Source organism: Merops nubicus, unplaced genomic scaffold, assembly GCF_000691845.1.
Source record: "Merops nubicus isolate BGI_N331 unplaced genomic scaffold, ASM69184v1 scaffold22317, whole genome shotgun sequence".
Taxonomy (NCBI): Eukaryota; Metazoa; Chordata; class Aves; order Coraciiformes; family Meropidae; genus Merops; species Merops nubicus.
In genome coordinates, this window is record NW_008618607.1 from 1 (window position 1) to 72,089 (window position 72,089).

General features: G+C 37.6%; 1 protein-coding gene across 1 annotated transcript; it reads right to left on the reverse strand.

The window, feature by feature from the left end:
- Positions 1-3: 3 nt before the first annotated feature.
- Positions 4-32,590, reverse strand: ENAH (enabled homolog (Drosophila); the record flags this gene model as incomplete). Its single annotated transcript, XM_008943511.1, has 7 exons — positions 32,429-32,590; positions 30,797-30,974; positions 20,028-20,039; positions 19,580-19,664; positions 3,843-4,162; positions 1,898-2,698; positions 4-98 (listed from the first exon to the last, which is right to left on the reverse strand). Coding segments are annotated over exons 1-7 (1,623 nt in total), but the record flags the coding sequence as incomplete, so codon positions are not given.
- Positions 32,591-72,089: the final 39,499 nt, after the last annotated feature.

Consider the following 72,089-nt stretch of genomic DNA (forward strand, 5'->3'; position numbering starts at 1 on the left):
TGGTGGGCCAGGAGGAGGTGGGGCTGCTACTGAAGACTGAGCTGGGCCAGGGGGCAGGGGGGGCGGGGGAGGAGGCGCAGGTGGTCCTGGGACAACACCTAGTATCGAAGACAAAACAAATACACTATATTAAGGATTTAGAAAAGAAAAATCTTATTTCCATTGAAATTATGGTTGTTTTGTTCAGCATATGAGACATTACTACTGGTAAGGGTCCTCTTTATAGGCAAGAAAAAACTCCAAGTTCCAGCAGGAGAGAAGCATTCCTATTAAATGCTCTAAGAGTATTACATAGCATGCTATGAGAGATCAGACAGTTTCAGAGACATTTGCGTACAAAACACCTCCAGTCAGGCTCTGTGCTGCAACCAAAAACCTTGCACTGAGAAAGGCAGGAGCATCATAGCATGTAAGAACAATACTGTGTGTTCAAATGGTGCTGAACAGTGACTTTCCATTGTACTAACAACCATTTAACTAACACACCACCCAAACATCTGAACCCTTGAACTGTTTTGAGTTCCAACGCTAAGTTCCAACCTGTATAAAAAAACCTTCCCTCTAAGAAACGTTCCAAGAATCAACTTTAATAATTTAATACAAACACTAATTAGTGAGTTAAAAGACTGACATATTTAAGCTGATGGGATCAAGCTCTTCTATTTTTTATCTATGATTCCTTCAAATTCACATTGATATGTAATACAAAATGTGTTTTGAGGAGAGAATATTCTGATGATTGCTGTTATTATTATAGGAACAGTTTAAGAAATTGTGACTAAAAAAAACCAGCTCTACACATCCTCGACCTGACCTTGCCCAAAATGCCCTAAGTTACCAAAAATGCTGCACAACTACCTTAGGCAACCTTTACAGGCAAAGATGTCACACACAAGTCTTCCTGGTTTCCTACACTGATAGCCACTGTGTAAATTTAAAAGCCTTTTAAACTCTCTTAGCATCACCCACCATCCAAGTGCACACTTTTATTCCAGACAAGTGAGGTCATTTACCTTATTTCTACTCCATCCCAGAGTAGCTCACACCTTCATTTAAGACAAGATGGTATAAACAGGGTCTGCTCTGCATGGCTTGTGGGTGATGAAGCCACAGTCTGTTCATCCCCCAGGAGCCCCTCTGCACATACCTTTAGCTGAGGTACTGCAGACTTACATACAAAGATCATAATCTACTAAGTCAACGTAAAAGCAGGATTCAGGTTAGCAAAGACGTTTATATCCACATAAAACACATCTCTGTCATAATGGTAGAGTGACCATTAAGACTGTCACCTGCTTAACCAAACTGTTTTTCTTAGGTCTTTATAAGCTACGCTAGTAGAATACCACAAGAAAACATGTCTTTATAAATATACATATGCATGTATACAGCCATATACCAAAATACAACCAGAAATTCTGTACAGAAAGAAATCCTGTAGGCGTTACATAAGACTTTCTAAATTTGAAACTACATAGAGCATCCAAGTGGTTCAGATTATTCCTCGCTTAAGGTCATTCACATGTCCAAAGCCACATGTATGTTCTTCCATGTTGGCTGCCATTAGGAAATTAACGATGCTGCCTATTAACACCATATTCCAAATAAACTAACAGTGCAAGATTTACCAAGCAAGTATTCAAAAAGCTCCTAACAGCTGAGAGCTTATGAAATAAGAATTTTACTTAAGAGAGGCCATGGCACACCAGCTCTTATCCACAAAGCTTTGACGTTTCCCTTACCCCAGTTTTCCCAAGGGTATTTCGTTGTGGTATTAAGATCACTGCATCTTTGGAAGCATTGTACGAATTCTCTGGGACAGTTACGGGCTTCGGTACCAATCGGTTTCAAGTGCATTCCTGATTAGTGCATTAGTAGCAATAACAGAAAGCCTTACCCTGCTGGGTCGTAGGTTCAACCGGCTGAGAGGCTGCCTGCAAGACTGGCTCAGAAGCAGAGGAGTCTCCCAGCACAGAGTTTAGAGAGTTCTCAACAGAGGCAGGGGTAGCTGCAGAGGGAGAAGGGAGAACACTAGGCTTGGATGAGGGAGTCGAGGCATTCGGGGAGTTGGGAGAAGGAGAAGCTTGAGGTCCAGAGAGTGACAGAGGCGGAAAGGAAGGCAGCGGGGGAGGAGGAGGTGGCGGAGGCGGAGTTGGACCTGAGGTAGAAGGTGAAGGAACTGGATAAGCCATGTTTTCAGGAAGCCCGTTAGGAGCCGTGGGAGACGTAGACATTTGGGTCACTGGATTAGAAGCCGACACTGGGAGGACAGGTCTCGGACCAGTAGCTTTGCCTGGCGGGCTGCTTATCATTACTGGAGGAGACGGGGGAAGGGGGGCAAAACTGGGCGCAGACCAGGCAACAGGCTTTGTATTTGGAGGCAGAGTCGCCGGGGCATTGACAGGAGAAGGGGGCCGAGAACTTTTGTTCAGTGGTCGAGGAACTGTAGCATAATGGGGGAGAACGGGGTGGAAAGCCGAGCCTAAAGAAGTAGCAAAACGTGATGCAGAGTGCCTTAGAGGCGGTGTAGGGGGAGTGGAAGTCGGTGGCGCAGAAGTCACTACAGCGTACTCCGGTGCGGCCTCTGACATTGGTGCTGAGACTGCTTTTGCATATGATGGAGGAGGTGCTGAAGGAGGCTGGCAACTGGAGTATTCAGGAAGTGGAGTGCTATACGGGGAGTTGTCGAAAGATGGAGCTGGACAGAAGATGGAAAGCAGCAGCAAAGGCAGGATAAAAAAAGGAGAAAGAGAAAAAGGGAGCTAATGAAGCAACAAAACCAGCATTCAAACAAAATGCATAAATGTAGACTACAGTTAGTACCAGAGGATTAGGCACAAGTGAAAACACTGTTAGGAAAGTTTTACATATTATCAACAGCTGCTTGTAATTTTTACCAACTATTTTTGTGCCAACATTTGAATTTACAAGTACGTTCTAGAGTACGTTTTCTCAACCCCCAGCTGTGAGACAGATTAGATATAGGGTTGATTAACCAGACTTTTATCAGCTTTTATCTTCTTGTTTGGTTGCAAACTGCAAGCAAGTGTAGTGATCTTAACATTTGTTACAACTCCACTAACAAACTCATGCTATAGGCAGCAAATATCAACTTTTTCTTCCCCAGAAAAAGCTCCATCATAAACTAGAAAGTACTGGGAATAAAACTACCAGTAATATCCTCCCCTCTAAAATTAATAGCTCTTGCGCAGTATTCATGGACTTTCACCATGAGCTAACTTCTTACGTAAATTGAGTTTGTTACTAAAGAACAATCAAGTGCTTGACTCATGTTCCGTTATATTACCAAAATAAGAAAGCTTTCAGTTATCACTGGATTCATTTCTGCAGGCAGTGCATTATCTTACCTATAAATACATACAACACATTTCACTGAAATGTTACTACAATGATAAATCAAGCAAGACTTCATACTGAAAGGCTTTTCTCTCACTAACACTTTGCCATATATAGGTACAGACCTTCTACATTAACGCACTCAACCTGATATGTTTAGTTTTTAGGACATCACACTTCAACCAATGTTGGAGATGCCCAATGTGATTCAAGTTCTTCAAGCAACCAGAGAGTATTGGCAATGGAGTGAGCAAATAGCGCAAAACAATTTATTTCAGAGTCAATGGAAGATGATACCAGAAAGGTCAAAGCTCTTGGACTTCTTTCCATTAAAAATGAAGCAACTCCAGCAAATAGAACCCTGAAATACCGACTGTTGTTACACAGCTGTACTCACTGCCCTCTGTTGGTTCTCTCCCCCTCCATCACCCAAACACATAAAAAGTGGTCCGGTACTTGAATACCTTTGGCTTTGAAATTCTTACCAGCATTTGAAATTCTTCTCTCTCTTTCCCATTCCAATTGTTCCCTTTCCAACTGCTCTTGCCGTTCTCTCTCTTGTCTTTCCCGTTCCAGTCGCTCGAGTCTTTCTCGATCCTGCCTCTCCTTCTCTTGTCTCTCCCTTTCTAGGCGCTCCTGCCGTTCCCTCTCTTGCCGTTCTCTCTCCAGCTGCTCCTGTTCCAGGCGCTCTCTTTCAAGTCTTTCTCTTTCTAGCCTCTCTCTTTCCAGCCTCTCCCGTTCCATTCGTTCACGATCCAGCCTCTCCCGTTCCAGCTCCTTCTGCCTCTGTTGCTCTTGCAACTGTCTACAATTGTGGAAAAACGGAAAAAGACTAAGCTGCAAAGTGAAAACCAAAAACATCAAGCAGCTGCTAGAATGCAAGAAGAGAAAAATAATTTTAAAAAAAATCTTTGCACCAGCAAGAACAAAAGCAAAAAGTATTTTTACCTACATAAAATTCTTAATGCTATATATCATTTTTTCCTGAGCTGGACAATAGTTTTATTACGCTCACAGTAGAAAGAATCATATATGGAATTTGCTCTTAACTAATTTAATATTCTGAGAGACAGCTTTCTAGAGGTAAGAACAGTAAATTATAAGCAGCAGCTTTCTGATACAATCTTCCCAGTTTGAGGTGTGGAGTTACATTTGTTCTTTGCATGGTATTTTATACTCAAACAGTGAATAAAGGTACAGTGAAACAGGAGTAACACAAATCCTCACCAAAAAAAACCACTCCCAAACATACTTTTTTTTTTTTAGATAGAGTAGCCAGCTAGTATTCATCCAGATTTTACAGAAGTATCAAAATGTACACATGTCCCCTTTCACTTGCATAACACTACATGCATATACAACTTTACCAGCATCAAGACAAGAATACCCTTAAGGTGGCAGAAAACTGAACATGGTCAGAAAAAAATCCAGGGTGCAGCAGCCAAGGAAACACTGCAGGGAGGTGGCAGGGGTTTTAGCTCATGGGAGTCCCTGCAAAGGAAACTAGAGAGGAGGAAGATATAGAGAAGAGAAAACAAGTAAAAGCCAAGAAGAGGAAACAGAAAGAACTTTCTAAGCATAAGAAGGAATCATGCAAGATTTGTTGCCAAAGCCACTAGGCTGGCTTAAAGGATGGACTTTCCTGCAAAAAAAATAGTGGGACAAGTGGTAAATGACACTAACTTTCTTTCCTCAACTTGTTTTATATTTTCTTTGTGTATGGGTTTTTTTTTGTTTGTTTGTTTTAATTATATTAAAAAGATACATGTTTCCAGTAGACTAAAATATAGCATTTTCATTTTCAAAGCTTTTTTGTCTCTTGGGGGAAAATGACAACTAAAACAAAAATCAGGCATATTCCTCAAAGTTGTAACCAGTATGTTGCTGTCAGTACATATCAGCAAAAATGCTGTTAGTTATCACACTCTAAATTCTTACTAAAAAAAAAAATCATTACATTTACAAAGAAAAAATTGTTTATAAAGCACTTGCATATTTTCCTGGCATGCTTCAGATACAAATGAAGACAGCTTCTCAATCAATACAAACCACAGCCAGCTTTTAATTGTAAACCAAAGTTTACAATTAAAGTTTGACGCCTCAAGCAACTCAATGTGTTTTTTTCTATAAAATGAAGGGAACTTCAGCTATTTCATTCCTATTCATGCCCAGAAAATAGTGGCATTACTGGAAACCCCAGCCCCTACACTGTCACTATTGAAGTCTGTCCTCTTTCTAACCAATGTTTTTTTCTTTATAAACAAAAAATTCTGATAAATATTGAAATTTTATAATTGCTATAAGCAATGAAGTTCCAGTTATGTACAACAAAACTTTTCCCTACTGAACTTGTTACTCAAGATCCTCAGAAGCAGCAAAACAGTTCTGCTCCTGTCAGTTCTTCCCTCAGCTCCTGCTCTCCCATATAACAAAGTTGGAACACCAGTAACTAATAAATTAGGGCTGCAGTTCAGCCTGTTAAATGCTTGATTTTTTAGCCTCCAAAGTCCATCAAAATATCTGGTAATTGACTGATACATATCTGGAACCATTAGAGGACTTCTACAAGAGAATCAAGAATACAATATCAAGAGAATACAACATAAACCACAAACTTAAGCTCAAAAAGAGGTATTAAAAATATTTATCATTACTTTTTTGCTTGCTCTTTATTGTACAAAACTAGTTCTACTATATGCTCTTTATCACTCACATAAAATCTCTTCTTAGAGGAAAGCAGCATTTTCATCATAGTTAACTTCAGCTTGGTCATCTCAGGCTCTATTTTATAAAGGAGGGTGGATGTATGTGTGTTTTTAGCTATAAAGCCTATTCAGAGCAGGAGTCAAGATTTAGATTCTAAAGTAGCTTTGTTAATTTTGTTCATTCTTTTTCATTTACTTGCCAGGAACTAGCATAATCTACCTGGAAAACTACACACCATTACTCCTACAACTAAAACGTAGATAAGGCAATTGAGGTTATAAACATTCCATGTAACATTTAGTTTATAGAACTAGAAGGTATCAATTAATTTGGTTTAATAATACATCAAGCAGCTGCTTGACTCAATTTTTTAAAAAAAATTGTTACTTAAATAATATTGAGTTTTTATGTATTTAAATTTTCTTTTTCTGAAGTTATTAATTTCTTTACAGAAACAGAACCTCAATATAGGTCACTTCTCACATCAGAGCAGCGTCACCAAGGCAGTTCCGCAGTAAGCCATACAATAAGTATCGTGTCATTCCATATTTTCCATATGCAATACGGAAAAGAAATAGTGAGGTGCTCTTGATTAAGATCCTTAATATTGTTATTTAAGACAGCAAGGATCATGGCCGGTTATGAAGAAGTACTGATGGATCTTCTAATTCCAAGTAACTGGGCAATTAAATTGGGAAAAAAAAAAACAAAAACAACGAAACAAACAAACAAAAACCAACAACAAAAAACATCAACTTAGATATAATTCAAATAGTGCAGGGAAGAGAGGGGAAATCTGCTAACTTAATATATAAAATGCTGGACTATGAGTTGATCACCGACTCAGAAGTGAGATATTAGCATTATAACAGACAGTTTTACAATAACATCCATTCATTGACATGTTCTGTCCAAAAACATAAATCAGATGCTATAGGTTAGGGAAAGGATTACAGAACAGTATAGAAAATACCATCATCTTGCTTCACAGGAGGGAAAACAGCAGAACTGAAAACATTCAAAGAGCACCAACACTACAATCAAATGTACCAGTTTCCACTCAAAAAAAAAATAGCTAAAGAAGCCAGAATTCTGCATTCAGGAAAAGACAACTGGAAGTCTACAGAATCCTAAGTTATGAGTACATCCTAACACAACAGTTGGGAGGAAAGACTCAATGCAACTAATAATGGCAAAGCTAAAAAAAAAAAAAAAAAAAAGAAGAAAAAAAAAAAAAAAAAAAAAAAAAAAAATTAAAAAGGAGTGAGCACCAATCAGGAAGACTGGCTGAGGAACTCCTTGCCAGAGTGATTCAAAGAAAGAGTAGGAAAAAGCCCACAGAAGAAAAAAAAAAAAAAAAAAAAAAAGGCCATTTAGAAAGCAAACTGCATCATGCACAAGAAGATACTGAACCAGAAATACCCAGAAAATTGTAGAGTAGCAGGGGGGAAGTATTCAAGGTGTTTACCCTGGCCCAGAAGGGTGGTTACTTAGGTAAGGTTTTACTTAAAGTTTTTCTAACTATTGAGAGGGTTATGTCCACATGCGTGTGTACACATGTACCATGTAAGGGGAGGAGCAAGACATGGCCAACAAGACTGTATATACATCTATACTGTATATAATGTCCATGTGTTATAAGAAAAATGTACCTAGGTGTTTATAGGCTTTAAACTTAATCTGGAGCAAAAAAATATTACAGTCAGCAATCAGCGCTCAAACTGTATTGGCTGTCTAAGATATAGATAAAAGGCAGTGAGTTAACCACTTTCATCTACACAGGGCCTGAATAAAACAGTTCTCATTATTAAGTAAATATTGAGTGGTCCTGGAATGAACATTTTATTTTTTGTAAAAGAATCCTCGTTTTCCATTTGTTCAGAAAATAAAGGAATTAAAGCAATTTATTTTTTTTTTAATGTACAAATAAAAACTATGAACACATTAAGCACTTCACTTACCATACATATGATCTACCCGCAGAGGGCAGCAAAATACCTTGCAAATATTTCTTATTTTGTATTAAAAAATAAGTGAGATGAAATACACCATCATTGAGAATAAAGTTTATTCTCATTAATATTGAAGCATCCCTCCATCAACAAGGAAAAAAAAATCCAAAAACTACACATAACCCATTACATTTTTTCAGTCATTTTAACAATTTTAATTAACATTTCAAATAGAAAGTCCAAAGTGGCACAGGTCAAAAGAGGAGTACGCCACTAATGCAATCAAGCTGCTTTAACACAACCTCACGAGCAAGGATGAATTTTGTAACTTAAGAAAGGACTACAGCTTAACAAGTGTTACAGCTGCAGTTTAAGAATTCATTTTGTGTATTAAAAAAAGGGTAAATTTGTTTGCATTGGTTTTGTTTAGTTTGCATTAGATAATGTTATTTTGTTTAAAAATTTTCTCAGAGATCAAAATTACATTATGCAAAAGCATTAGTAGATTAAGAATCATTAATACATCACTTAAAACATTTCTGGAGTGTCAAGAATTTGGTAGTTCTAAAGCACAAGAATGTTCAATAATGTTATGAAAATGTGAAAATCCTTCACCCTTAGAAAGCACACTATCTAGCTACCCAGGCAACTTTTTAAAAAGCTAAAGAGGTACTTAAAATGTCCCACGAAGCTAACTATAGAGTAAAGCTCACTATGCTAAAACAAAGTCATTCTAATTGTTTCAAGAGTGTGAATCACTATAGCCTAGGAGCTAATCTGCATTGAATAGCCGAGGCTGCTATAAAGTTGCACAGGACAGTCAGATGCAAGGTTCTGTTACACGTGAGGCTAGATTCAGAGTCAGCTTCAGAATTTCAGAACAGCTGCCAGCTTTTACCACATATCCTATTCATGAAACTTTCTTTTAGGATTTTAGTTAGTTTCATGCCAAAAGCATCTTAGGAAACCACTTTTGAGGGTTTGGGATAGTGCGGGGGATAATATCTTACTTTTTTTGTGATGTTGTTTTTAAATTAGCTTTTTTTAACTTTAAAAGCTGTTGCAATCTTATTTCCCATCTTGCCCTTATACTTTTGTCCATTAAGGAGGTATGAGGTGTTGTCAGAGGATGAAGAAAGAATCATATTTACAATGCTGACCTGCAATGTCTAACAATCAGCATTAATCCTGCAGTTCTTTGGGCAGGCAAGAATCAGGAACATGACTACATTCTTGAAATAACACAAGGAGAAGAATGCAATGAGCACGGGTTAAGTACACACTGCTGCATCCCTGCTGAAAAAAAAAAACCAAAACCAAAAAACCCACCACATTCCATGATGGTGAAAGTGCTTAGGTAATATCTTCCACATGACAACTGCAAAGCAGAATTGCAGTTAATTTACCCAGTTACACTCAAACCCTTCTTAGTTTGTTCTGAATCAGATCATAAAGGGAATAACTATCAAGAGGTGTTATTGTCTCGTCTCCTGATGTTATGTGAAATGAACCAGTACTACATGTGCACCAAGATGACTTTCTATTATGCCTTTAGCAAGTAACATCACTACATTCCACAATTAGTGTGTGTGATGATCAACTAGGAAGCTATCCCAAATTAATACTGTCCATTGCCTTGAGATCTGGTTGGTTTGTTGATTTGGGGTTTGGGTTGGGGGTAGGGGAGTGGGTGTGTGCCATGGAGAATAGGTGATTATTTTAGATCCTGCTCTTGGAGGTGAATGCCTGACAGATCCTCTGGTCCTTTTGCTAAAGCCTTCAGAATAGTCAATCAAAGAATTGAAGCCTCAATCAGTTCTCTTAAAATATGGTCATTACTATGGGTTGAAGGGAAGACAAAGTTCCCAAGTAGATTAAGAAACTTCAGTGTTTACTGGTGAAACAATATTCTGTGTCAGAGCAGACTTAGTAGCCAGAGAGAACGTGTTCTTTTCTAGAACACTTTTCACATTTAAACCTGTATTTTGGTTATCTGCAGAAGAGCTACTGCAAGTGTCTGTGGAAAGACTGATCTTCCACCAGAGAAAGTATGCCTCAACATTAAGCGACTCTCATTGTGTTCAAAAACAGAGCTGCTGTCCCAAGGGCACCAAGACATCAAGAGAAAAAAACCTGCAAGTAACAAATCCATTGCTAAAAGAGTTTGTGAAAACTCATAGCTGTCTGCTCTGGAAGGTCACCTTGTTTCCTCAAGGGGAAGTTTCTCTACATGCACATAAGTCTTCAGGACCCTAGCACCAGCTTGCTTTGCTTTTCAATGTGAGATCCAAGTCATTAAATTTTTTCCTAATAAGATGACAGGAAACTGCACCACAAAGACCACATATCAACCTGAATAACAGAAATTAGCCACGAACATGGAAGGCTTCTTGTCACAAAGCCAGATATATTAAAACGAGAGGTATTTCCATAAACGGTACAGACAAAAGCATCTTTGTATCATATCCAAATTCAGCAGGCACTGAGCTGATAGACATTCCCAAGATTAACAGAAACTGATTTGAAGGATTTAATTTTAAAACTCACTGTAGAAAAAGATCCAAGACAAAGCCTGCAGAAAATAAAATACCCTCAGGAGAAGATGTGACTGAACTAATTGCTGCACTGAGGGAAGAGGTCAGCTGCAGGCAGATAATACATAGTATCTGACAGCTGTTAGTCATCCTTTATGAACACACTAATTTTGTATTCCATTCTTTCTTGGCTCAAAAACTTGGTGTCAAAGCAGGGCATCAAATCACTCAGATCAATAATAATACTAGCCCTGTTTTGTCTGCTTAAAGATAAAACAACAAGGATGGGGGGAAAAAAATATCACTACTAAGATTCTTGAGTGTATTTAAAGAGGACAAAAAAGCCATCAATTGAGCCACTAAAATAATAATGTGGAATTAAAAAAAAAAAAAAAATCATAAACTGGATTCTCTTCAGAGGATATTTTCAGGTTTCAGGTCTGTGTCCCACACTTTTTTTTCCTTTGTTTTGAAAAATAGTTTTGCTTGTGCTGTGTTACCTATTCTAAAACTAACAAATGTTTCATGGTAAAAGATAGACACAGGGATGATACCCAAAGTCAACGTGAAGGTTGCTAGACTACTGCTAGCTTAAAACAGTGCAGAACATATTACTTCAATAACTATTATGAAAGTTCCTATTAAGACCTTCTATATAGGAAACCAAGTGTGATTACGCAAAAGTATTAAACAATGTATGCATCTTCCATTCTGTGCTTCACTAATTAAAAAAAAAAATTAAGTTTTATAACCTGACATAAACAATAAATCTAGGAATAATGCTACTATGTCAAAGTTCTAAAGGTAAATTCAACTATCAACTATAATTAAACCTGGACTCATCAATCCAAACCAACAAAGTTGTCCAAATTGTGCTGTTGATCTGGCCATTAAGCTAACATTTACTAATTAAATATTAAAATACATTTAACCATTAAAATACATTCACCTATATTAAAAGCAGTATTGCAATGACTAGCATTGTAAGGAAATGTCTGTAGTATTCCAGTCCTGGAGTCTCAGTGTGCCTAGTCTTTCAGGCCTGCTCTAAACTCTTGCTCTTCTAACTCTGCCTCAAACTATGGAGCAATAAACAAGACAGTAATGTTTGAAGTTTGATTCTAAAATGCTGAAAGCCCCAGCATGTGGGCATAGATAGCATTATCTAATCCAACAGTCACTACTTACTAGAATACATCTCACATGATGGCTCTCCTCCCACCACTGAGTCACGGCAACAAATAGAGCAGCTGGCTGCAAACAGGCTACACAATGAGTAGCTGAACTGGAGGTGCCAGCACAAGATGCAGGGTGACCTCAGCTCCATCTGAGGCGTGTTGTCTTCTACAGATGAGCAGCTACCTCGTGACTGCAAGGAACTGCATGCACTCTGGGGACATCAATTTAACTAGATACAGTCAACTTTATCATTGTCAAAACTGTTCATAGAAAAAAAATAGTGCTTTAACATATTGATTATTTTGACCTTAGAGGATTAAGCTATCAGAACTCAAACTATCAGCTATCGTCATCTGCACAAGTTCTGAAAGGTGTGTCTGCTATAGCCTTTCAAATTTGAAGAAACATATCTGAATAATAAAAAACAATACCAGTATTAAACTTGCTCTTCTGTGTTTAATATTAAATACTTAATCATCATTCCAAAACTCAGCATTTATTACAGAGCTCACTCTCCTGTATGGTCGCGTAAACCTACTCAATACACTTCTCAAGGCCTACAAACTAATGCTTATGTACCACGGAACGAATACACACCACCCCCCAAATTTCATGCTTCATTTACAAAGAGAAAAAGTAGTCTAAATCATGTCAATACAGATTGCAAGTTTTCATAAAACACAGGCAGCCTCCTCTGAGACAGTCTTAATGAATTGGAAGTACACCTGAAGCACTAATACATAACCTCAGCAGAAGCAACCTCTTGGCATCCGCCTAAGCTCGCTCAGTTGCATGAACTCATCTAAACTGAACTCTTGCTATGCGCTCACTAAAACTCTTACCAAGTTAGCTTTTTTGGTTTTCAAGTGCTAGACAGTCTGAACAGCTACCTGAGTGTACTGCACATTGTTTCAGAGAAACCCAGACAAGAGCCTGTGGAGCCCCCATTACAAGAGGGATGTGGACCTGCTGGAGCGCGTCCAGAGAAGGGCCACGAGAATGATCCGAGGGCTGGAGCAGCTCTCCTATGAGGACAGACTGAGAGAGTTGGGGCTGTTCAGTCTGGAGAAGAGAAGGCTCCCAGGTGACCTTATTGTGGCCTTCCAGTATCTTAGGGGGGCCTACAAGAAAGCTGGGGAGGGACTTTTTAGGATATCGAGTAACAACAGAACTAGAGGGTAATGGAGCAAAGCTGGAAGTGGGCAGATACAGGCTGGATGTGAGGAAGAAGTTCTTCACCATGAGAGTGGTGAGACCCTGGAATGGGTTGCCCCGGGGGGGGGTTGAGGGCCCCTCCCCGGGGGTCTTTAAGGCCAGGCTGGATGAGGCTCTGGGCAGCCTGATCTAGTGGGAGGTGTCTCTGCTCATGGCAGAGGGGTTGGAACTGGGGGATCCTTGTGGTCCCTTCCAACCCTGACAGATTCTGATCTGTTTTAGCAGAGGACTTTAGAGCCCTAACGGCTCAATGGTTGGACTTGATGATCTTGGAGGTCCCTTCCAACCTAAAGGATTCTATGATTCTATGAACTTGATAAAATGAACAGGAAACTTAGAAGACCTGCAAATTTTGATTGTTCAAAGGCAAGAGATTTTTGAAGTGACTTTATATATGCACTCTGGAACTGACAGCTACAGTTTTTGAAGTGGTGGACCTCTAGGTCTTTAAACAGTAGTGAAAGGTGAGACTGTTTCAAATTACGTAATTAAAAAAAAGAAAATTTTACACCTAATTTAAAGCAAAATTATATAAGTGTTAATTGGCTATGTGTCATGATTTTGAAAACCATACCTATAATGACTTTATGTATATCTATATTTCCAATGTTTGAGCAGCTTTCCTCTGATTAATCCCCACTGCATGTAACAGTTCCATTGTCACAGTGATTTTCCCCATACACTACTATTAAGATGTCCCCAACACTACTATTTGGTCTACACGTTGGCAGGTTTTTGGCTCTAAAAATGTCTAAAAGCAAGGCATCTGCTATGTATTATTTCTCATTCCATTTGGATCATCAAAATCTGCAACATCATTCAGCTCATCCTGTTCTTTGTATTTTGTGTCTCAGCTCACATCACTGGCAAGGAAACCTTGCTTTGTTCAACAAAACGCCAAACAAAATTTGACTGTTCCCAGTCCAATTGATACAGGAGGAACTGCCTGTTCTTATCCTCCTCACACCTCCATAGCATCTTCCTTTCTTCCACCTTAAGTAAAAAATTCCCTCCTGGTATCTGTCAAACGGTTTACTAAAAAAGCCCAGGAAAACCACATGAACAGCCTTGCTGCTTTTTCAAAAGAAAATGTTGTCTGGGTACAGTTTATTGTGCTATGTTTTATCTGGTTAATTATTCGTTTCTTCAGAAGTAGTTCTAAAGCTTTATACATTACCAAAGTCAAACTAACAGGCTTTCATTTCCTTGATCAAAAAGGATTTAGGGTCTAAGAACAAGCTTTTATTTTATAAGCTCAAACCATAGTAGTCAGAAATAAGGAAATAAGAGAAAGAACTAGGTTTTGTTAGTGAAGCAAAAATTAGTAACCAGCCACCACGATAAAGACAGGAAGAGGCAACTAAACCTAAAGGTTATTAGATACAGGAATTCTAATAGACAAAGGGATCTATTAATGCTCTTTGATCAAACCTCTTCAAGTTTAGTTTTCCTCACCTTGATCTTCTCAATATATTATGTAAACTAACAGAATGCTTAAACTTTTCTGGCAGAAGCCAGATCACAGCAAGTCATCTGTGCACATAAAATTTCAGAAAAAGACCAAGAATCTCAGTAGAAGGGGAAAAAAACCCTACTTTTATTGGCAACTCAGTGGTATGTTCTAGTGAGGACAGTCAGGACAGAACTAATTTCATAAAAGGGAACCACAGTAACCAAAAATTGGGAAAAATGTAGAACAGTTTCTATTCCAAATTTCATGTTTTGCATTAAGCAGAAAAAAACCCACAGAACTGAAAATTTGCAGGAAGGATAAGACTTTCAAAGAAACATTTTTAAAAGTGTTAACTCAGATACTTGGCAGAACCATCCTTCAAGTAACATCCATATTCAATTGCAGCAATTATGGCAGCAATTTTGCCAATGTAGTCAAAAGGCTGCTTAATGTAAGAGTGCTCTTCTCAGTCTGCTAAACATGTCAATGTTACCCAACATCTACAGCTATTCAGTAGTATAACCAGACAGCACCCACTACCTCTCCATAAAGCCAGTTATTAAGTCTCTGAAAGCTAGACTTGACAGAACTAAGGAAAACTTCACTGTGAATGGGAAGAATCTGTGAATGGCAAGAAAATGAGAGGCACTAAAACAAACAAAAAGGCACTATTATACCAGAACTTTGTTTTCCAGAAACTTTGAGTGCAAGATAAAAAAAAAAGTCTTTAGATAAACACCACCAACTGGTGGGTCTCTTTGCTTCTGTCTCCTTTTGTCCCATCTTACTATGCAAGGCAGAGGCTGGAAAGATCTGAAGAGCTGCAGGTTGTCTCATGAAACTGTCTCAGTAAGCTCAAGTTGAAAAGTTTACACTGTAACTTTGATCTGCTGGAGACTATTAGCTTAGACATTAAAAAAACCCTTTTGACTCAGTTTAAAGCATGTCTCTGGGATGTAAATTTCACACAGATTTTGTAACACACACAGCACAAGATATAATCATATGACAGTATTCTACTGACCACTTTTATACCCTGAACCAAGAAGTCAACTACCGTGTCACGCTCATATTGCTTTCTCAGATTAGAACTCTTTGCTTAGTTATAACCCAATCAATCCATATGCCTTTAAAGAAATCCAACTTCCTCAAAATAAGCTGTTAGATAAATGGCACAGTTTCAAAAGCAAAGGAAAAATGAAAACAGTCATCTGGCTAATAACCAGGGAATGGTCATGAGCTGAGAGAAATCAGTGGAAACCAGGCTACCAGGGACAGAAAGTGATGGGCAAATATTCCTGCCTTTAAATTATTATAGCTACATTGCTACTCAATTGTGGGATGCAGTTTATTTTTCTTTCAGTATTTCACAGGTTTTTCAAAACAGCTCACAAATTATTTGTGTAACAGCTACTATTTTACAGGGGGAAAAAAAAATAAATTCTTTTCCCATAGTTAAAAGTTAACATTAGCAAAATCTAAAAAAAAAACAAAAACAAAACCTTTTAATCTGTAAAATAAAACCCATTCCTTTAACTCTATCAGTAAATAATAAACTGCTACTCTTGTCAGCCTCTGAACTTGCTTTGCCTACAACTAAGAAGCCTTCCAAAAGAGATGAAACCCACACCATATCAATACTACTTTCTAGCACAGTTGCACACCAAGTTTCCTTCAACAGTATCATCTCAATCCATTAAATAAACTAAAAGTGTTAGCAAACAAAGTATTTAATTACAATCCCTTCCTAACATTCTGTTGTTGCATTTTGCAAACTTCTAACATTTTTGAGTACTTACGATAGAAGTCGGTCAAGTTTTGGTCCATTACGCCCCTGAGGGACAACAGGGGGCTTGTATACCTTCATTGTTCTTACAATCTATATGCTTTCTCTGTTTCTGGTGTTCCTGCTCTCTTTATTTATGAAGCTGTGATGATTTTGAAGTTATTTATAAACATTAACTCATTAAATTCCCAAGTGTCAAGTTAGATACCAACTCAGTGACTCATATTCATGACAATATTTTTATCATGGCTAGAAGAGAAGGTAAATTTACATGCACAAGTAGCACACAGAGGCATGCCATAAACTAATCTTATATTTTAAAATAGTGTTTGACATTAAGTAACTCTGAATTTATCAACAAATACGTATGCCGACTGAAGTTGGCTCATGATCAAACCATCCGTGAATTTATAAACATTGTCTGACTAGCACTCTGACAAAAGAACCCATATAACAAAATACCCCTTTGGTTTTGAAGGTCAGAAATGGAAGCTGAAATGTTTTAAAGCTTGTTATTGTTATTACTGTACTTAAATTAATACAAATACATGAAAATTACAGTAATCTTCAAGCACTCCCTGACAGGGAAAGCACATACCATGTGTTAACATTTCTTAAAAGATAGTTACAAAGTTATCAATTCACCAGACAAAATTATTCCACTGACCACCTAACATGCCATCTTGTCTTCATAAAAACCACAGTGGTTTGATTTCATGTCCTGTCCTGGCAGCTTTACAGATTGTGATCACTGCACAGTAAATAATGCAAATATTCAAGTAACAAGTTTTGCAGCAAAATTACTACTACTTTAGCACTTTCACTCAAAATGTAAGGCAGAAAAATCCTCTCTAAAATGGAGGGGGGGAAAAAAAAAATAAATCTTTGAACCAACTTTTCTTTGCAACTATCTAATTTTTTTCTTCAGTTCCCAATTTCCCAAAGATTCTTGAACACTGGTTACAAAAGTGAACTTAAAGACAACTGTTATCAAGCCACATTTTTAACAAAATCCCCACCCAACAAGACACACATTTCACAAGCAATAGGCTTAGTGAAGCTTGCCTTTCTACTGAGCCATCACAAACCCCATGTTCCCTCCTACACAGAAACATTTATTTCCTTCTCTTGCATTCCCTGTAGTCTTACTATCCCCACAGAATTTAATTCTGCCCACATTGCCTTTACCCTTTACTGCAACTGGAAATGTCACTTGCAGATATATTAAAAGTAATATATACCTAAACCTTTTCTTCCAAACTATTTATTGCTCTCTATATTACAGTAGTAAGACTATTGTTATTACAGTATGAAAGCTGAAAGATAGTTACTACAGAAGAAAAGTTCCATCCTAGAGTTAATTGAACTGTATAATAACCATGCAGTTACAGTACTAAAGAGACCAGAGAAGCATTTCTGAAATATTTAAACAAAATTACACATTCTCCTTAGGCTTAATGACACAATGGCAACAGTCTTTTCATAGACAATCTGGCTAGCAACATGAGTAAACACTCATTCCAGTTGTCTCGCCATTTTTAGGGGAAAACCAAATCAAAACCAGGACCACACTTCAAAGAGGATATTATATTATATGAAAACAAGTAAAGCACACTGATCCAATGAGAAAGTGAAGCTTTAAGAAAACCATCTGATAACATGTCCTTTACGCACAAAAAATGTTGAGACATGCAGAACTCTTCACATGGGGCAGAACTTTTTCATGAAGAGACTTCTACCTACAATGCTTCTCTGAAAAGTATTTCAGCGTCATAAATTTCAATTAATGCAGCCCTCTAAAGGAACAGATGGGCAGTAAAAATATTAAAAGCCACTACTGTAGAACAGAAAAAAAAATCAAAATAAAAAGCTTTTAAAAAGTCTGTCAAGAGAAGTGACATAAAAGACCTTTATCGTGACAGCAGACTTCCATGTAAATACATCAAACAGGCAGATTTGTAATGAACTTCTTGCTCTTTGTTTTTAAACAAGAGGACTTTCAGATAAAGCAACCCTTGCTCAGATTCAAGAACACACTGCAGAAGAGAGACAGAAAAGTATGACCAATTTTGATGCCAAAATTTTGTTCAACACATACAGCCAGTTTACCAAATCTAGAATACAAATTATTCACAAATTAGCAACCTGGTTCTGCTCACCTTTGCATAAACAAACTAAATGCAAAATACCAAAATAGAAAGAAACTTCAGTGCCAATTAGATCCAACATGTTAAAATATTTTTCCAGTTACCACTGAAAGCTATTAAATGCATTTAAACCATTAATCTGGACCACCTTCTATTTATTCAAGGATCCTGTTCCCTGCATCTGTACTGCATGTGACCTAAATTGCTCCCAACATCCCTTCTGGAAGGGAACAGCTAATCTCCTGGGAGTATTTTGATGGTAAAATAATCCAGGATTGCACCACAGGCAGTATGCTTGAGACAGCTCAAGGTCTTGCTGTTTTCACTTAACCCAGTCTGACATCACTACCCCAGAAGACTTAGCCATTTCATATACCCCTACCCCAAACACTCAGCCTACAGCACTAACCCATATTTGCACGCAACAAAAGCAGGATTGTGGCAGTTAGAAAGTTTATTCACAGAACATGGGCACATTATCGAAATGTAGCAATTGCTGAAAGGAACCAAAAAAACAGATGTTGAAAATGCTTCAAGTCTGGAAAATATCCCATATGGCGTGGGACAGGGTACAGTGGCTTCAGACTGAAGGGAACAGCTTACCTAGGAGGAGTGCCAACTGGTCAGAGGAACATGGACTACTTGAGGGCAGCTCAGAAAAAAACAGTATTGCTACAGCTGAAACAAACTACTTAAGGTTCCATACATTTATACAAGGAAAGTAGAAAATTATTAGTTCTCTCACAAAGAGACTTTCTAGTATAATGGCAAACAAGCTTTGCAATACAATGTTTTGATCTAGTGCATCCACGCTCAGAAAAAAAAAAAACTGTCATTCTTCATGATGATTTAATTCTCTATTTCTAAAGGTTAAAACTTCCTTCCTTGTTTGCTGCTTTCTTCTTTGTAAGTGTGTGTCAAAAACTGAAGACAAAACAGACACTGGAAAATTAATTAGTCTTGTTGAAATGACAGCAGTGAAATCTTCCAAGGCTTCCCATCTGATCTCCAACTCTTTTGTGACAGGCCAATAGCAATTGCATTGTCTGAATGGGTGGAGATCACAAACAAGGGATCTAGCTACCATCAAAGTTTTTACACAGGGAAGTGGCTCTACTCAAATGCACGCACACAAACACTGCTCTAATGCAAGAGAGTAATTTTAAGTCCTTGACATTTAATTTCTCACCCTATTAATGAGGAGTTACTATGTTCTTTAATTTAACAGCTGGTCATTTATAGCACTGTACCTTCTCTGGATTTCCAATTCTTCTTGTGATGGACCGTTTTGTACTTGAGAGGGAAGCTGTGAGTTTTGTCGAGGCAATGTAGGACCTAAAAGTGAAGGCAGACTGTAAATTAATGATTTGAACTCCTACTATGCAAAAAAGCACAAAATCAAGAAAAAGGGCCAGCCATCACATGACATTATATCAAGTGTTTACTTCTGCTTTTTAAGCCAAACAAGCTCAACAACAAAATACAGCAAATAAAAACTGCAACAAATGTTACCTTACTTATTTACAGAATGGGTTTATTGCACATGGATGAAAAGGTTTCATGGAAATGCAAAATAAACTTCATGTATGATAGAACTTGACAAAAGCTTTGAAAAGCACTCCAAGTCTAGATTTTCTGAAAACAATGAACAAATACTCTTAGAAGAACAGAAAAGGCTCAAAAAATTAAACCACTCACCTAAATAGAACACTGGAAAAGGGGAAAAAAAGCGCAAAAAACAAACAAGAACAGGAAAAAAACATCAGAAGTTTATCATCATATCAAGAGAAGGAAGATAAAAGTACATTTCTACAGGTCACACCAAAATTTTCTCAGACTTTAGCTCATCAACTTGGATCAAAGACCTTCCTTTTTGGCTAGATAAGTATTGTCTCAAAAGGAACAGAGGCATATAACAAATGTACAAACTGTGCATTCTGCTAAGCACAAGAAACGCAGAAGAGAAGGACATGCAAATTCATCTCCAGCTTTTACTGATGGGCAATTATACATCTTTCAAATAACTGTATGTGCTAGATCCTTCTAAAAACAATGAGGCATCTCCATTATCTTCACAAATGTGTTTACAGCACAAAATTATCTAAAAAGAATTAACAGGAGTGAAAGGTGAGGAACTGCAGGATGGATCACGAATGCATTGCTTCTGCAAAAATGGGCAGTAAACCATAAAATTATTTAGACTATAGCTGCATTTAAGATTACGGAATTTATAAGCAAGCAGAATTAAAACAATAAAAATGTATCAAGTTCTGAAAAGGTCCAAAAGCAAAACAGTAATTTCTTGCTGAGATTCCACCAAACTAGTTAAGAGTGATGAAGTTGTAATGAGAGCTCACTCATCTCAAGTATCAAAAGTAAAATTTGTTTGCCATCTGAACTTACAAAAGTCATCCAAAAACATGAAGAAACCACACGTGATATACTGAGACATCAAGGACAGGTGATCTGCCTCAGACTCAGCAAGTGTATACCCAGTCTAAAGGCTATACAAAAAGGTTCATTTAGTCAAAGCAGCATAATTTTTTTCCACTGTAGTCATAAAGACAACGAATCCTGAAAATTATAAGAGTGCATACTACCCACTGTACCCTACAGCTGAAAACGAATGTAATAACTTAATTCTAGAAGATAAAAGCAGTAAGTTAACTACAGAGATTGTGTCTTCCTTATTTATTCTTTCAGCAAACATCAGGTCCTTACACCTAAGCACGTGATGTTGCCCTGGCTGTACTATTTTTGCTCAGAGTATCTCCAAGAGATACCCACAAATACTAATCTGTATTCTTGTACTGCAAAAGATTTAACTGCAATGTTAATAATTATCAGTATGTAGAAATATCTGTCATATTGCTCATCTGGAAAACTTTTCTGCTTTAAAACTTCCAAAGTCACATCATCTTCTGTTGTCTCCCCTGCATGACAGGTGGAAGGCTTATATGCCCATTAAGCCATGACTGCAGCTCCCAAGCAGCCAAGCTATTTGCTGCCTGCACCGTGTTGCAGCCTTTCATGGACTTTTAGAAGTAGATACAATCCAGCAGCAGCTGTCTTGCTGCTTCAAGGTGCTATGTACCACTACCACTTGTCACATTGAATATATTCCCTTAATCTATCCCCTCAGATATATTCCTCTCAGATCTATCACTTCTCGGGAACAAACATGCTCACCTAAAAAATTAGCAACAAAGAACAAAAATAAAAGAAATGGTCATGCTATGGCCATTTATCACCTAGAGCTATTTTGTACTTGAAAATACAGTAGAAATAAAAGCTTAAAACTTCTGCCCATTTAAAGTTTATGAGTATTTAACAGGTTTTTTTTAACAAGGTATTATCATGCTGCACCAGCTGAGTGTGGATGACCGGTCTACAACCTTTCTGTCAGTGCCTCCTCAACTCTCTTCCGCTAGCCACCACTGGAAACCAAACATCTAGCTTCACTTGCACTGGCTATTCCAACCTAGCTTCAAACTTCATTCTAGAGCACTGTCTGTCAAAATCATGTTGTCTGTCAATTCTGCAGAATGCAACCATCAGCAAGCCAAGCTAGTGCAACCCAGCCAACCTACTCCAGCAAGTTGTGTGCTGCTTTCATAGATATACGTGCTAGAAAGCCAAATACAATCGCCTGCTAACTATTAACATGGTTGTTCTAGTATTTCTCACATGTTTTTGCCATAAGGAAATGTGACCTGAGTATATCAAAGGCTTTCAAGAAAGAAAAGTTCAGCTATCAAGACATTTGGCCAGTTCTCTGATAAATGCTTCTCTGCAAGCATAGACTCTTAACAGCCACCATGCTAACAAACATTAGCAAGTTAAAGGTACATACCAGGTGGAAAACTACTTTTCAATCTATGAGATTTATTACAGCAAGTGAAGACCACTACTTCATTGCTAAAATACATCTGTCTGGATAGTGGGACAGATGGAATAGCGAAAAAGGAGGAGCTTGCTAATAAAAAGCACTCTCAGAGGCTTTTGAACACTTCAAGATATTCCAGAAACATCAACCCCCAAGAGAAATATTCACAGATATTGCCTGGAGAAGAAAGTCTGATCCTTCTCCAGAATCACTTGATCTTCAGAGATCTGTACAAGCCAAGTAAGAGATGAGACCGGATGGTCTACTCACTCTGAGTTTTAAGTAAAACCCAATTTTTTTATTTTTCTAAAGAAAGCAACAGCTGGTCCTCTCTGCAGCACACTGACAGACAGAGGATATAATTTCACACTAATTTGTTCAGCAGCTATTCCAGTTTCCATGCTTTCTGTTATTTTCACCTTTGCATCACCCTTCCTCTATGACAGTTCAGGCCACTGTGTAGCTGGAGACAGACGGGAAATCCAACGCATTAAAAAACCCAGAGGGAAAAGCCTGAAAGTAGTGTTTACACCAGCTAGATCAGAACCAGTTTTGGTTTTTCACACAGGTTTTACACTGCATAGCACAGAGAATTGTATCAGACTGCTGGGGGCTGCTTGAACTGAATTAAGCATCCCCAACATCACCTCTTTAAACCACAACCAAAGCTGCAGTTTATCAAACTCCTTAGCTTCATTTTCACCTCCATTTGACTTCTTACCTCCATCTCCATTCAAGAGGTGAATTAATTCCAGTTGCACAACCCTATGAAAGTATAATTAGCAAGCTGGAGATTAAAAGACATGGTTTCTCCTCCCTCAATGTCTCTCAGTTCATCGCTTCCTTCAATCTTTCATTTACATTGTCTGCTTTGGAGTTCCACACCAAACTCTCCACCCCACTTCTTTTAAAGTCAGTAGTGTTGACACAGCACCTGGCTGACACTGAAGACATCACATTCCTATGAGGCAATAGCCCTAAAAATGTCCAAGTACCTACTGTTCAAGATCAGAACAATAGATGTACTACAGGTTACACAATGAACCACAACATGCATTTTCATTTGGCTGGACAGGCTTGCCTGGTAACGCAAGGGTAGGTGAAGTATTTTTTTGGGGGCCCCTGGCAGTCAGATCACATGAAGCCTTCCTCAGAACTCCACGTGCCTTACGGTTCAAGAGAGCCAAAACACACAGAACACCCACTCCTGCTGTTACTGTACTGTTCAGAGTACAGCATTACAAAGCAAAATCCAAATTTCAAAAAATCCAGTACCTTTAAAAAAAAAAAAATTGGTCAGCTATCACACATGAGAATTTTAGTTTGAGAAGATGATCTAAATTTTTTCACCCAGAGAAACAGTGTATATAAACAACTCAGTAATTAAGAATTCCCACTGTTTCATTTCTCAATATGTTAGCATCAAAACTAAGCAACATTCCAATTATACAGTCTGCCATTCAAATCAAAGTATGACTGACTTTTCAGATGAAGAATGGACTGAAACCAGACAGTAATTTATATATGCATATACTATAAAGAGGAGTGTGCTGACTTATTATAATCTTTAGAAAAGAGTTTCATTAAGGACAGTTTGAGCACACCTACTAAGCAAAGCACATACCTTAGGCAAGAGTTCATAAACCACAGCAAAAAGATGTATTTCTGTTACAGAATATAAGAACTTCAGAAAGGAAAAAAATAACAAAATAAAACATGTTTTACTAAATGCTTAAAGATTTTCTGAATGAATGGAAAGCAGGCTTTTTCAGAGATCTCTGCTAGGAAGTAATAAGAAAAATTATGGTAAAGTAAGCTCTTTCACTTGTCTCTAGATCCTTCTCCTGTTACATTTTCTATAGTGAAAGTGAAGTTCCATTTCCTTTCACAGCCACTTTTACCCGATCAACATAACAAAAGAGGATGAGAATAACAAAAATATTCATTAAAATATATTTGAATTTAAGTAGAGACAAGCCTACTATCAACGCCAGCAGAATCTCCTATCCATGCCAGCAGAGGCTTGGAAACAGTGCTTGATAACCTGAGTGCTAGGCTTGGCTCAGCACTAGCTTGCTGGGTGACCCCAGGTAGGTTTGTGCTTCCCCTGGGCCCTCCTTTTATACAGAGGGAGGCAGAGACAAAGCTTCAGTAGTACAGCAATATGGTTGTTTAACAAAGCTACAATATCACAATCCTAAAAAAGCAAGTAGCCAAAGTTAAATATATCAATGCCATCTACTGCAGGATATTTATTATTTCCTTCCCCACCCAAATTTTTTCAAACAGCAATTTTATAGATAACGACTATCACTATTTGTGTATAATACTACAGAAATGAGCCTAACAAAGCTGTATTTCCACAGTTATATTCATGATTTTATGACAATACCCTGTTCCCAAAAGGCAGCAGACTTAATATAGCCACAACTCGTACTGGTAATATCTTTAAGACAACAATATGAACCCTGAAGAGAAAAATATATTATCCACAAAGTTAATGTACTCCTATGTATGTTTGCCATGCTGCTAAGACCAACTACCAAATTTGAATAAAATTATTTGGGTTACCCACCCAAACCTCAATGCTTTCACTTGACACAACACTAATTCTGAAGAACCAGACAAACCAACTACACAGGTAACCTTTAAAAGTGAGTATAACCAAAAACTTAGCAACTCTGCCTTCACTTCCAAATACCACAAGTAACATTGGTGATGCTTTCAATTTTATGTGCAATGAAAATGGAAGTATTTTGTCCAATGGAACAGTTAAAACCTTCCTTTAGGTCAATATTTTGTCATAAATCAGGATTAGTTAATCAGGATTAGCCATTATAAAAATCAGGTAACTACAAAAAAACCCTCTTTAGTCAATCCCAGATTTAAAAAGAAAAGGAAAAAACTTACACAGATGAGGATAATACCACATCGTGTTACTTGCATTCTGACAGGGAGTGCAGACAGTCTGCTCCAGAGGCTTCCTCAGAGTACAGGTATAGCATAATTACTTCATGGTAGTAGAATCATTTTTCTCTCAAAACAATTTTCAGCAAGGCGTGAACCAAAACAGTATGAGAAGAAGCATCTGAGATCCCCCCAGCGTTGCCATTACATTTCTCATTGCAGTCTCGTACAGTCTCTACACATATTGCAATTAGGCAACCCCAGATTTTGTTTCAGTTTGCATTTCCCAGAGATATCATAGGTTGAATAATTCAGTAAGTGCATTTGCCTATCAGCAAGGATTTAATGAATTATCTTCACTGGAAGTGAAATGACTGCTCATCAATATACAGCTGAGGAAAAAGCATACATCCTTTCCCCATAAATGTTTGATTATTTGATGACTGGAACAGCCTCATTTCTAGGGTTACTAATAATTTCAAAGAACTTTAACTCCAAGGAGTTTTTTTCCAAGATTAGTCTAACCAAATAAAGAGACTCTGGAAATAAACAAATCTGTTCCGTTCCCCTCCTCCCCATTTTCCTATGAGTTAAAGTGTCATCTAAGGCAATATCAGAACAGCTTCACTGAAGCCATTTCCATCACTGTCTGTATACCCAGAATACTCCAAAATCCCAATATATAACTCTTAATGATTAGCACAAACACCATCATGAATCTGACATAAATGTAATTCTATTAGAAAGAACTAGAATAGGCTTATTTACGGTTGCGTGACATCCTTCAGTTCTTCTTTTGCCGCTTTCATCTTCCGCAATGAAAACTCTTAAGTACTCTCCTCAAGCGCAAATTACACATATAAATCTCATACGTAGTTTTGTACCCTCTTAGCGTGGCTTTCCTGAGATCGAAGACAGTTGCCACACAAAACAAACCAATTCCAGCTGAACTAGAAGATACTTTTTTCAGCAAAACTGAGTACAATACCCCTTTGTTCCTCCCATCTCCCAGTGCACGCTTCCCTGGCTTGCCCTTATTCTTTCAAAGGAATAATCCATTTTCTCACACATCAGAGAATTTTCTCAGCTATCCAATTTCCCTTTGTTGAGGATTTTCTCTCATTCCAGAGTCACTTTGATTGCAACGCCGAGCTCTACTTAATGTAGATATGAAAATTTTCTTTGTATTGTAATGCAAAACCTTCAGAGAAAGCAGTCATCTTTACTCTAGATAATTAAGACCAATTACTGAACATCTGAATATGCTGTATACAGCCTTAAAGGCAGAAATCCTCTTCAAATGACCTCTTGAACTGATGACACATTTGTCATCTAATGAAGGTGTAACTTTTGACCACCTCAGACAATTATTGAATCAAATGAGTAAGTCTTCCAAACAGCTGTCAGAAACAAAATCTTGATTCATTTTTAATATATGTCCTAAAGAGTACAGGGCAGAACTTTTAGCATTAGTAACTTGAAATTCCAGAAGAAAGTGTAGTTCAGTGTTGTCTTTCTCTTCTGATTTTGCAGGTGGCCTACAATCTGCTCAACTAGCCAGCAGGAAAATAGGGTCTGGTTGAATAGCTACTAGCTAATGCAATCAAACCAGAACAGAGTGAAATCACACTGACTTTTACATTGATTTAACTAGAGTTCAAGCATAAGAGAAATTGAGATGATCACATGATCAGCACTGTAACTCGGGGGAGGAAAAAAAAAACCAACACCCAAAGTAGACATATAGAGTATTCCAGTTTCACTGACGAGGCAGCCATCACTTCAGAGTCCTTTGAGACAAACCTGTACTGGTTTGTTGTTGGTAGTTTTTTGTTTTTTAAGAAAATTGCTAGTTGCAGCAAAGCCTCTACTCCAACTTCAGACACTTTCACTCTGCACTTTGAACTCATCAGAATGATAAAAAGCCCATCACTGAGTGCTCAGAGGTACAGGCGCGCACTGTCTTCACCTCTTACTTCCATGGATCCACTAGAGGGAGATCCTAAATTATGCAACCTTGAAGTATAAGAGCTGAGGATGCCAACAGCAAGCAAAGACCAGTGACATTTTTCAAATAGATGCAAGAGGAGACTATATGATTTTTTCTTTTATTTTTTTTAAAAGAGCAAGAGAACCATAAGTAACAACTGACTCACAAACCAAAAGGATGTCTAGAAAAAGAATTCTTAATGCTCCTCAGAAGGAGTTTAGATTTCTGTGAACCCTTGCATAAAGTTTAAAATTCATCTACAGCTTCATAAATACCTGAATAATATGCACAACACAAACTGGTTTTCTTTTATGAACAGAATATAACTTAAAATAATCAAGGTAACAAAAGAAATTACCAAAATGAGGAAAGACAGCAGACAATAAGAATACCACAAGAATCATCTTTAATTGTAAGCAATACTAGAGTAAAAGAGAGGTTATCTATATAGGATTTCTTTATTTTACTTGAATTGGAGATTCTATATGCTGGTTTAAGATATACTAGGAAACATAGCAACTCACATAAATTATTAAGCAAGTTGTCCTCTGCAGCTACAGATTTTAGAAGCAGTATCATCACAGCACCAACTAGGATTATATATGTTTTAAAATCTTGAAAGTCTAGCACATAAGTTGGAAGAAACAAAGCTATCAATACATAATGTGTTGGTCTTCACATATTAGCACAAATTCCTTTTGTAACATATACCCCCCAACACCTTTTCAAAAAATGCTAATTTGTTTATAACAAGGAGGAGGCAATTGCAATCCATTTCCTAAAATGAAGAGCTAATATTAGAGCCTCAGAGCCAGTGATTTGTCAAAGTAAATATCCATCTATGCCAGAGATGCTAGGGAAAATAAACACTAAACCAAACACCAAGGATTCATTTCTAGCTGCACTTTTAGGAAATTATAACTACCGAAAAAAGAAACGTATTAAACTTTGAGCAAGGAGTCCAAGCAGTGTGTTTCTAAACTGCAAGCTGCTTGGTATCCTGTTTCCATTATTTAAGCAGGCATGTTCTGAAAGATACTTGATCTTTTTTACTTCTTACACTGATACAGGTCATAAAAACTAATTAATATGTAGATCATATACTGACAAACCTCCCAGCTGTTAAAACTCGGGAACACTTGTTGACAGTATTCTAACACTGACACATTATGAACATGTATCTTTAAACATTGTCTGGAAATGGTAACAGGCTTACAAAGTGATTCTGTATGCATAATTATGAATTTTTTTTAGAAGCAGCAGTGCAAAAGCTACTCCTATTCAGACATCTGCTGAAGCAACACTGGTAATGTTAAACTTTAATTTCATCTTGATGGAATCTAGAGCACCTCTATGTCTGTGAAATAGGGAAGTGATAGCTAATCTTAAATAGCCACGTCCCTTCTTAGCTGACAGGTTACAGAAGAAGAGTTGTCTCCCTCTGTGCTGCTGATGGTGTCCACCGTTAGTTTGTGATGCAGCTAAATAAGAATGCACTTGTACCTACTACTACCAAGTCAAATCACAGGAAGGGGAGACAATTTAATTCATGTCCTTGCCAAGCATACATCTCAAAACCATTCAGAACAAATCGGGTAAACTACAACACTGTAGCCAGCACCTGGGACACGATATTGCAGTCATACTCAACTCTTATTTCATAGGCCACACAAAAATCCACCTGAAAACAACACTATCTCCCAATCATCAGAGATTCACTGATATTAAATTGAACAAAGCAGACAAAATCAAACTGTAAGGCCATGTCAGAGATCAATGAAGAAATTACTGGCAGAGTGATTTGGAAGAATTCACAATTTGGGACAAGCAGAGGACTGAATTCTAAGGACAGTGATTTTTTTAGGTACATTGCAAAGCTCAGCTCCCCTCACCCTCATCATTTAAGGAATTACTGAAGTGATGTAACAGGAAAAAGTTCTTTTCATTGAGCTGTTTGTTCTTGTGGAATTAACATTGATTCTAGGCTACTGCCTGAATAATGTTTTATATAACTAAAGTTACATTTCAAGAAACCCCCTGAAACTTTTAGTTTTATCCAAGTCTTCATAAACTCAAGTGGCACTTTAGTTCAATAAAATGTCTGTTCCTGAAGAATATAACAATATATCTGTTAGCCCACAAATACTTTTCATAAAGCAGGAAGAGAGTAGTCACTAATAATAAAAATCCACAAAATGGAAAAACACACACCAACCAGCTAAAAAATGGGCACTGTCATGCCTGCCTATGTCATTTCAGCCTCTCTAGTAGCTCAGTTTTAGTGTTAGGACGAGGAAGTAAATTAAATGATGAAGAAAAAAAAAAGGATATATATGCAAACACATTTGTTTGAAATGTTGTACCAAACTCTTCAAGTATAGGTATGAGGAAACAACAGCAACCCCTCAAACTTGTGGCAACGACCATAAATCAGTCCCTTTCAGAGTTCACAGCAAAAGATCAGAAATCAACACTTGCATTCCCGAATGCTGGTTGGGAGATAGACAGTCAGAATGCCGAAATGTTTACAATCAAGTAACCTTTAGGGAAAAGAGAATGGAAGGATTTAGAAGAGAAAACGTCCAACTGAGAAGTACAAGAATGGGATCTAAAACTGGGTTATTTCACATGGCAAAAAGAAACCTTTTACCTCTAGCTACCCCCCTCTATTTTGGCCCTGTATGCTGCATAACAGCATGCAACAGAATGTATCACCCTTGGTCTACATAGCTTAGTTTCAAAAGGTAAGTCTTGAAACAACTACCAGAATGAAGAGCAACTTAATAAAGTCACCCTTTTTTGATGTATTTAAGACAGCCTCTCCTCCACACATGAGAAAGAAAACTGGCACAAAAGTACTGTCTCTTGTTACATGGGCAATTTTTAAAGTTTAATGAGGACAAAAGAATTCTATTTGGTTACGAGAACACAAAAGTCTCTTTTAGTCTTTAAAAATAAAAACTCCTTCTGTGTGTCCCAGTGTTACATACTGATCAGTTTGCTGCAGAGCCTACCTAGAATACATTACAGACACCACCTGAAGACCAAAGGTCACTCATTTTTCCACCAGTATTTTAAACCCTCTGTGTCAGCCTGTTTTCCAAACAAATTAAATGATAGACCTGTTGTCTAAATTACATATGCTTATGTGACAGTTACCCCTAGATTCACAGTCTTAAACCTAGAAAACTGTATGGCAAGAACTGCCAAAGAGGATGACTTGAATTCCAAAGGTCAGAGGAAAAAACTGTTTTCATAATAAGCTAGTACTTGATGAGGAAAAAAAAAAAAAAAAAAAAATGCATATTAAGAATACTGGATGTCTAGAAATCCTGAAAAGTACCCTGATTAAGAAGTATGTGTTTCTCAGTCAGGTTTCCTTAAAAAACAAAACAAAAAAAAAACCACCCACCACAAAACCAAACAAACACAACAAAACCCAGCAATTTTAACAAATAACATGAAAATCTATTTACTTGTTAGAAACTGCATTTATATAGATAGCAGTCCAGCTGAGAATCACTATTAAGCAGTAATTAGGTAGAAAAAACAGCCAAATAATTAAAGTGGCTAGAGGCTGAACAATGTTTAGAAACAGGACTTACTGACTTTTATGCATACACACTTGAATTTTTTCCACTTTATATTTGAACAATCTTTAAAATAAAGTTAAGAGACTCTTACCAGCTTCCTGTGAATTTAATACTTCTAAGGCATGCATCATGGCACTTGCGAAGACATTGGCATCTTCTTTGCTGCCAAAATTCAGACCATACACCTGCCTAGCATCACGCCACTGGTGGAAGGTCTGCGTAGCCTGATTGTACTTCAGCCCTTTTGGAATGGCACAATTTATTACCACCTATAATCATTTAAAAAAAATAAATTCAAATTGCTGTTTCATCACAAGTTTCAGCTTCATGTAGATTTCATTCCTTCACCATGTAGGTTAATTCAAGACCCACAATAAACCCAAAACAATATACAAATGTTGAAGAACATAGCTACTTCAATTTTAATTCCAGTGCCAGATGAAATCAGTGATGAGAATAAACAAGGGGACTAATGAGATATTTTGTATCAACTTTTGTAGCTTAAGCATTCTTGTTTCAAAAGATGCAGTGATGTTTTGTAACAGCAATGTAGTAGTTCTGACTTTTACAGTGAACAGTTCTGGCTTAGTAGCAGAATACCTGACATAAACAATGCATTTGGATTTCAGAAAGTCAGTTTTCCATTAACTTCATAGAGTACTTCTTAGAACTACTTTTTTTAAACCCAGTTATTGCCTTCCCTTCCTGCTGCACCCCTTGGCTTGCAGTAGCAGTTTACATGGAATTCTATGCATCACAAGGTATCATTTTGCAAGGATCATTCAGGCTTACAAAAGGTAATAAATTCTAGCAAGTAGGACAACCATTTATTACAAACCATCCATTAAGAGGATCCCATTGCACTTGGATAACTATATCCTCTCACCTTTTTCCACTGAATAATGAGAGAAAAAAAACTCATGTTTGTTCTCAGATGAAAGCACAGAGACCATTTTTTACTTGGAATAAGAATTTAATGACAAATCACATAGGAGATTATCAGTCTATGCTTCAGGAGCGTGATAAATGACCAAGAACAGACCAGAAGAATTTTATGAAATGCTGGAAGTGAGGGAAACAGATTGAGATGCTTTCCTCATATCAAAAAGATTAGATTTTTAACATTACCCCAAGTATCACTAGACAGAGCATATTTCAAGACAGAGTGCTAAGTTTATCATTTAATGAAGATCTAATAACTCCATCAAGGAAATTAAGATCTAATTCTTGTTGCTCCCTTCTCAATCTCTTGATGAGGTGGATGGCCAGAATAACTAAATGCCAGAAGGATTTTTGAATGAAATGATCTGTGGCAACGAGATATGCAAATAACTTTTTATAATACAGGAAGGGCTACAAGAGAACTGCTGGTTCCTACACAGATTGCAGCTAACAACACAGAGCAAGGCAAAAGAAGAGACTTTAGGTTGCCACTTTGCCTTAAAGAGAATTGGGTGACTTCTATGTTCAACACCAGCCTTTATACTTATCTGCAGGAAGGAATGGTGAGAGTGCACAAGGACTACCAGCTTGGACATATGTAAAGCGCTTAGTTTAGGGGGGAAAAAAAAACCATGATACAGTTCTGCTACTTAAGTTAAAAAGAAAATTAAGTTTTTTATTTACAGTTTCTCAAATTTCCTGAAGATGTCTGTCTTAATGCTAAAAATAATCACAACATTGTCTTAAGATTCTTATTCCAAATTTTCAGAGATTCACTTACCTGATGATCTTGAATCTTCCTGCCCACTACTCTGAACGTGTTGTTGCCTGTATGATGATATATATGAACTCTGCTGAATCCAGTTGATCCACCAGCTGGTACCCATTTCTTATTGGCATCATCATAGACCATTACAGCAGCTCGTGCTTGGCAGATACTCTGTTCACTGTTAAAATACAAGTATTTTAGGGTAGAACATAAAATTACTTCTGGCAAATCTTTTTTGTTAACTTGTAGGGTTTTTCAACAGAAAATGTTAAAGCAATAATCCTTGCAACTTGCTGAAATGCCCATCTTTCTAAATACAAAGCTGCTAGCACTTTGATATTTTGCTTAAAGCTGTTTATTCTGAAAAGTTGTGGTCAAGACAAACAGGCCTAAGTACTAAAAAAAGACCGAGAAGAGATTTATGTTTTCCCTTTTCTTCCCCCCATCTTCCCCGGCTTCTTCTTCCTGCAGGTCCTTTTCCCCTCCTTTCTCCTCACCACCAACCATGAATTTTAATTAAATGCCATAACCATACACAAAGTTTCTGTGAAGACTGGAGAACAGAGAAGCTGTAGTTACAGTAGCTTCATACAGTTTACATTTTCCAGTGACAATTATTTCTATAAGAAATGAGGATTAGAAGGCACATATTCCTTTCTAACATACATAGAAGAAAACACACACATGGGATAAAGTTCAGCATAAAAAATACATCTACTTGTAAATTAAATGCTTTTTGGTTTTCATGTATTTTGTAATCTAGACGTAACATTCTCCCTTAGAAAAGGTTCTATTGATTAGTGAAAAGTGCAATTTCATCAGGAGATTGCTATCAGTAGCTAATCCTAATTATGGCAGCCATCTGAAAGCTAAGGTACAACCTAAAGTTTAAAGGGAACATAATATCATGAATATCATTGTATTAGAAGAAAGCAGAACATACCATAAACACACTATTTATTAGGAGGGGAGAGAGTGATACTACACGAGTTGGCTTTACGGGGAATGTGCAGATGTAGACAGGAAATAAAAATAGAAAGGAATGATTTCTTATCAGTAAAGCAAATTCTCTGAACATCCCCCTCCAACACATTCAACATTATAGAAAGCACATGATGCCTGGCTCGCAAGGAATGTGGCCTGCCGTTTGGAAAACTGAGAAGGCTGAAGAGATGTGCATTCTTCAGAAATTACAAAAAGGAAACATTTCTTCATATTTTACAAAGGAGGGAGAAGATGACTCCCCCCCTAGTATTTCTCGAAAGGATTTTGTGGGGTTTTATTGGTTGGTTTTAGGAGGGAGGTTGTGTTTGTTGTTTGGCGTTTTTTTGTGTGGTTTTGGGTTTTTTTGTTTGGGGTGGGGGTTTTTTTTGTTTAATAAGACCATGCTGAATTTCCCTGTATCTTATTTCCAACTCCCAGCATACAAAAGTTCAGCAGTGTATCCAGCTGTTTCATTAACTTCTTACACTGATATTTTTGAGAAAACACAGCATCAATTTCTATCACACTTTCCATGGTACTGGAACTATGAGAAAAGTGCTCAACACTAAGATGCTAGGGGAGAAGAGAAAATACTGAGAACGTTTCTTATGCGTGCAACAGATTCATGATCAGATGAGAAAATATTTTCAAATGCACGTGTTCTAGTCTCATCACCTATTCAACAACTAGATTAGAATGGAATAACAACCTCTAATTAGACCATCCTTTTTCTAGCCAGAAATTACTAATGTTCAACACAGGTATAGTAAAATGGTAATACACATACACCACTTCTTTTCTAAGCCTAGTTTATAGTTCAGACCAAAAGGACCACATCTGATCCAGGAAGAAAGATTAGGTGCAAGGAAAATAAAATTAGTTACAAGTTTCAGGTGTTTCACAATCCCACTGAAAACATGCCACAGGTAAATAATAAGAAGGTTCTCTCATTTGAGAGGAGGAGAATGCAAGAACCTAATAGATTTCTTAATTTTTAGAGTATTTTGCCACATGATTATCCTAAAGTTCAAACCCAGAAATACTCTGTATTGTTTGCAAACTGCATGACAAACAGTAGTGTTTTTTTTCTAAAATGCATAGCATTTTAGAAAACAGTATTATAGAAGACTTGGAAAACTTCGGAACCCAAAACAAATTTTTGCTACATTTGAATCTTAATCAAGCACAGGCACGATACACCATGGTGACAGGGCCTAGACTGATTTGGAGGCAGAGCTATGTGGTTTGCAGAGTGCTGGTCAAAAAACAAAAACAAAAACAAAAACAAAAACCAAACCTCTGTCTAAATCATGTGTCAGACAAAAAAAAAAAATTAACTCTATTAACTCTATTAAAAATTAATACTATGAGTATAAGCTAATATGTTCCAATTACAATGAAGGTAGAACCAGAGAGTGACTGAGTAATGGTACAGTGATCAGAAGACTTAATTACTATGACAGACCATCAAGTTCAGACGTTCTTATTCAAAGTGTTCTCACTCTTTGCCCTGCCATGGTCCTTCCACAGGCCCAAGTTCTATGAAAGTTTTTACATGAGGGTTTTTTTTTTTTTTTTTTATGTTAAATGCAATGTTCTTTTTATAACTATTTGGTATTCAAGTGGCACAATTCATAAGTGCAAATAAAATGACCTTGAGCAGAATTTCTTGCTTTTCTTTAACAACAGTTAAACTATTTTTAGTTCCACTTCTCAGGCTATGCCTTATAACTGGAAATATTACACAAGTCTAGATCTCTAACACTTCATGCCCCATTTAAAACAAGAATTTCTTAATAGCAGAGGATTATTCTTACCCATATAAAGATACGAGATGATTCACATACTTTTAAAAAAATTCACATACTTTAAAAATACAAACAATTTCCAGTTGACCTATTCAATCACTACACAAAATAACTCTTCTGCCTTCATTTCACATTCAATCACTACACAAAATAACCCTTCTGCCTTCATTTCACACACATTCCATACCTAAAATGTTAATGTTCCAGATCTATAATTTTCCTATCCAGGTAGCAACTTGAACGTGACATACACCCCCTCCTGTCAACAGTTACCACCACCCATCACTTTGCTTATCAGACTGCAGCAATAAGAGGGAAAAATGAAGCTATCACTATCAGAAACAAATTAAACCATCACAGTGTGCTAGCCTTTTTTCAGGGTTCAATAATTGCACATTACTAGATGTAAGGGAGATTAATTCGATTTCTTTCTTAGTAAAAAGTTCTGCACTCCAAAGTGATTACATTTTGTTTTGAAGAAAAGCACAGAGGCATGAACTTTAGCCAAGAAGAATCTGTAGGTCTGTTCTTCAATAACCATTTGACAGTTTAATACTTGAATATCACATATTACAGCAATTAGACATTATAAAGGCTAAAAAAAAAAAATCACTTTTTAAAACTATGGTGTAAACCTGAGCTCCACTAACTTCAAAGGGCTACACTAAATTGAAAATCCATGCTGTTAGCTCATGACTAACTTTGACAGGTCTAATGAAAAACAAGGTTTAGTTTTCTTTCCATGATCCACCTTTTCCTATGAAAATGCTAAGTTTAACATACACTGCTATTAGAACCTGAGACAGTGCCCTTTGTATTCTTCCACAAATACATATAAACTGAAATTTAAGTTCAATGAACAAGTGAACCAGAACAGTATAGTTTACCAGATCTTGTGCTTTTCAAGCTTATTACACTTCCCTCCTGTTCTAACAGGAAACAAGTCTTTACTGATCTCAGGATTTATACATGGACTCTTCATAGTCCACAGGGTTTTCTGTAATGCAGATGTCCCTCAGACTGCAGGAACTTACTGTAAGACACAAGGATGACTGACTTCATTCACTGCACCAGATTCTCTTTGGTCTGATCACGAATGCCTTTTTTTTTTCCCTCCCAGACAGATTACTTTAGCAATAGTGGGAAATGAAAAAAATCATCCTAGAGGGTTTACTTGCCTATCTACAAATTTTACAATTTCTAGTTCCAGAAACCATTACCCATTACGCTTGGATTAGTCTGCACCTCCCCAGTGTGAGAACTCGTTAGGGGATGAAGCAGAATGAGCGAAGGGATCCATCTCCAGCTTCAAATGCTACTGCCAAGATGCACAGCTGCTCAGAGAACTGACTGCTAACTTATTAAGACAGTGGGTTGGGGAACTAAAGTGACAATCTAAATATTAACTCAGAAAAATTAAGAAATTGTCTGTTCCCAAGTAAACTTACCAAACTAAGTATATGAAATTATGTGCAGAAAATGGAAAATTCATGAAGGGAACATTTATGCAAAACAGGGCTTATCAAACCTCAGGAAACAAAGTGTACAAGCTCTCTTCCCAAAATGTAAAGCCTGACAAATAGCTGGATAAACAGATGTTAGGAGGAGTTCTTCTCTAGACAGGCATGTAAGGCTCTGATTGTTAAAGCCAACCATTATTCTAGATAAGTCCACCTACAGTAATACCATATAAAGTCAAAGACAGGGTGGTTGGTTTTTATTTGGGGTGGAAGAGTGGGGGGAGGTCTGGCACTCAAAAGGCTCACACAAAAAAAAAAAAAAAAACACAGTAGTAATGAATCATAAGTATAAGATTATTCTTATGGGAGAATATACTTTCCTCCTCCAGTGATGAGATCATATGGAAAGCTCAAAAACCATAGCAAACTGAGCCCGAACAGACATCATTCTTTCACCCAGACAGAATGTGTTCATTCTTTCACATCCAACGTTCTTAACCTCAATGCACAGTGACACCAATGCACAGTCTGCTGACCTAAGCCTTGTTTTTTCTCTCCCCAAAAAGTGGATGTTTGGTTTTCCTCTCAAGAAGGAAAAAGGATAGACAAACTTAAACGATCAAACTCATATGGAAAACAGCTCCACTGCAGCCACAGGAAAGACCATTTAAATATCTGCTGACAAGAGCAAGGAGAAGCTGCAATTTTTCTCACTCTCAATCTTCAGTATTATTTGTCAGTGATGTAACAATGAGGTTTTTTTGAAAAATCATATCCCACTAACACTTCTGGATGATTTAGGTTTCTGGTTTGGGTCTGTTGGGGTTTTTTTTATTCCTGTTCTCAATTTACAGAAACATAACAACATGTTCTTAAATGTGCAGTCTTTGTGGGTCAAGAAGAAATGGAAAGAGACGCTGATTCATCAAACGTCTCTTTAGGATTTTCAAACCATGTGGCACAGAGCTAGAAAGAAACTTTAAACATTTCCAATACTAACAACTTAAAATACACATTTTCAAAAAGCGGCTAAATGCTGTTCCAGGTATCAAGTTTTACATCTTGGCAGCCACATTTTCTAAGACGATTTCCTTGCTTGTTCCTGAACCCTGACTGGCACATCCCAGCAAAATGTGTGTCATTCACTTAACTATTAAAAAAAAAAAAAAAAACCAAAAAAAAACCACACACACAACAAAACAATGAACCCCAAAACAACAAAAATAACACCCCAAAACTCCCAAAGCACCACCACCATAACAAAAAAAAACATACCCAGATAACAAACAAGAAAAACCCCACAACATACTGTGTACTGCACCACTACCATCTACTAATACAGATACTTTGTTGACTAAGGTGTCATGCATTCTAAGCTGCTCATTTGGCTTATCTCAATAGTTAAGCTACTTGTTATCATCTTAAAAGTTAATATAAAAATGTTTCCAACGCCTTCAAATAAGCTCCTCACATTATGGTCTGCTGAGACAGACTGAACTCAACTATATAGGTTAATATTTATTTTTGGGAGGAAGGGGTTTGGATTCATCGAGCAGGTGATGTGAGTGGGCAGCATGGAAGAACTTTGGGCCACTAAAGTTTTTAACTCATATGCACTGCTTTACTTTTACTAATTTTTTAACTTTAGCCAAAAGAAAATCTCAGAGGAAGCCGAGTAGCACAGTTACCATCTCCTCCTGTCAACTAGACCAGCATCCACGTCACCAACAGGGCATCATGACGAAACATAATTGATCTGGGCTCAGCAAGTTAGCACAGTAGTTCTTACAATAAATTAATTTTCTCTGTAATGCATCCTCCGTGGAAGTGTAAGATGCTCAGCTTCTGCATTACTAAAATCTAGCTGAGGCAGCAGTTCCAGATTGCTTCACTAAGAGCTCTCCTGCTAATGAGTTAGTACTTGCCTGTGCCTAGAAAACTTTTGATTGACAACTGAGATATTCATTCATCTCTCCCACTTTTTCGTCTCTGATAACCAAGATTCATTCATTTCTCCCACTTTTTCTTCTCATGAATTACCCAGAATACAGATTAGCTGCAAGACCAGAAACCAGAGGGAAATCCAGCATGGGGAAGTCCCAGCTAGAAATAAAACTGCTCCTGCTAAGGAACAGGGGAAACTCAATCGACACTGGGATTAATAGCTGGCAAAGACAAGGTGCTTTGCTTTTGGCACAGATTTCTGCAACACTCCACTCCCGAGGTTTAGTTGGTACACAGTTTATCAAAGCTAAACTTTCTTTCCACAATAAGCACCTTCCACTGAAAGAAAATTGCTTTTCATCTCATGTATAAAAGCATTTAACACTAATTTAACATCAGTCTGCTCTTGGAGCAAGTGCAATTTGCAGAACAAATTTCCCTTACTGCTATGAATCTGATCCTTCACATTTTGGCAGCTGTAGCTTGTTCCATGGAAACAGGTGAGTATCAAAGTGGTGAAGGAAATCATTGAGGGACACTCAGGCAGAAGAAGAAATACTATTGAAAACAACATCTTGAAATCAAATGAAAGTCTGGTTTTCACATAGAATTACCAATTTGTAAGCCAGGATTTCCCCCCTACATACATACGGTCTCACACACCATATTTAACATAAGAGTATTTCATACAATGGGTGAAGTAGTTTTGAACTGCCAACTCAACATTGTCTCTAGGTTTGTCACATGCTGATTCACACCACAACTCACCTATTCCAAAAGGAATGACCATTCGCTGTCTTGCTTTTTATAAAAGAAGAAAATTCTTCATTTCAATCACCCATAGTACACATTGCCTTCTATAAAACCACAGAAGCTCAAAGCTGTTATCTAAAAAACCATGATCCGGCTCAGGACTTCATCTCCCCCACTTAATGTTCAATAAGATACCTGACAATCTTTTTCCTCCATTTACTTATTCATATTTTTGTATATCCAGATATTTATCTATTTTTGTGTCTTTTTCCATGGCTTGCACTTCAGATTCAAGGTTTACTTTATAACTAATTTGAATTGAACAGAATGCAGCACTAGAATGTTATGTGTCCGAAAAGCATGGTCAGCCTTAGTACAGACAATACTTTGGATGCTTAAAATGTGAGGTTTTAAATCTCAAAGAATTTACTTTGAACAAACAGACATAATAAAGTTTGTCCAAACTTCACTGTCCAAAAAAATACCAGGTTTACTTAAAATTCCAAGTTATGAGACGGCAAAGCTTGGATATACTGGAATTTTATACACAAGATTTAGTCCATCCCTTGTACACAAATCTAGTGATAACTTAATGGGAATATTTCATTAAAGCCTTCACTGTTTAAATTTGAGATAAGATTTTCAATGAAGCAACCTGCATATGACAAAAGCAGTATTTTCCCAGTTTCTTCTAGAATTTTCTAGATTGTTCATCCCGTAAGGAGTCAGGAAGATTTTTTTCAATAAATGTTTTCAACAGATTTTTTTTGGGGGGGGGGAATGGAACTACACAGTCTGGCTATTTCATTAGAATGCATTTGCACTGTGGTGGGGAGAGTCAACCTTTCTAGCCATTATTTTTATACTGGTAAAATAAAGTCTTACATTTAGACTCCATAGAACCATGAAATAAGATAATTCAGTTTATGCTTCCACTGTGCACTCACCCATAGTCTTGTTTTCTTTTATCCTCTTACACAGACTGCTTAGACATGGCATTTTTGGTAATTTATCCAGATATTTTTCCTGAAAATACTGCATTGTTATAATCAAATCCATTTTTCCACTGATTCTTCAAGCATATTTCTCAAGGGCATTTACTACTTTACTTAGACTAAAAGGTTATGCAAAATCCATGCAGTAATTTAAATAGATTATGTTTCCTCAGTGCAGATTTGATACAGTGGCATTGCAAGCCAAAGGTTTTGCCAGAGTAAGGCTAATATTGCCTGGATAGTGATTTTACTCAGCAGTAAAACAGGAGCAGAAGATTCCTACTACAATGCTGGGCAGGGGTTTTTTTACAAGGGCTTGTAGCAATCTGATGAGGGGTAACGGGTTCAAACAGGAAGAGGGTAAATGTAGATTAGATGTAAGGAACAAGTTCTTCACTATGAGGGTGGTGAGACACTGGAACAGATTGCCCAGAAAAGTTGTGGATGCTCCATCACTGGTGGTGTTCAAGACCAGGGTGGATGGGGCTTTGAGCAACCTAGTCTTGTAGGAGGTGTCCCTGCCTACAGCAAGGAGGTTGGAACTAGATGATCTCTAAGATCCCTTCCAACCCAAGCCATTCTATGATTCTGTGATTCTTCATCCATGTCAAGACAGATGTTTATCAAAAAATCAGTTTCTCACTTTGACTGCCTTTGACTACAAAGCTAACAGAAAACAAGCTTTGCAGCACAACCTGGGAATGAACCTATTTGCAAGCACTAAGGTATGCTGTAACTCAACAGCACTAACAGCCATAAAATCAACACCTTTGCACAATAGGAACAATCATGATAGATTTAAAAGTTCAAATCTTTTAACTTAAAGGTCTTAAAGACCAGGGCCAAAAGCTAGCCAGATACATCACTTCTTTCCTAAAATAGTATTTTTGATGGTTTGTTCCTTTCCTTGCTACAACTCAATGAAGCTGAACCCAGCCACACTGTGGAAAGCCTTTTTAAGTGGGCATGACAAACATCATCCTCAGCAACTAGACTGACAGTTGATGACTTCCTGTGAATAAATCTTCTATTTATACGATTTTATTATGTATTTTTCTTAAGCTTTCGACGCATGGTATAAATCACAGCTTTCAGGATCCAGATTCTCTGGGACAATCCAAGCTCCCCAACACACACTGCAACAGAATCCGTCATCACATTACCACCACTGCAGATCGTGTAACTCATTTTACTTGCAGACAAAGAATGCCAAACTCCTCCTGGAGTAGGGAGAGAGCATTTTTTTACATTACCTGTTCAATGGAACAGCTGCCTCTGATGTAGAGAGCTGTGTAAAAAGAATGTGGCTGATCTTTGAGACATTAAAGCCCCGTGTGTTAATATATGAATATGCAATTCACAGTTCATTACAAGCTAAGATTCTTCTATTAAGTGTCTTTCTAAAACTTAATTTCACCTAAAATTTATGAAAGTAAAAATCTTATTTTGTTAATTGAGCACTTTTTTAAAACACTAAGTTGATGTTAACATGACTTCGAGGCAAACACAGAAACTCGAAGGCAATAGCAAAAACTTGCACCTGGGACAAAATAACCACCACACTGTAGAAGGTGATTATTTTCCTCTATTCAGACCACATCTGGTGCATTGTGCCTCAGGCTCCTCTGTAGAAGGAAAGACTTTGACAAATTGGAGTAAATCAAACAGAAAACCATTAAGGGGACTTAGAGGAAAAAGATGAGGATGAGAGGCTGAGACAGCTGTGTTTGTTCAGTCTTAAGCTAGGGCAGGAACACAACTGCCATTCTCAACTAGTCAGTACGTCATTACAGAGAACACAGGGTCAGAATCTTCTCAGAACCACACAACAGAAGGATGAGAGGTGACAGTCAAAAGTTGACAAAAAGGTGCTTAATCAAGTAAGAAAAATTTGCACCGAGAGACCAGGGAACCTCTGGGACACACTGCCCAGAGGAGCTGTGGAAACTCCCTCCTTGGAGATTTCAAAATTGAGCTGGACAAGGCCCCAAGCAACCCAATCTAACTTAGAGGATGGCCCGTTCAGAGCAGGGGACTGAGGCAGATGAACTCTGAGAACTTTCACCTTGACTAGGTCATTCTGTGGCTCTAAAAGAAATAAAATTCCTTTGGGAAGATCCCACTGAATTGCAGACAGAAGTACCTTATTTATTACCATTATTGCCTTAGCACCTCACTTTCTTGGAATGTTCTTCACAAAAATAACAACATGCATTTCACACAAAGTTTCAACCAGCCTCATCTGTAGCCTATAATAAAGCTCTTAGACACAAGTAGTAGTTCTAAAGGTTTAAATGAACTACATAGTATTTGTATCATTGACATACTACAAAATAAATGTCTGAGTATTTAAAATAGCATTTTTACTAAGCTATTTTAGATTGTTATGATTAGCAGAGTAACTGAATATGACTGTGAAAGAAACAGAACATCAAAGTTCTCAACTATGGATGGAATATGGAGAGCAACAAGAACCACTGAACTCAAGGATTTGGGAAGATCCAAGTGAAGGCACACACCTCAGTGTCTTCCTTTCTAAATCAAAACAACCAAATCTTCAGTCTTCACTAATATGTAGGTCTTCCTAAACTTCCTGTTATTCTTTCTACTATTAAGAAAACCAAAATACCCTGCGTAGCTCTCGCAGTTATAGTGAAATTTGAATTAGAGAAATTTGAGTACATCACTTCAACCAATACACCGCTCATATAGTAGTACACAGTAAATTGGAATGATTACTCCAAACATCTTATATGCAATAGTTACATAACCCTAAACTGCCTTTTTTTCCAAGCGCCCGGATGAACAGACAGGAATCAAAATCAGTACTCCCACCAGAGTAAGGCACAGAAAATAAAATGTGGTTTTAAAAAAAGCAGGTGACATTCTTTTCCATGTACAGGAAAAGGAAGAAGAAAAAAGCTTTATGAATAAATGTCAAACATTAGAGGAAATTAAATATAACTGCAGTTATGCTCCAGGGCAGTTAACAAAGGAGTTGCCAGAATCCCCTTTCATCTGAAATTCCTCTTCTGAAAAGATGAGACAAGTACCTGTCACAGCTGATCACAGACAAGACAATGCTAATTGGTCAGATCAGTCCATCTTTCCTGTACACCAAAGCTCTTCAAATCTTGCCCTTCTGTCCTCATGCAACATTTTCCCTTTTCATGTCTACTGTGTTACCTCTGCAACTGCCTCACTCTTCCACCTCTTCTCCTGTCTCACTCCCTCCTCTACTTCATGCTTTCATGCCCCAGTGATTGCCCACCCTTCACTCACTCCACAGCCCTTGGTTAACATGACTGATGCCTCAAATCCCCAAATTTCAGACAGGTGCCATTCTTGCTCCTCCCAGTAAGACCACCTCTGCTCATACTCAAGTCCACTAATGCCTGGTCCTCACCAGTGTCACTGTTTCCCAATCTCACCCATCTCCAACTCATCGCACATGACACAGCAGTCGATAGCTACTAAAGACTGCAGAAGAAAAGTGTCAGCATACCTTTTTACAATGCTGAGATATTGAAAAGTGATTCATGGCTTTTAAACAAAATTAAAACTTGTGTCTCCAATTAAAAACCCTGGCTTCATCACCATAACGTTGTGCAACTAAATACCTCTAATAGTCACAAATACCGTACCTGGTTAAGTCAGCACACACAGATGCACCTTGCTCAGCTAGGAGGCCACCTTCCACTAAATAAATTCAGCTCAGTTTTAGTTTGAACAGCAGTGCCTGGTAAGCATCCTGGTCTCCCCTCCTACCACACAACCAACCAGCACAGTGAACCCATCAAAAGTGGAAAGCATTCTATTCAAATGATTAAATTTTCTACCTGTGATGCTAGATGACATTAAATGTTACAGATGTGCTTATTACTATGACAAAGATTCTTCCTAAAGACTGTTAGAATTTTCTAAAACCACTATAAAATCAGAATAAAAATGGCTGAGGTAGTAAACCTTGTATCAGTAACTTGAAACTAACATTTTCATAGGCAACCATAAAACCAGAAGTATCCATCGTGTTGGTAGTCCTAGTGTTCTGAAAAAGCATACCATACCTAACACAAAGCTATTTTCTGTTCTTCACAAAAAGCAACAAGGACAAAGCAACGCCTCAATTTTCTCAAGTCAGTCTTGAAATACTTTCTACTCCTTAAAATAAATGTACTGCTAAAAGCTTAGTCTTCTGCCATATGTATTCCACTCCAGCTGCTTCTTCAGAAAGCAATGCATATATTCCAAAGCATATGCAAGAGGCAACAATTTTCTCTGCTTGAAAGACTTAAATAAGTTTCCTAACCTGGCACTTTACCACAGCAGCTTAGTAAACTGTTCTAATATTCATGCCTGTTCCTTACCTCACACACATTTTCAATATATACACTTCACATTTTTAGATTTGATATCAATTATACACAAAAATCACCTTTAAAAAAACTAGGAAATACGAGAAATAAGAATATCTGAAAATATTACATAAGTTGCATAAAACTGTTAAACAGGAAAAAAAGCAGGCTAAATTAATGTTAAATTAATCTTACAACTTTCAATAATTATTTCTGAAACAACAAAAAGTGAAAAAAAAAAAGTGGTAAAATGACCTGTGGTTGGTCAACAAGACAAAAAAAAAAAGTCTTTGTGCACTAAGTTTTATTTCTAGCATATTGTCCTCCCAATAAAGCACATAAAATTGATTCATGAATTTCTGAAATCTTTAAACAAGCCTGCAACACAAAACACTTCAAATATAAACACTCCTCTTGATCAACTTGTCCTTATTTCCAAGGGATCCAGGAAAAGAAAAAGTCATGGGCCTTATTTAGGCAACTTTAAACAAGTGAATTCTTAAGCAACTGAAGAACAGTCATATTATAGTAATCAAACACTGATCTGTAAAAATTACCCTAGCTACAACTGCTTCCATTTACAGGAAGATCTAATGAGCATTCTCATGCTGTGTACTAAGTACAGACATTTATGACATTCTGTACAAGAAAGCAACACTAAATTTCCATTTGAATGCCTATCTGCAGCAGAGCTCTACTCCCCTTTTTGAGCACCAGTTTCCACCACAACTGAAGTAGAGGTTATCATCCTCAAGTTGACACTATCTGGAAGCATTCTGCTTCCACTTCAGTTATGATTTACATGTGCCTTTAAACACAGTCAGTGTTATCACCTATGTTAAAATATGCCAAACTACTGCATTTACTCACTGAAAGGCACATTTTTCTTTCACTCTTCTCTTCTTTGATCTAAATCTTTTTGGCAATTCTAATTCAGCCTTATTTTGAATAACTCCTGTTTCTTTCCCACATCATTTAATCTCTAAGTATCACTTTTCAAACAAGTGATTATTTTTTCACTCCTACACCCTATTGTATAGAGTATAGTGTATATATATAGAATAGTATACCTGTAGTATATAGTATACCATATAGCATACCTGGACTCCTTAGTCGTAATACCTTTCTTGAAGCGGTTATTCACACTGCTATTTCAGAAGCCCTTCTTCCAAGTTCGACTTCCAAATCAGTCAAGATTTCAGCCTCCAACTCGAAGAAAGTCCTGATTCCATCCCACATACACACCCAATTCCTCACTTCTTCCAGCAATTTTTACTAATCCACTTCCCTCACAGTACTAAGGCTTGTCTTTAAAATCTAGTCCCTTAGGTATAAACCCACTTTTATATGTTATATACATTTATAACTGCAGCTTAAATTAACCTATAATCATTCGGACATGTGATTACTGTTTCTCTGAACATCCTTTATACAGTGCTATTTAGCAATAAACAGTAAAAAGTTTTGCATTTCCTGAAATCTGGATTTTGGCTTCATCAGTCAATGACTTTGATGACAAGGTAGCAAAGGCAATTTGATCTAAAAACTCTACCATGGCTTCATGGTGCCATGCTTGATTTAAAAAAAATCTTTCAGGAGCTGGTGGAGGGATTCAAATTATTCTGTCCTGTATTATATATGCTACTGTAATTCTAACAGAAGGGACCGTTTACTTCTACATTAATGAGGCTATAAGCAAAAGACTTGAAGTTTTCCACTCTTCTTCTCCAAACTAGTAGGCAAAGAACAGTACAAGCAGAAATATGAAAATCAATGCTAGAGTTCACTGTGAAAGTATTTTGAGTCTCAGTGACCCACTTTTAACTTTGAACACCAAGAGATGACTGCAGTAACTAATTCAATCTAGTTAATAATTAACATTAACATTCGTGCATTCAACACATCTAATGTTCTGTCCTACAAAAAGGAATGATCTAGATGCAGCATGAAGCACTGAATAGAAGCTGTTTGATTTTTCTCACAATGTCAGCTATTTCATGCATCTATGCAATAAAAATTAAGTGGCTACAGTGAAGTGGCAGTAACCACACAGCCCTTGAAAAGAAATGTAAAAATGCAGATGTGTGCTCTAAACACTTGTTTGAAGGGATTTTATCCGTGCAGAGTAGCTAGTTGAATTGTCACCTCCCTGAGTAAAACAAGTACTATTTCTCAACACATCTTGCCTCTCTGAAACAGGTTTATTAGCAAAACTCAAAAAAAAAAAAAAAAAAAAACAACTCCCACCCCAAACACCACATTACACAGCTTTACAGCTTTCCCCCCCGAGTAGCTCTTCCAGTATTTCAAACCTCTTGGCAATGCAATTATTGTCTGCAATTGCAATACTTTATTTCTCCCTTTTAGGATGTTTTGTTTGCTAGCTTCTTCAATATTGTCACTGAGATCTGCCATCACACCAGAAAAACAGCTACCAAGTTAAACAGTGAGAAACTGTTTGCCTTAGTTTCTTGGTCTCAGTTCCTAGGCAATTCAGCTGTCTCTCCAGTTGTTCTCTCTGCTTTGCAAATGCTCATGTTTTGAGACAAAACCTGAATGTTAAGACTGAAAAGTCAACTCCATTTCACAATAACTAACCTTAAAAATGCTGACCTGTTAAACACCAAGATCTACAGTAATAGGGGTATATCCACATTCACCTGAAGAACTTCCTACCTCTACCCAAATTTTAGAACAAACTTCATCACATCCATTGGTGACAGCAGTAAAAGGAGTTAACATTTCCCAAGAGTCCATTCACTTTAAAATTTTCCCAGACATGACAATTCAGACCATTCTTAAGTATAGCTGCATAAATAAGCAAAAATAATTATTCAGGAAGTCCAAACCTCTGCATGTGAATTTATATATTTGTATTTGGGCAGAAGGTTTTACTCCAGAGTGGGTTAAATCTGCAGACAACATTACTCATAAGAAAAAGCCTACGTATTTTTATAGTTTCATATGCTATATTGTATACATACTGCATTATATTAAAAAATTCCATTGTATAATTCTTTTATACACAATAGTATTATCAGCACTACTCGGGAAGTCCCTTAAAGTTCTGACAAAAATATTTTTTCCCTTTAGGGCAGGGAGAAAAAGTTCTGGTTTCCTTTACTAGAAAAACAGGAAAATAAAGTTTCCAAAACAGCAGTAAGACCAAAAACCCGAGATGTAACAAGAGTCCATGTATCAAAAAATGGAAGATATGTTTACATGCTTTTTTTTCTAATATTACTTATAATATTAGAAAGATAATATTAGACCCTTCAAAAAACATGTAGATGTGGCCCTTGGAGACGTGGTTTAATGGTCATGGTAGTGTTGGGTGATGGTTGGACTGGGTGATCTTAGAGGTCTTTTCCAACCTTAATGATTCTATGATCAGGTGTCAGTTATTCTATATCTCTTCCTCCTTAAGAGCCCAATATTTAAACCAGAAGTAGTTCATGGTTTACTATCACTTAATTTTTCTGCTAATCTTTTCTGACCTGAGTTTCTTCAGTGAATCGTTACATAAGCAAATATGTCTCATTAAATTGAAAGTATAAATTCAGCCCAGAAAGCCCAAACAGAACAGCAGCTCTAGCCTATTAGGGTTTTTATTCTGTGGTTTTAATAGTGAAAATATTAAAAATACAGAAGAATAAAAAGCCAGAGACCTATACTAAACACTGTTTTCCAACTGAAATGAAAAAAAATAATTTTTAAGTATACTTTTCCACGTTTCAGCTTACAAGTATATTTATGTATTCATTGATTATCTGTGCTACTGAATTATTTAGTGGCATAACTGTAACACAAAGGTGAGCTGAAGAACGATTTTGCTCACAACAGAAAATCAAGACTCCTTATCAGCATATCCATTGTTCAGGTTTGTGCTAACTGCAAGTGCCAGAAAGCTTTATCTGAACAAGGATTTTCACTAGTTCAGCTAATCCAGCCATAATTATTGGAAAATGCCACTTTCCAGTATAAAAGCAGCACAATCCAGCTGGCATCCCACGGGCCACTTTCATTGTACAAGATGGCTGTTACAGAGCTAGGAATTTAACTTGGCTTTCACTACTCTGAACCAACAGTCCAACCACTGCATTATCTTCGCTCCCCACCTAGAACGTCATTTTAGAAACCATCTTTTTCAGGCAACCTTGCATTATTTTAATCAGCATTTTAATTTACTATGCTACTGTCTGTGATGGCAATTTAAGTGCTAAGACACCCTACGCTTCATACCACAGGACAAAGTTCTGCTCTTTACAGCAGTTATTACTAGGCTGGGGTTTTCAGTATCACAACACCCTTCGAACAGGTACATTCAGAACTTTAATTTTTAAACCACTCAGGGAGTGTCTTGTGTGTTCCCTCTCAACAGAAGCTTTGGGAATCTACTCTCTAACCAGGGTCTTCAGGGTCTGCCTGCAAACAGAAGTGTTTCGAGGCAATTTTGGGTTTTTCATTTGGTTTCTTTTTGGGTTTTCTGTTTGTTTGGTGGGTTGAGGGTTTTTTACCTGAAGCTATAGTCATATACTACTATGCTGCCTGTGGTGTACACATCAGTTTGCTAACACCAGCTACACACTTAACAAGATCTAGTTATCTTCAGCTGTTACCTGTCCCACAAAAGCATTCCTTTAGGTAAGCAATACACAAGACAAGAGGCTTAACACAATATCACACTGCCAGACTAGCTAAGCATTCATATTCTGGAATATATTACGTGAGCACCTGCAAACTTAAGGTAAGCACACAAAACCAGGCAGATTGAACTACCAACTTCAAATATGTATGTTGTGAGGAGACACAGGGAAGTTTTATTATCAGTTTTATGCCATATGTGGGCATATGCTACAACCACAGTTAGCTGGTCTCTGATTCACTATATGTCCTTTTCCATTTATACATATTCAGTTGTCCAAATCGATTTTTTAAAAAGCATGTGATGAAATGTAACAACAAAATTTTGTTAATGTAACATAAGACAAAGTCAATAGAACTTAGTTCACACTTCTACATGCATAAAATGAAAAGGTAATGTTCCAGAAAACACTAACAAGTTTATTTTAGACTTCAGAGAATTATATAAACTTTTTTCCATTATGACCTTTATTCTCCTCTACGTGACCATATTAGTTGTGGGGTTTGTTTCGGTTTTAAAGTTTATCATTCTCTTTAAAAGCAAAAAGGTAAATTGCTCATTTTCCCTCCTCCTGTGTACAAAGAATAGCATTCACTGAATCTATGAAGTACTTAAGGGCTGTGAGTCACTTGTTTTGGAAAAAAAGCTCCCAGAGGCTATCGAGCAAGACTGTTGAGATAAAGCCTTTCAAGACTGACATCAGGGTTTCCCAGACACTACGTGTACCAATAAGTGCAGACTAATCATATTTTGTCAGACTGCACACTACTTCTGAATCCATCTACCAGCATGCCAGTGAGGATAATGTAAGCATAAACTATTAGAAACATATGCTACTCCACATAGCTCTTCTGCTTCTGTATCCTCACACAAGTTCCTTCACAAGTGCTTCATGGCTTCTTACAAAATTAAAATTAAGACAAATGGACTCATATGAAGCAAAAACAAGCAGGGGGGACTCAAGGTTCTGATTGCCAGCAGCAAGTGAACAAAACAGAAAGCTACAGAAAGGCTGTTTCAGACTGCAGGAGAAAAGAAAACCCAGCAAACTGGCTAGCTACCCCATCAGCACAATCCAGTGAATAATCCAAAGTTCTGGTTTGGTTTAGAAACCAGTTACTTCAGCTTTTATTCCAATGATCAAAGGCTGCCAGTGACCTAGGCAGTCTAATCAAATCCAGGCCTTGTTAAAAACAGTAGTTTGAATGTCAGTAGCTGTTTTCCTTACAGTACTCAGCCAGATGAATAGCATCATCTGCACTTAAAGCAAGACAGAAAGTTTATTTAAATCTAGATACGGCAACACAGCTCCCTCCACTAGCAGGGACATCAAGCAGCGTTCTTTAGCAACTAATATCTGTTCAGTTAAGTAGATGCACGTACAGCTGTTCACAGGAGCAAGAATTTGGGAGAAGAAAAACAAAACAAAACACCATAAACACCACCAGAGAGCCCAAGAGTTTGATGGTTAAGGAAAATATCCAAATGGAAAAACACAGTAACAAGCACCAGCATGCAGTCTTGCCTCTTCTTGTCTAACAAGGGTCAGAAAAGTAAAGTAGTCAACACATTTTAAGTGAGCATTCAAAACAACCCCAGAAATCTCAGCATAGACCAAATACCCAATTCCTCACAAAACACAGCATACAGCGGGAGCCACCACGAGCACCAGGGGGTTTCCTTCACCTCAATAGCTAAGAAACAGCTATAAAAACCTTCAAAGGGGCAAAGCAGCATCCTGAACTAACACAATCACTGCTGCATCAGGTAAAGATGTTCAGTTTGTGGAGTAGACTTGTGAAAATACAAATGAAGTCTTTTATATAGCAGCATAAACCAATAGTGAATGTCTTTATACAAAGGTGGTTGTTTTTTTTTAAAAAAAGGTAGAAAACAAATACGTATAAATCAGAGTTTCTTCACCTCCATTAAATAACCAGCATTCATATGGTAAGATCTCAAGATGTTAACCACTGGCTTCACCAAAAAAAATTAAAATAGTATCACAATTGCCAAGAGCAAGACCTTCTTATTGAGAAGGAAATCTACCCCAAAGTAAGAAAAACATGCTCTGGGGAAAAAGCACTGCACACTAAGCATATGGCTCATATGAGCCATATACTTGGTATCTCAAACAGTATCATATAAATAATTAGTAAAATGGATGTAGATGTAAAATCTAAAGGATAATGAAAAAAGCAACTTCAGGTAACTTTCTAAAAACATAAGCACAAAGTAGTATGCTTTGGACTACAGCAGACACACAAAGGAGGTAAACACTTTGGAAGGCAGAAGTGGATTGAAAAAGATGCAGAACTTACAAGTAAAAGAGCAAACCAGTCAATACAGAGGCAAACCCCCCCGAGAAAGTACTAACAGCCTCCATGAACAAGAGTGAGCAACAGGAAAATTCCCCTAACAGTAACAGCAAGGAAATACTGGAACAGACTATTTAGAAATATTGTGAAATCTCACAGAAGATCCTGAAAAAGTTAGACATGTCAAGATAAGTTTGATTCTTGCTTCTCAGCTTGGTATTTTAGGAGTGCCCCTGGGTGTAGACAGCCCTCGAACCTTGTGACAATCAGAGCACACTTGTAGGCAGAAGTTGCAAGCACCTCTGACACCTCTACGGCAATGGACAGACCCTCACTGTATGGAATCCCTGGACAGCGATACAATCATAGAATCATTAAAGTTAGAAAAGACCTCCAAGATCATCAAGTCCAACTTTTAACCCAACACTACCATGACCAATAAACCACATCCTGCAGTGCCATGACTACACATTTTCTGAACCCCTCCAGGGATGGTGCCTCCACCACCTCCCTGGGCACCCTGGTCCAACGCCTCACCACTCTTGTAAAAAACTCAGTTCTTCCTAACAACCAATCTGAACCTCCCCTAGCACAACTTAGGCCTGCTTCCTCTCGTCCTATTGCTTGTTACTTGGGAGAAGAGACCAACCCACATCTCACTGCAACCTCCTTTCAAGTACAGAGCAATAAGGTCTCCCCTCAGCCTCAGCAATCCCAGTTCCCTCAAGTTGCTCCCAATAAGACGTGTTCCCCAGACCCTTGTCCTGCAGACAAATCAGTGACTTTGCCACTCAGCATGCTCAGTTCGCAGGTACTTGCTGTGGATGAACCTTGCCACAGAAGAGACCAGTGCTAGCTCTACGCAAAGTAATGTCAAGATCCAGCAGAGTTACCAGATGTATTGCAGCAGTTAATAGGTGCTGGTTTTATCATTTTCAGATCAGCAGGCTGCCTTTTCAGAAGCTATGGAGTAAGAATCAATCAGCCAAATGAATCTGGCTCAGATGTTCCCAGACATGGCTCTAGTCCCATGTCTGAGAAACACCCGAGGAGCATGCACAACTTTATTAGGATCTGAAGCTACAGCTCAACTAATTTGCAATTACAGCACCAGCCGGTGGCCCAAACACCGTGCTGTGTCATTTGAGCCTCTGCAACAGAGCCTGCAACATCTGTTGCAGTATAAAAACCCAGATGCCCAGAACGCCACAACTTCCTTTAACATTTGAGACCAAGTTATATGTAAGAAATCAACTGAATAAGGATCTAAACACTCGCGCTTATGTTAGTAGTTTAGGAAATAGGAAAGCCTTCTCAAAAAAACACACTGAACTCAGAATACTTCTTCAACACAAGTGAGACACAGCCTTTTATCCTTCAAAGGATACTTACTGTTTTTTCTCACCCTTCTCCAATTGATTTGTACTTGGCTTATCTGCCAGGGATAAACAGTCCCTCAAATGCAGTCGTGTCTAGAAATGCTCCTGGTAAATTATAAGTTGGCACCTGATTAATTCTGAGTCCCAGGATAACAAATTACAAAATGAGCTCTTTATTGTTAAAGCAGAATGTTTTGCCTCCTTGGATACATGACTTCCATAAGATACACGAAACACCTTCAGGGCTGCTGACAAGCAACCAACCTTTCTTCTCCATAGAAAGAGGGCGGTACTTGCATAATAACAGTCCTAATTAACTGTTTCCCATACACTGATGGGGAGACTAAATTGCATGTTTTCAAGGTCAAAAATAATGTTTTTCAGAAACAATATTAGTCCTGAAGATTTCAGGCAAGTTACCTGAATTTATCAGAGACAAGTGCTCTCATTCAAGTTTCAAATATTATATATGTTAGCATGTGTAGAGGTAACTTCTTTGAGTGGAAGAAGAACTAGAAATAATTCCTTTACCTTCATAGGAGGCATTTACATTACTGCCCTCAATACCAGGAAATACTCCACACAGTACTATAACATATCCTTAGGGATAGCCCTCACAAACGACGGGAGACCAAGGAAAATCAAGTGCTATCTGTCTTTATCATTTCTAGAACCCATTAGCCTTTAGTAATAATTCTGCTTAAAATGAACCAACCAATCCCTAAACCATCTAGGAATAGATTCCTAGTTGCAATTCCCAACAATTTTTAATATAGAACTGATCATTTTCGTTTTATTATTATTATACTTCAGATTCAGTTGTTTCAGATTAAAAAGGTGCCTGCTGAAACTCATTCCACTGTGGTTACCCAAATGGTATGTTCCAGGTGATAAGAAAATGCAAGATTTTCCCTCAAACAGTCTGGATCTTTATCTGCTTCTTTTAAAAGAAGTTCTGGGGTACAGATAGCTCCAAAAGCCCTAAGCACGTACAGCTTCTCTTCACCTCTCATGCACTTCATGCTCCTCTGATGCTGCAGCCCGTATCTAAGTCTAATATAACTCAGTTATCAATAACTTCAGATGTTTATCCTCTAGCTGTTACTACTGCTATAGGGATAAGTAACAACAAATGTTTGAGCAGTCAGCCTTACCAATGTCCTCGCAAAACCAGGCATCAGTTCTCCTCTGTAATCCTATAGTATTTGGATAAATTGCGACACATTCTCATGAAAACTCTGATAATTAGATTCAAACAACTGACTACTGAAGGTTGAACAACTATTAACTTATCTTCCTAAAAATAGTTTGAGCATTTGGGCTTTGTGGTATTTGGTGTTGGTTCTGGAATCTGCTGTTTGCTCTCCAAAGCTCCAGCCACTGTGAATGACCTTTCATGCCAGATACATAAATATGTATGAAGGATGAAAAGGAAATGCAGAACCTTCTCTCCTGCTTTTTGTAATAGATTGGTCTGAATCTGTCTGCAAGAAAACAGAGAACTCTGTAGGAAAATTTGCATGTATGTTCTTCACCCCAGAAACAGGCTGGTGCTATCCATGCTCCCCTTTTTATACCAGATCATGTTTTTAAAAATACTAGCTAATGGAAGCGTAGACAGACTTAAAACTTGCATATATCAGCAATATTTGCAGTCATCAAGACACATACAGCTAATCTTTGTTTTTGAAAGTTTGGACTTCAGCATATGTGGAGAGGTGATGATATTAACAAACAATTTAAAAAACCTGTCAGAACGTACACAAGGTCTGTTTGCAGAATGCTCTAACCCCTGGTGTCTGTGCACATTGTCTCAAAGTACAATCTGAAAGGCAACAATTTTTCATTTTTCACATACCACTTCTGAACTTGAATCGGTGAATACATTGTCTGAATTTGTGTGACCATAGCTGTAATGGAAAAATACATCTTAAATTTAAAGAAATAAAGAAAATTCTCGCTCCACAAAATTTTAGGATGTACTTCAAATACTTTCTGATATCATAGCATCACTTATTATTCTAAGGCAGTCTCTAGTCTTAAAAACTATACAGCTTTCACAAGAAAAAAAAAAAAACTGCCTTACAAAGCCCCACATTCTTGACTCTGAGGCTGTTTAAAGTAACTTTCCATCAAGTCCAAGAGTTGTCCTCAGTTTCTGATGTGTCTAAAGCTTCTTTACCATCAGAAGCCAAAGCATTGAATTCTATCATTGTACCACATTTCGTACAGTTTTAAGAGATGCCTACTTAAATAGTGAGGTATTGCAGAGTGCCCTCAAACTTCTAACAGCTGGGCTAAGCAGCCTGGGTGTGGCAGCACTTGTGACTGAAAGCTCCCTCCAGACCCTCCTCTGGTTGATAACAAGCCTGCTAACAGCTAAGTACACTTACAAAGGAGAATTTCAATACACCATCACTTTCTCTGAAGCCATAGCATTAATGTGCTACAGTGACTAGTACTGTAGCCTACGTTTAGTTTACCTGATAAAGCCTAGATTTAATTAATCTGAAATCTCTATACTTACTTTTAACTAACAATCCCATATATTTGATTTTTAGTGGAAAAATATTTCTTTTTGCTTAATACTTTTTGTTCAGTTTGTTTTCTCTGCACTAATTCAGAATCACAATAGCCACGAAAAGCCATTCTTGGCAAGACTTATGAGGCAAGGGCAGCCACAATCATGTCCACCCTTCATCTGTCTTCAGTTTTGGGTATTTCAGTCATACAACCCAAACCAAATGACTCAATTATAATAGCAAGTTGCTATAAACAGAATTTCATTACCAACTGATTGTTGCAGCAATTCTATTAGGAATTACAATTTATTGCAGTACTTTTTGTACTTTAAACTAGGTTATGGTGTTAGATATGCCTATAAAATTATCAACAAAAAAGTTATAGCACATTCGTTCATTAAAAACAAGCAAATAAAATCCTGAACACATCTTTAGTCAAGAAGTTCAATTTCCCAGGACAAAAAAAAAAAAAAAAAAACCAGCACATGGAAAGAAGTTACATTCAAAACACCTAAGTATACTGAAATTTATGCAGCTAGCTGTCTGAAAAAAAACTGCAGAAAAACAAAATAGTTAAATAGAAAGTTTGGCATCTTAATTGGATCAAAGGAATAATTCATTAAGTTCACAAGTTTTTAAAGGAAACAATAAGCAGAGTTTGTAATGTGTTAAAAAAAAAATTATACACCTTATAATGGAGTTCTAAGCAAGTTATTTACAATGACATCTCATTGTGGTCAGCATATATTCTCATTAGGTGCTACCTATTTGTAATTCTAACACAAGACAAGTAAGGCCTTTTCTGCATCAATTCACTGTTCCAAAACACCCAAAAGAACCTAGTTTGGCCTAAATTTAAATTACATAACCTCCACTTCTTTCAACAGGAGCTTTACAAGTGTAAATAAAGACAATTTTTGGTCTTGACATGGAAACTTAACTGAACTTTCAATGAACTAGAACACAACTGTTTTCTTACCTACAGCTACGCTCATTCTTTACAGCTAGCAGCCATCAGACCAAAAAGTAAGAATTTTGTTATAATACCTTTTGTGTCTACACTAGATGTGAACTTTTTTAAACAGCATTTCAGATTCCCCAGAACAAATCAGGAAGTTACTCATCAGTTTTGTGCCTGTACTTCAACATCAGATTCTTAACCTCTTCAATATCCAAGGCCCACAGAATTGACACCTTCCATCTCTGAAGGACTACACCTGTTCATAATGCAGGATATGAGAGAAATCAAGCCAAAAACCTTCATTAATGTCAGGTTAAGACTTGAAACATCCAGAAATGTATGTTAAAATTTCCAGAGTAATCCTAACATTCATGATATACAAGTTATGCCAATTCATATATATAAGCAACAAGAATGTAAGAGCCAGAATACAATTTAAAAGAGCAGTAATTTCAAGCTTTTCACTAGATTTCAACTATATAGATGGGTACTATAGATGTTGGGTTGGTTTTTTATCCTGGCAATAAATACGTACACTGAAAACCTCAAGTGTTAAAACACTTCTATCAAAATCATGCTATACAGAGTGCTGCCACCATAACTATCTTCTGAGGTCACCGTGTTTTCTACGGTTTGATTTTACAGCTCTCACAAGGAGATACAGGAAAGGCATGTGGAAGAGTCAACCGATACTACCTCACCAGAAAAATCTGCTGACTTTTCTCCTAACATACAAAGGTTCTGTGAATTTAAAGACTTAGTACTAGCATTTCTGCATTACTTTTATGAAGCTTGTAAATTATGAAATTTAATACGCCTCTATGTCACAGGATTTCTATTTGTGTTTTCTGCATTTTGTTCTAAATGCAGCTATATAGGTTTAGTTAGAAAAAAAAAAAAAAGAGAAAGAAAAAGAGAAAGAAAACCAAGCAAAATTATACTGACCTGTACTATGAGTGACAAATGAGGTACAATGGCAGGACAGTGACCTGAAGCAATAGCTACAAGGAAGCCCTGTTTGTGCACAGTAAATCATACACAGGAGCTGTACAGGTTTCAGGCTTTTCCCTCCAGCCATAAAGATTATGCAACGTGTACTGCCTCTTTGCTGCATACACAAAGAATACTTTTATAGAAACGGTTTCATAAAAATATTACAAACTGCTAGAGCAATCACTAAAGTAACCTGTCAAAAAATTGTCAAAATGTTTAGAAAGATCTTTCCTTACTAGTGCAGACCTTTACTTGCAAAAAGGAATAAATTGGAAGGTGCTATTTGGATAGTCTACTTTATCTGCATATGCACTTGATCCACACTGAGGAAAATTAGCAATGCCCCCTTGGCCTTGCTGTAGCACAAGCAACATGATTGCTCCTCCTTTACATTTCACTTGCAAGTAAATATATTCACTACAGTGCACTGTGTACCATGAAACGAGGTCATTAACAGAAGCAGAACTCGCAATGAAGGGGGAGAGCTAAGCCAACTGCTGAATTTGAACATCTGATTTGACTTAACATCAATCCCTACAACCCTAAAGGTTAAAAAATTACACACAAAGTGAATTTCTGGACTTTGTTGCTACAGGAAGTTACCACAGCAGATAAGATCAGCAAGCTAAAAAAGGATTAGAAGAATTTATGGATAACAGGTTCTTAAAAAAATAGTAAAAGGAATCAACAGGCACATTCCAAAAAAATCTCAAAACAAATAATAGATTCTAGGGTGCAGGCAGAGGAGGAAAAGGGATCACTAAGTACCTGCAGATAGTTTCTCCCAAACTCCTACTGCTACTCCCCAGGACAGAGCAGAGGACGAGAGACAGCCCATTGGTCTGCCCCAACAGGATACTTCTTTCATTTTTAATGCTACTCTAATACTGAAATATGTCTAGTTCACACAAAACCTAAACCCTTCTGCAGGCAGGGAATCCTGGATCTCTGAAATTTGTCTTGGTTAAATTACGCATCCTGTTCTGCAATCAAGGGAGTTAAATCTCAGATAGGAAGCAAAGGTTTGTAGATTAAGAGCCATTTTCTATTGTTTTAAGTAGTCAGAAGGAAGTCTCACTTTAAATAAACAGCCACACTGCCCCAAGATCAACACTGGAGAAATCTTTACAAGCTTTCTGGTTTTAATCTGACATTAATTGCAGATATAACAGCTTTCAAACCTATCTGCGTGATACCATAGGTAATCTATTGCTACACTATTTTTAATATATCTAATGTTTCATAACAAACCTATCAACCTAAATCAAGTCCCTAAAAGCCCTGTGCTCTAGTCCCCAGGCAGCATCAGAGAAGCACTGCCACATGTCCCTCCAACAGTAGCTTATCAGGTGTAAGACATTTAAAAGACAACACGCTGAAGTACAATGCAGACTGACAAAATTTGAGACAACGAACAGATCTGTGTGCTCCATGATGAAACTGAAGAGTTCAGCAACCAAATTTTAAGCTGCAGGAAAAAAAAAGAAGATATTATGAGCTTTTCTGCAAAAGCAAAGAAGCATGCCTGTGTGGGTTAGTGACACTGCTGTGTTTACGGGCTAGATGTGAACGATCTTGTCCTCATTACTATCACACACACACACAGTGTTTAATCTCCACGGTAAGGAATTATCCAGGAAAAGTGCTCATATTTCCAAGAGACTCTAAACCAAACAGGAAAGCTGAACACGGTGAACTTTCTGGGCTGTTAGAGGTATACTGCCTGCAGATTTCTTAAGAATTTAAAAGCAAAACCAACCACGTTAAGCTATAGTCTCCCACACCTCAGCTCCCCCACAGCTACTAAAAGGATGGGAAGCCTGCCAATACCATCACCTTTAACTACTCCAGCCTGATACAGCAGTGCAGCAGGTCTGGCTAGACAGTGGCAAAAGAGAAAAACAACTCCTGCTCCTGCTTCAGCTGGAGAGCTAACAATAGATGCAGTGCATTCCACCCGTCAAACAGAGCTGCAGATAATCCCAGCGTTTTTCACCATGATCACAGGGGAGTACACGGATTGTCACTGAAGTCCTCAAAGTGGGCAAGTACCGTAGAAAGTCTTGGGGCTTCTAGTCTACAGCCACTTCTTAAAATTGCTTTTTAACTTATAATCTCTCAAGATGATCTTAAAGCAAACAGATTCCAAAGCTGAATCTTTGAGCTGACCAAGAGTTGCCCAAACTGCAGATGAAGACAAAAGCTCCCATTTTAGCTAAGAACCTGTTTTGCAAACAAAAAATATTTTAAAATGTTTACATGCAAACTATGTTTAGGATTGATAATTCAGCTGAAGAAAAAAAAATCTTTATAAGAATAAACCAGCATTTTAAGAGCTAAATATTTTTAATTGGCAAAATGAAAAATAATATTCAATAATAATAATAATGTTCAATTAACTTCAAAAATTTTAAGATAATAACAGCAAGACAGCAGATATACAGTTTCAGACAAAAAATGTGATTCCGCTTCTGATTTCCACATACCAATTTTAGCAAGTGCTAGACATCACTCATCAGCATTCACTGAAGTTTAGACAAAGCACAGATCAGGTAAGCTCCATGAACAACATTTCTTTTGACTCAGCTAAATTAAGTTCCAAAACCCTGAAATGAGCTGCGTTATGGAACTAAACCACAGAAAACAGGAACAGCTACACACATTAACACAGGTTTGAAGCCTTCACTACCAATCAAGTCCTCTTCACCCTATTAATCTTTTTGGTGGCAGCTCCACAACCTTTAGGCAACAAACCCAAACTATAAAGATGGCTTTGTGGATGTTCTCCTGATGGTCCCACCTACCAGTATCTGTAACCTAACAGTAATTATCTGGGAAGCATGCTTGGCAAGTTGAGCTACAGGAAGACACTGACTGACTGCCAAGAGAACAGAGAAAGCATTTGTTTCATTAAGAACTCCCCTGACAAAGGTTTAAAATGCAAGTATCTATTTCAGATTTTCATCTGTGCCTTTGCTGGTCCCACTAGTTAAGATAGACAGGTGGGAGTGAAAAGCAGCACTCATTTTTTGAAAGGAACATGATGCTACTGCTAAGAAAAATGGTCACTTACCCCACACCTCCAGTTTTTACTCAGTACAGTACCTTAGATTCTTCCTGTACGTGCATTTGCTAGAGCTCGATAAAAAGACTGGACACTCTTCCCACTCCCACTCCCCTTCTGATCTGTTCGTCCATATTATCTAGGAAGTGTTTTAAGCCTAACATCCAATAGGGAGACAAGCAGCATGAAGTTACTCACTTAAACCTAAAGATACTCAGCAGTGTACAGTAGATTAAAGGAACTCCATGAAAAAGACCGTAACTACAAACAGCAGCTTGTTGTAACACAAAAGGAAGGCAAACTGAAAAGGCTTCCCCATTTTTGAGCCATTTCACAGGCAAAAGTTGTCATACTGACAATTTTTAATGAAAATTCTGCTAATTTCTATAAGTAGTCCATGGTTACTAGTTTAAGAGCTTATCCCCTAAGTCTACTAACTAGCTACCCAGCAAATTAGTATTTGATAACTGTGTAGCAGTATTTCCACCACTTTCAGGCTACTATGAAACACAAACAGGCAACATACACACGATTAATGCTAATTACAGCTCAGCAAAATTAACTCTCATACTACAAAACAGCTTGAGTCAGAGACATTTTCACATAAAACATTTTGCTCCAAAAACAACTAGCTTATACCATCAGAGAAGAACATACTAAGTCACAAAATATTCTCTAATGCACTTCTTGAAGGTTTTTAAATACTCTAAATTCCTGTTACAACAATATACCTCATTCTGATGAAAGCCTTGAGTTTCTCCTGAAAGTCAGAGCAAGTTCAAGCATTTGAGATTCAGTGCAGAACTCGGCTACAATCCACTGCAGCAAACAACAGCCTGGGTCAAACTCAAAGGATTTTAATCAAGTGCCTGTGACATGCAGGTACCACGGGTAAAGGAATGAAAACTGAAGCATATTGCAGTTGTGTAACTACAGCAAAACAAGAGTTTAAGGTAAAAAGAGGGTTATTCCTGCAAAATCAAGCTCCTCCCCTCTTTTAGATTATTCTCAGTAGGCTGTAGCCCATCATCTTAGCCCATAAACTGTTACAGCCTACTCGGAGGCCAAGAGGGCAAGCCTTCTTGATGCCATGCCTTGAATGTTACCAGGGAATCTCTTGCCTTTCTCCCTTTTACACTTTAGTCTTTTTTTCTGATACTATTAGCAATGCTAGCAACTGATTGTTTCGTGTTGTTTTTTACAAAGCTCATGCTTTCAACTGTGTCAAAATTTGCAAGCTTCAACCATGACAGCTACTTTTTTGTATACTTTGTATCTGCATTTACTACAGATTTTTTTCTCCATGTGAAACTCCTGAATGTCACAGCTACAAGCCACAGTTTTCAGACTGCAGTTGTTGGGCTTACATTGAACAGATCCCACCCCAAGCTGAGGAGATATTCAGCAAAATTTTCCCAGAAATTACTATCACTGTATTTCCAGCTACTGTTCAGAACCTTAGACCATGGAGGGATGTTAATCAAATTTGCAGAAGCCTGTGGCCCAGTGGTTACCTCTCAAGAGTGGTTGCAAGGTTCTGAACAGGGAAAGAAACAAGCTGTCAGGTTTATAAAGGTCTAATGTTTAACTTGAATCAGAAGAAAAAAAGCAGCACTAAGTATTACTAAAAACCTACTAGCAGATAACAAACACATCTTCAATGCTACTTAAGAACTAATACTATCAAATAAGTTTAATTTCCTCTAGGTCTTCTGGAGTCCTATGCTAATTACCATAGAGAAATAGCAGATGTTGTAGTTTGGCTTGGTTCTTAACATGATTTACAGAACATTTTCATAAGAAAGATATACACAAAAATCACTGTAAACAAAGGCAGAAAGGAGTTTCAAAAACCATATTCAGACAGCAACTATCGATGCTACGCTTGCAGAAAATCTATCGAGTGCAGTTTTGGAATGTCTTTGCTGCAGCAGAACCACGAAGAGACAGACAAGTATGCTAGCTATCATCAGAGGACAGAAGCCCAAAAGAAGATGCAAGCAGAAAGGAGGATGGAGTAAAAATTTGGAATAACACCAGCATACTGGAAAAGCAGCTGGAGAAAAAAAGTTCAGGGCTACACTCAGATATATTCCAGCAAACAGATTAAATTGGTACATGACAGACTAGACAACAATCAGCCTTGGCTTCCAAATGATGCAAACCAAGGGGAGAGTAGCAACTGGCAGGAGGTCTGAAAAACAGCACACAATGAAAGATTAACGAAATCTGCAACTTTAATCCCGAAAAGACTTTGGAGAAACATAAATCCTCACATATATTAGAGGCAGCTTCAAAGAGGAGAACAAACTATTATCTACTGTCCGCAGTTAGTATGGAAGCCTCACAAGATGTAGCCAGAGAGCATGTACAGTTATTTCAAAAACCTGTTCTTTCTGCTCAAAGGGTACCACAACACCCCCTTTCTTGATAACCAGGCCTGCATCTGCCATGCAGCCAAAATATGTAAGAGTGTCCCATTCCATCATTCATTATAGAGCAGCTGCACCTCCAAGTTCTAAAAACAAATCACCTAAGTAGATTGTCATTATATAAGACAGGTGAACATTACCTGTCTTAAGTTATATGGTAAAGGAGAGAGATCAACATACACCAATTCAAAGCATCTTCCAAAAAAAACCACATGGGCTAACCCACACAAAACACTAGAACAATGAGATAAATGCCAATGATCTTGCTAGTCCCAGCAAAAACTGATGGACAAATATTGATGGATCTTAGTGAGGTTGAAGTTGGTGACTCTGATTAAGCACAGGATGAGCAGGACACAGATTCTTGGAGCTCGCGTTCCTGTCTAATAAGCACACAGAGTTGTCACCAGTTTCAGCTTCCTTCGTGTGCATGCTTTACCAGCAGGACATGAACTGCCCAGAGTTACACTGATTTTAGGTAGCACATGCAGCTGAGGACCTAGCTCTTCCAAATCTATGCTTCTTTCAAGTATCATGGCACATTGATTGGTTTATTTCAATTCTTAAAGAACATGAGAAATTAAACAGTAATATGGTTAAAAATAACCTTCAGAGTTTAAAAAAAAAGTACAAGAGTTATGAACAACTAAAAGTTCTGCTGCTTATATATGAGAGGAAAGAATGACTTATGGTAGTAAAGCCATTAAAAAGTCTTAGTTATGTATTTACTTTTCTTGTCCCTCCCACCTTTTTTCCTCAGACCACCTCTAACTTAGAACAGATGGACTGAGGAGTGAACGAACAGCTAGTAGGTTTCTTCATGATCCAATGTGTAGTGATGATTTTTGCATATTAATAAAAACTTGTTCTAAACACCAAATTCAGAAGGTTTTTGTGGTTTAAGCACAGTGTCACAAAATACAGCATTTGAGAGTCTCAAACTTGAACACTTAGTTTTAAGAAATTAGCACCATTTGGAAATGAAAGAAAAACCAGATGGGAATCTGTTTCCTCCACTGGAGAACTGAAGCACAATAACTGGCATACCAAGTTTTCTGAAGTTGGTCATTTAAAGCAAGATGATCTAGGGCCTTGTGTCTTCAGTGACTAGATAATGTTCTCTGTGCTTTGCAGGATTAAGGCATATGCCAAATAATTTGATGTTTTGACAGATCAAACCCACAGTCTTAAGGTAGTCAACAAGAAAACCAGTCAGGACATGGCAAAGGAACATCGTTGACAACTCCGAACAACTCGACCAGCACCAAAGGACAGAAGCTCTTTGAAAATTAAAACACAGTTCTTGCAGAAAGCACTGAGCTGAGAACATGGTATCATCTTTTCCTCAAGCAGTTCCCTATCTCCTTCAGTAGAGACTTTCCAGCCTCTGCAAAAGAGAAAGACAACCTAAACCTAAAAACAAAACAAAAAAAGCAGCCTTCAAACCACAGTCTAATTCTTTCTGCGAACCAGAATCCAGCCTCTACCGTAGGGGAAGATAAACAGTGTATCATCGTTCACGTGCTTCAACATCCTCTTTACATAATTTTGCATATAGTGTATACATACCGGTATTAATTAATGACAAAGAGCTGGCAGGCTGGTGTGACTGAGCACCTCTATACAGAGAATGTATTCATTTCTTTCTAACAGTAAAAGAGAACTTTGGACTACTTGTATCAAATCCACAGGATTTGCCCCAGTTTAATTTCAATTTTGGGGGGAAGACAATGGATATAAAAATCTGACTGTTTTGTAACAGTTCTATTTACAGAAGCAGGGTACCCGAGCCCAAAAAAAAAAAAAAAAAGTAGGACCTGTCCACTGATTACTTTAATCCAGCAACCACTAACATGCAGAGAGATCGCTGCTTTACCTGCTGCATCTTTTTTCTCTTTTTCAATTGTTCCTCCATTATACTACAAAACAACAGTACAAGCCCCTCAAAGTAAAAAAATAAAAGTAAGGAAGAAGACTGGAGGGAACAAAAGGGGAAAAAAGTATTTAAAACAGTGGTTGTTCCTAGCTGTTAATTTTTGCTCTCAATCATTTGCCTCTCCATCCCAAAGTTAAAATTGGAACATTTCTGTGGAGATTTTCTTCAGCCCTGGATGCTGTCAGCAAAATCATAGCTGTTACCAGACTTGGAGGAAAAAGGAGAGAGGGTGGGCTAAATGATAACAGAAATTAAGAGATTACTCCTGCAAAATTACAGTCTGATTAGGATCCAAATACTAAGATTTAGATAATAGTGATGGGGTAGTTTAGAAAACTGAAGATAAAAATAATTTCATTAGTATTTTAAAGCATTTAACTTCTAAGTGTTCTTTGTCCTACAACCAGAATGTTTTTAGCACACATTTTCTCCATTTTGAGTTTCTTTAAGATTTAAGTAACCTACCAATGCACTACTCAGAACTTAAATCTCAAATTTCCCAATTTCTTGTGTATATTGTAGAAGTTAGCCATTCTAGACGTTAAAATAAGTTAATTTTATTAAAAATTACAGATAAAACTGAGAGCTTCACAATTACCTTCTGTCCCTCTCCTCATGAGGAGGCAGTTTTACAAATTCCTACTGTTTCCTGTGCCAAAAGATACCATTAAAACAAGTCTTCATAGCACTGAAAGCTGCAGACAGAATTTTCATTCTTGCCAAGCAGTTCTTCAACAGAAGCGAAGATTCATCTTCCCAAAACAGAAAGCAAAAAGCCTCCAAGCATCCCCATCCATGTCTTTAAACGATTTCTCCATAAGAGCACTCAGGTTTGATCTCACCAAATATAGAATGCCATCAGAATGTTTTTAGGTTGCATCAGGTTCTCTTTGTGTACATATAGAAATAGTTTTTGGGTCTGCTTGAGAACAGGCATGCCATGCTCTGGCATTGAGCTCTGAATTAAGCAGCAGACTACAAGAAAGAAAACTATTATTCAAGGCTGCTTGCTCCTTTAGTGATGCCTTGTATGTCAGAGGAATCCCCTTAGCAAAATCAGCGAGAGGACAGTACTGAGAGATGCTTCAAATCTCTCCTAACTTCATTTTGATTCTTCCTTTTGACTTCTGCTTTAAGAATCACAGGAGCCAGACGTAAGTAAATTTTACAATAACAATTTTAAAACTAGCCACCTACAAATCAGCCTCAGACTGAAGATTTAAAGATATGTCGGGCAACGGTATATTTCAATTCTAAGAGCACCAAAAGTAACAGTATTTGACCCGCTAATTTTAGTATCTAACTTAATTTCAGCTTAGATTTGGTACACTGGCTTTCAAAACCCACAACAAAATTCAGAGAACTGCTTAAAATAGCACAGATTATTATACAGGATAAACATCACAGCAAGTAAGACAACACATGCATTTTATTCTTAAAAGCACAGTATTAAAAATCCACAGCTTCCAAGTTTCTGAATTTCAGTCATCTGTATCGCATGACAGTCTTTGAAGCAAAGATCAAATTAACATCCTTCTAGCTTTCAAATATTATTTTTGCCTTCATTTCCACCATGGAAATCTAACTAGATTATAAAATAATGCCTTACCAGATGCTGTCATTTGTCCATTACTTAATTACTGATTCCAGAGCTACGGAAGATAATTTTCCCAAACACACACTAAACATTTATTCCTGGATCCATCTAGAGTGAATGGAAAACGTTTAGATGCTGAGATTGGTTGTTTTTAGCACTTGGGGGGAGCAGGGAGGGGAGGTATCAATGTATTCAAGTATCAAGGTTAATGCTAATTGTTAAAAATTAACCGGATCTCTTGGTTCAAAGATTCACATAGTGCCATCTGCATGAACTCACTCTGCAACATATTTAAACATTTTCATAGCCTAAAATTTTTTTTCCCATGCAAGAAATTTCTCCCTTTTGAAGTCTTAACGTGTTGCTTGGCAATATCATCCCACCTCGGGAAAGACAACCACCACCCCTTTTTGTCTGGTCGGAAGCCTGATTGTGTGGCACAGGTGTCCCATCCATCTGACAACAAAGAAGGGCTCTGCAAGCACGGTGACGTCACCGCAGCTACAGCGAGCACCAGAATAGAAACTCGAATGTGTACTTCATACCACAGTCCCCCAGCAAGTCAGAGCCATACCCTCCTGGGGAAGTATAAAACGAACGTGCGGAGATATGTGCCGGGAATACAGATTCAATGTATCCGGCACTAAGTGACATTCTGTTTGTTGCATAGCAACAGGAATCTACCACAGAAAAACAATATGGAACTTTTTTTTTTTACTTGCCAAGCTACAATTAACCCCAGTCTTCCTGAGAAACAGAACATTCACAGCATCGTCACCAATCTAACCAATGATGCCACATCCAACATTTGCTCTCTTTCCCATGAAAATGGTTCTGTACATTTAAACAGTTGTGGAGTACAGTGCTGCTGAGGGAAAACCCACTGCTACAGCACATATGGCCAGCAACACTTTCATTCTACAGCAATGTCCAAGGAAAAGTTCTCAGACACACAAAATTTCCATTCTTAAACATGAAATGCTTTTATCATTTTATACCAGTTTTCTGTCACACTATGTTAAAAAAAAAAAAAAAATTAAGTTTCTCAAATTCTAGAAGAAAAGCCTATGGATTTCTAAATAGTTTTACTTTGTCTTGTTCATAGTGTGTGTGTGTGTTTGGTGAGCTAGTTTTGTCTTACAAAAATAAAATAATAATATAAGCATCAACCCAAACCATTTTGTATTTAAGTTCTGTTACAAATTTTGAAGCTAACTATGTGTGGACATCTGAACTGTGTTCCTCTTCACAGAAGAGAAAGGTTTCTGTAAGACAGCATGAATTGCATAAAATTTCTCTCCCTTCCTGAAAGAACAGGAAAATTATGATCAGTCATCTGGTCAGGAAATTGATACACTCACTTATATGAAAATATAAACCACCAAAGTGGGGTTTATATTTCTCTCTGTTATATTATCCTCTCTCTGTTTTTTGTTTGCTTTTTTTAAACACCCTCCTCATCCCTGGACAAGAAGACTGTGAACCTCCTCAGAGTTACAACCATAGCATCTAACGACTGGGTTTTGGGGTGAGTCCGCTCCCTACACCCACCCCACCTGCAGACATACTTGAAGACAGGGAGCTCTGTTCCATTCAGAAGGAAAAAATGCAAGATTTCAAATATATGCATGTTGAATACTGAGAGTGCCACTCACTATACACATCACCAAACCCAAAAGCATTGTGAAGAGCTACAGCTCAGTCCTCATCCTAACAAAAAGTGCAACTTATTCAGAAGAACAAGGAAAAAAGCTACAAAGGCTTTACTTTACAAGGCCTAGGTAACACAGCAAACCATGAACCAACAAGCCTACAATCACTTCCCAAAACAAAACAGCTAAGGTTTTCTCACACCATACAGTCACTTCTCTCCCTCTATTTACAACTAGCAAGCCACAGAACGACAGAAATCAGAGACGCAATTGTGTGTGAAGATCCTGTATTGACCACTGGGAATCCTAAATAAGTGAACACCTTTGTACACAGGCAGCACACAGAGGTTAAGAGTGCGTAGCAGGAACTGTGTTTCCTTATTTTTTTTTTTTTATTGTTGGGACAGAGATGAGTGCAAGAGAAGAGGTTGGGTTTTTTTTGCATCCATCTGCCCAAAGAAAAGGATATACATGAATTGACGGCAAAAAATTCAGAGTATTCCAAACTGGCTTAACTGTATACTCGTCTAGCCTGTGATGACTAACAAGGGACTTCAACAGGACAAAAATAAAATCCTACTATTAAGTATTGTTAAGCATTAGTCATGTCTAAAGATGCAACCCCTGCAATGCAATCCACTTTTGTCTGCAGGTTTACTATGCAAAACTCACACTGATGACCAAGACCACATCCCCATAAAAGTAGCACAGATGGGTTCCTTAGACAAGGCATTAAGAACATTTTTTTTTCCCCAGTGATTCCTAGTAGTCAGATGCTTCAAACTTTACAGAGAAGCTAACATTTGAAAAGTATTTTCCCAGTTTTACTTTTCAACATTTTTCTTTGCAATGGAATCTCCAGTTCCTTTATGTAGACATCATCTTTGCAGAGTAATACCAAAAAAAAAAAAGGCAATTTAAATAGCATCCTACAGCTGCTTACCTGTTTTCAAGCACTTTGAAATAAGAACTATACCAAATACTGCTACTAGGTCAAGTATCAAAACTATGAACTACTGATTAAATAAAAAACCACCCCACACAGCAACATTTACCTGTATGTGCAACGCGCCTGCAACAGCCCAGTACGAAATCTCCACATGGTGTCTCCAAAGAATCGAATAACTTTCTCAGGAGCTCAGCAGTTGAATGTTTGAAAGCTTGCCCATGTCCTGTTCCCCACCACTGCAGCAGCTGATCTAATAAAAGATATTGCCTCTCCTTGTAAAACCTTTGTCTTGTTTATATCCTTAGAACAACACATCTACAACAACAGTATTCGTAACCTGCAAGGCAACCTTTGTGTCTTACTGCCTTCCATTTGTGGATTTAGATACTGTAGGAAGCAGTGGCAATTACAGGAACATAGAACTGTTCTATCAGTGACTGGGAAATGTAAAGCAAATTAAAAAAATACACAGGAAAACCCTTTGGTGTTAAAGTTGCCTTCACAGGATGCCAAACCAAGAAGCCTGAGAGGTACTATTCTTCCAAACTTTTTGAAAAGACTACAGAAAGATATTGCCAAGATACAAAATTAAGCCCTTGAACCCAACAGTCTAGATTTCTTCACCTCACAACTTAGCTGTAAGGTCAAATGTAAAGTACTGGATTCAACTTCTGCTTAAGCTTATTAGCAACACCTTACTACTCAAGTGCTCCAGCCATTCATCCACTCTCCTTTCTACTCACAATTAGACATGGATTCCCCGCTAGCTTTCTAAGATGAACCTAGCTCCTCAGCCTTCTCTTGGTTAGAAGAACATTGAACTGGGTAGGTCTCTCCTGTCTTCACTCACTCCTCAAACAGTAGGCTCTAACCAAAAGTAGCAACTACTATATAGAGCAACTACTGCCTCCATACTCAGTGTCATCCCAGATGGTTCCTATCTGACTAGGAAGGCAGTCCTATGTTCAAAATAGGTTTATTTCATATACATATCCACCCCAAATGGAGCTACAAAGTATCAGCTACTTCCTGCACCATCCTCCTGTTCTACTCACCCACAAGGGACTCAACCGTATACAGCAGCATATAACAATAAGTTGAAATATAACAGTAGCTTCTTGAGTTCTGACCATATTCAGACTTCTATCCAAGAAGGATTATTCTGAACCAGAAAAAAAAAGAAAAAATTTACTTCTAAACATAATTTCCAAAAACTTCAGCATTTTTGCTAGAGTATTATGTAACTACAACCAAATTATATCCCTTCTCTTAAGTCACTGATGTTGCATGATTAGTCTTAGATATACAAATGCTGAGGTTTAGCACTGATCATTTTCATAACAGTGCTGTCATTCATTACTTAGATTTATCATCTCTGCTGTAATTAGGTTCATTTGAGTTGGGTTTGAACTGTTCTGTCAGTCTGGCCACACCATCTATTTCAGACAATAGATAACAATGTTTATTCTGAAGTTGTAAAGTTCATTAAACTTAATCCACAGTAGTCAACTACAGTTTTCTAAAAAAGGGCTTTGTAAAATTGTTCAAGAACACAGTTCAAGTTTTCTAGTAAAGCTTCACTGTGTTCAATGTTAAGTACAAATCCAACAGGTTTTTAAAAATCTTCTCCACTAACTTGGACTACTGCAGTGAAGGAGACTTGTAATAAGTGATAGTAGGGGAGAGGTTTACCAATTACTAGAATAATTAATTGGTATTATCTGAAATAAACCCCAACACTTTACTCTAAAACCTGTATTGGCACAGAGCATTTTCAAATGAGGCAAAACTACTTCAGACTCCATTACTTAGATATAGGTTTTTATTTCTTAAGTTAAAAATTTGTAAGTTAAAATAAGGTAGCACAGACATTTCTACATGGGAAAAAATATTCTGTATGTTATTTGACAGAAAAAAAAGAAGCTATAAACAAACCTCATTCTTTTCCAGGTTTGCAAGAACACATCAGAATTTAGGGCAGGGGAGGGACAGCAGGGGCACAACACTGGCTCTTCATCTGGCAGGTTTAAATACCGATAGATATAAAAGTGGCTTTGCTCCCATAATAATCCCAAGATGCCAACAACCCAAGAACATAAGGTAGTTTTATACAATTCATAAAGATTGGCAGGGAAAGGCAGAGGTGGGTGGGGGAGTGAGGTAAGCACCATCAAAAATTACTTAACTATATTGAAGCCATCCAACCAGGCTTGTGTGACTTCTGTCCCTGCTACATTTACTTTTCACTACTCCCAAAAAACAAAATTTTTGAATCAAACAAAAACGCACATAAGGTTCTGCTTTCTCTCAACACTACAGCACTCAAAATCTCAACACGTCTGGATGTTTAGAGAGCTGGCACATGTACTTCTACACCGCTAAGTGGAAGCGGGCATGAACTGTCAGGAGCAATTCTAGACCAAAGGTCAACGTAAAGAAGGAAATAGTATCTGCTTCACAGAATAGATTTGCTCTCTAGTAATGAAAGCAAACGGCTACCCAGTGGTTCAATAACCTACTTCTGTAACAGTTCTGCATGGAATGCCCCGGCGTGGCAAGCAGGAGTCCCCATTAGCGAGTGTTTCCAATCACATGCCTGAGGCAGCACCCAGATACGTCACTCAGGGCACAACAGCGCTACCAACGCATCCACTGCGAGACAGGTGCTGGCAGAGTAACCCCTCTCCTTTTTAGGGAAGTGCAGAAAAAAGACTTCTAGGCTACTGTGCTCTCAAGTAGGACACTAACTGTGTCTTGTTTGCTGACCTCCAACAACAAATGATATGAAGCCCTGAATCCAAGTCAAGAAAAGACTTGTGCATACCCTTCCAGAGAGCATTCCTAAATTATACATGCTCCCAGACCGTTTCTAATTTTTAGAAGCTGACAACATAACTGCTAAGATGGTCATAAATAGTTGGGTTTT